The sequence below is a fragment of the Cajanus cajan genome, chromosome 10 (assembly GCF_000230855.2).
Source record: "Cajanus cajan strain Asha chromosome 10, NIPB_CcT2T_4, whole genome shotgun sequence".
NCBI classification, from domain to species: Eukaryota; Viridiplantae; Streptophyta; class Magnoliopsida; order Fabales; family Fabaceae; genus Cajanus; species Cajanus cajan.
In genome coordinates, this window is record NC_138526.1 from 19,408,032 (window position 1) to 19,480,120 (window position 72,089).

At 38.5% G+C, this 72,089-nt stretch overlaps 1 protein-coding gene and 1 pseudogene across 2 annotated transcripts; one reads left to right on the top strand and one right to left on the bottom strand.

Moving 5' to 3' along the window:
- The first annotated feature begins 35,690 nt into the window (after positions 1 to 35,690).
- On the top strand, positions 35,691 to 38,378 carry LOC145952359 (uncharacterized). The gene is made up of 3 exons (XM_083064709.1): positions 35,691 to 35,791; positions 36,016 to 36,399; positions 38,369 to 38,378. Exons 1-3 carry the CDS (start codon positions 35,691 to 35,693, stop codon positions 38,376 to 38,378), a joined length of 495 nt encoding a protein of 164 aa, XP_082920835.1.
- Positions 38,379 to 57,977: 19,599 nt separating this feature from the next.
- LOC109793074 (NPL4-like protein A pseudogene) lies at positions 57,978 to 61,424 on the bottom strand (annotated as a pseudogene). The gene is made up of 4 exons (XR_014429957.1): positions 61,299 to 61,424; positions 58,784 to 59,594; positions 58,608 to 58,707; positions 57,978 to 58,300 (listed from the first exon to the last, which is right to left on the bottom strand). The product of XR_014429957.1 is annotated as an NPL4-like protein A pseudogene (transcript).
- Positions 61,425 to 72,089: the final 10,665 nt, after the last annotated feature.

Below are 72,089 nucleotides of genomic sequence, written 5' to 3' on the forward strand. Positions count from 1 at the left end.
TATATTAATGAATTTTGACTTGGTTGTACTCCTATTGTTATTGGAATAAAGAACTGTAGAGTTATTATCACAATATATTTTCAATGGCCTTTCAATGCCATCAACCACACGTAAATTAGTGATAAAATTTCGCAGCCATATCCCATGGTTGGATGCCTCAAAAACAAGCAATGAACTCCGTAGCCATGGTTGAAGAAGCTATAATAGTTTGTTTCACAGACTTCCAAGAGATAGCTCCTCTACCCTGTTAGAAAAGAATGGCACAATCCAAGAGGGGGGGTGAATTGGATTCTATGACCCTTTAAAAAATTATCAGAGTATTTAGGATCTTTATTTCACTTTAAACTTTTCTAAGACTGAATTTTCAAATGAAGCTTTCCTAAAGACTTGTTATGAAAGTATGAATGCAATATGCTCTCTTGATTACAAAATTATGAGGTTCAAATGTAATGTTCTAATTTAGATTTAAACCAACAATATTCACATACACTTATTAATCAAGATTTATCTTCTTTAATGTTCAACCAAGAAATTACACAAAGTAAAAGATAAGGTAGAAGAAGATTGCACAAGTCTTTTATATTGGTTCAGCCACTCCACATGTGACCTACATCCAGTCCTTAATCAACACCTGATTAAGATTTGTTCCACTATCTTAAGCAAGAAGGTTTACAAGCACACACACATGCATATACTTCAACACTAAAGATAACCACTTTCTTGACCCCAAGAAAGCACCCCTTGTAGAACCCACTACAAGAAACCTTATCACTTGAGAAACCCTTCTCAAGATTTTTACAAAGATTCACAAAGAATAAAGGAATGAATTCACCTGGAATTCTTGAAGCAAATCTTAATCTTCCCCTTTCAAGAATATGATGATGATGATCTTCCAACAAAGTTTTTCACAAACATTTTCACTCTTGGATTTCACAAAGAAAACTCTCCAAGATGGTCACAAAGACTCCACAAAACGCTTTTCACAATTTGATTATCAGTTCTAACTCAATGTCTAAAGTTTCAAAAAGTTCAAACTATTTATAAAAGTCTCAGACGCAGATAATCGATTATTTTAAAAGAATAATCGATTATTTTGTTCTTCAGGTTTTCTGGAAACCAACCAAGAACAATTTAATCGATTATTTCGCTAGATAATCGATTATTCCAGAGAGTTGTTTATGGGATAATCGATTATTTTGGCAAATAATCGATTATTGCAGCAAGGCATCCCATTTTGCCTGTTGCTGGAATAATCGATTATATTTAAAGATAATCGATTATTTTGAGTTAGTTTTTAAAACTTCGTTTTAAGTCTCAAAATAACTTTTCAATCTTTTCACTCATCATCATATACTCTCTACTTAGCTCAGATATAGATTTTGCTTATGCACAAAGCATACTAAGCACACACAACATAAAAACTTAATCAAAACAATTTATAAACTCTAAACTCTATTACATAGCACTATTACATAACATTCTCTTGACTCTTCTTTGACTTTGTTTTTGTGCTTCCAAGTTGTTGTTGTACACTTATGTTGTGATCATCAAAACTCCTTTAAGCTTCAAGCTCTCCTAAGCTCAACAATCTCCCTCTTTTTGATGATGACAACCCATGATTATCAATCCAAAATCCAATGCTACTAATGCTATTGTGCTTTCAATCTTCTTAGCCATTGTGCCTTTAATTCCAACATATAAAACCTGCACAATACACACACACAAGCACAATACCTGCAAAAACAACAACTAATACACACACAACCTTTTCTCCCCCTTTGGCATTATCAAAAACAAATCAAGCTAAGTTTCATTCAATATAAGCCACATCTAAGTCAAAATTTTCGGTTCAGCAATCATATCAACATTTGTGCACCAATTGAACCACAATTTAGAACAAGTCAAGCCAAGAAAAACATTACCACAATATCAAAAACAGAGTATTCCAACCAGCAAAATCAAAACCAAAATATCAACACATATGCTCTCAAAACAAAGCATTTCAGCACCAGCTTTCCAAATTACAATTTGGAATCACAATCAAGCCATCATATCAGCAAAATAAACTCCAAATTCATCAGAATTTAATTGTTCAACAACAGAAAGCATTAAATTTGTTCAAAAATTAAAAACATTACAACCAAATCGAAATTAATTGTTCAAGACCAGAATTTAAACTCCTAATTAAAACTAAACAGAACAGAGATCAATCTTCATCCTCCGGTATGGCAAGTTGAGTCTTGATCAGCCTCACTTCATGATCCAGATCATCAAACCTGTCAAGAATACCAGAAAACAAAGATTCATGTCTCCTTGATATTTCCATTACTGCATCCATCTTGTTAATCATTATTTGCTCAAAAGGTGAAAACGGTTTCAGCTCCGCTTCAGGCTCCCTGCCAGGTTCAGCTTCCACCTGTGGTGGCTGATCCTCATCTTGTGACGGAACACCGTCTTCATCAGTTGCAGGCTCCGGGGTCGGGGGTACATCACCTTTGAATACCCATTTGTCTTCCTGTTTGAGCATCCCCATGTGATGCAAGGAAGATTTCTCTATCTTGTTCAAAGCATGCAACAAAATTTTTCTTTCTCCTTCCAAATCTACACCAGGATTTTCAAAAATTTTGGACAGCAAAAGAGCATATGGAATCGGACCATCTTCCTTCCGCCTAGCCTTCCACATACAATCATTTACGACCGATACCCAATCGATCTTGATTTTCTTCTTGATAACATGCATCAACAAAATGTCATCCCTTGACATTTGAGCATGATTATGCAACCTGGGTTTCAACATCCAAGCAATAACAAACGAAATTAAACGGGAATTCTTTTTCATACCTCCCGCCAGGAATTTCTCATAGTTAGTGTTCAACGGGTTCCTTTGATAGTCCCGGAAAGTAGTCAGCTCTTCAAAATCCCCAAAATTGAAGGGTTGGGGTTTGACAGTGCCATTGCAGCTAAGTCACGCAGCAGCCTTCAATGTTGGCCCGTCCAGCTTTATCAACTTCCCTTTCACTACCGATTGCATAACCCCTTCATTGGTTATGGCAAAGCAGAGAAATAACCTGATCAACTCAGGATAATAGGGACCTTCCATTTCCAAAAATGCTTTCAGCTCTTGGTGCTCTAGAAGGGTTGGAAAACTAAAGCCCTTGTTCTTAAACCATTCAAGTTTAAGGGTCTTCGGAGGAATGATTCTCCACCCGGCGTACCACTCAAAATAGTACTCTTGAGCTTTCTCATCAGCAAACCATTTCGTAATCATCTGCCCAGAGGGTATAGGACGTTTGCTCCCCCTCACTTCAAGCTTCTTTGGTCTCTTTGATGAAGAAGCCATGGATGGGTCTTGAAGAAGATGAAGAAAATGAGAGATTTGAGAGGATTTGAGAGAGTTAGGGTTTGTGGGTTGAGAGGAAATGAGAGAAAATGGGGTTTATGCCCTAATGGCTTCTGAGTGGGAGGTTATAGGAGATTCCAAAAAATTGGCGCGCATTAAACCGTTTAAACGCATCAGGAATTCTAAAAACCGTCCAGATAATTGATTATTTATGGAAATAATCAATTATTTGCATAAGTAAAATCCCTTAAAAATGCAATCTGATATGGATAATCGATTATTTTAAGGATAATCGATTATTACAGAGGGTAACTTCTCCTTACACAGCCCAGATAATCGATTATTACCTAAGATAATCGATTATTACAGTGACTCTTGAGTTCCTTCTTACCAGATAATCGATTATTGCCCAAATAATCGATTATTTCAGAGGCTCTTGGAATTCTTCATGTTCCATATAATCGATTATTACCCAAATAATCGATTATTTCCTTGGGTTTACTTAAGATAATCGATTATATTTTAAGATAATCGATTATTCCAGAGAAGTTTTGCTTCTCAGAAATTTTAACTTCTCAAATTTCACCAAGTCTTATTTATCACTTTAAATACTCTCTTCCAAACATCTCTAATTATCACTCTCAAAGCATAATCAATTCAAACATGATTCATTGATTATTCCCAATTCAATTCTCAAATGGTTGAATCTTTCCCTTGGTAGAGGTTTTGTAAAAATATCAGCTAATTGCTTGCTAGTTTCTACAAACTCTACAACACAATCATTCCTCTGCACATGATCTCTCAAAAAGTGGTGTCTTATCTCAATATGTTTTGTCCTTGAGTGCAAAATTGGATTCTTGGTCAAATTTATTGCACTAGTATTGTCACACCTCAAAGGAATTTTGTTCAACTCAACTCCATAATCTCTTAATTGTTGTTTCATCCAAAGAATTTGAGCACAACAACTTCCAGCAGCTATATATTCAGCCTCAGCTGTACTTAAAGCAACACAAGCTTGCTTTTTGCTATGCCATGAAACAAGTGCACTCCCTAGTAAGTGACAAGTTCCACTTGTGCTCTTTCTATCTAGTCTACACCCAGCATATTCTGAATCTGAGTAACCTATCAGACTTAGTGAGACTCCCTTTGGATACCACAACCCTACATTGGTTGTACCTTTCAAATACTTAAGGATTCTCTTCACACTCTTCATATGAGATTCTTTAGGATTAGCCTAAAATCTTGCACATAGACACACAACAAACATTATGTCAGGCCTACTTGCTGTCAAGTACAAGAGTGATCCAATAATGTCTCTATACTTTGAATTATCAACAACAACTCCTTTCTCATCTAAGTCAAGATTGCAATTGTTTGATATTGGTGTGGCAGCCTCCTTACACCCTTCCATACCAAACTTTTTCAGAAGTTCATTGCAATACTTGCTTTGACTTATGAATATTCCATCATGCATTTGTTTGATTTGCAACCCCAAAAAGAATGTGAGCTCTCCCATCATTGACATTTCAAATTCACCTTGCATGGTTTTAGCAAATTCTTTACATAGAGAGGTATTTGTAGATCAAAACACAATATCATCCACATATATTTGTACATACATTGTATCATTTTCAAACTTCTTGACAAACAATGTATTATCCACCTTTCCTCTTTCATAGTCATTCTCAATCAAAAATTTGCTCAACTTGTCATACCATGATCTAGGAGCTTACTTCAAGCCATAGAGTGCCTTTTTGAGCTTGTACACATGATTAGGATTCTTGAAGTCCACAACCAGGTGGCTGTTCCACATACACTTCCTCTTGTATTAACCCATTGAGGAAAGCACTTTTCACATCCATTTGATAAAGCTTGAAATTCTTTATAGAGGAATAAGCAAGAAGTAATCTAATGGCTTCTATCCTTGCTACAGGGGCAAAAGTCTCATCATAGTCAATTCCCTCTTCTTGGTTATACCCCTTAGCTACTAGTCTTGCCTTATTTCTTAAAATTATTCCAGATTCATCAAGCTTATTTCTGAAAACCCACTTGGTTCCAATAATTGGATAATCTTTTGGTAATGGCACTAAATCCCACACTTCAATTCTTTCAAACTGATTTAGTTCCTCTTGCATGGCCATTAACCAATGCTCATCTTTAAGTGCTTCATCAATGCTCTTAGGTTCAACTTGTGACACAAATGCCATAGTGTTGCAAATATTTTTAATAGCACTCCTAGTTGAAACACCCTTACCAATATTTCCAATTATGTTATCCAATGATAAGTCTCTAGAAGTCTTCCATTCCTTTGGCAATTTTTCACGTGTTTCCCTTGCTTTCTCATTTGACTCACTCTCCTTAGGCACTTCATTTGGTTCATTCTCCAATAGGGATTGATCAAGAAACTCCTTTAAATCTTCAATTTCAGTTTGCCTTGTCTCTTGTTTATTTGACTCATCAAATACCACATGAACAGATTCTTCTACAACTAGAGTTCTCTTGTTATAGATCCTATAGGCTTTACTATTTGTAGAGTATCCTAGAAAAATTGCCTCATCAGCCTTTGCATCAAACTTTCCAAGTTGTTCTTTCCCATTGTTCAGCACATAGCACTTACATCCAAACACTTTAAAATATGAAATGTTAGGCTTCTTTCCTTTGTAAATTTCATAGGGTGTTTTCTTTAATATAGGCCGGATCAGAACTTTGTTTAACACATGACAAGCAGTGTTAATAGCATCATCCCAAAAATATTTTGGCAAGTTTGTTTCATTCAACATTGTTCTAGGAAGTTCTTCTAAGGACCTATTTTTCCTCTCAACAACCCCATTTTGTTGAGGTGTCCTAGGTGCTGAGAAATTATGGTTTATACCATGTTCCTCACAGAATTTCTGAAACATCAAGTTTTGAAACTCACCTCCATGGTCACTTCTTATAGAGGTGATGTTTGAACACTTCTCATTTTGAACAAGCTTGGCAAATTTTCTAAAGGCATTAAAAGCATCATTTTTGTTTGCAAGAAATATAACCCATGTATATCTTCAGTAGTCATCAACAATCACTAAGCCATAGTAGTTTCCTCCTAAGCTCATGGTTCTTGAGGGACCAAACAAATCCATGTGAATTAATTGCAAAGGTCTAGATGTGGAAATTTGATTTTTGCTTTTAAAGCTAGCCTTCACTTGCTTGCCCTTTTGACAAGCATCACATAGTTTGTTCTTTCCAAACTTGAGTTTAGGTAGACCAACCACTAATTCTTTCCTACTCAATTTATTTAAATGATCCATATGAATATGTGCAGCTCTCATATGCCAAAGCCATATGTTTTCTTCTTGAGTTATTAGACACTTAGTGTTTGAAATTGCTATAGAGTGTTCTAAGTCAAGCATATATATATTATCACATATCAAGAAAAATGTATCATCAAATTCAATTTTAAAGCCTTTATCACTTAGTTGACTTATACTCAGCAAATTATGTTTCAAACCATCAACAAGCAATACATTCTCAATCAATGTTTGAGAGGAGGAATTACCAACATTGCCATGGCCAAGAATTTTCCCTTTGTTGTTGTCACCATAGGTAACATACCCTTCATTCTTCAATTTGAGACTTGAGAATTTTGAAGGATCCCCAGTCATATGCCTTGAGCAGCTACTATCAAGATACCAAAGTAGATTTTTGGCCCTCAAGCATTCCTACAACACAAATTTAGAGGAAAAATTTAGGTACCCATGTGAAGGGTCCTTGTAGGTTAGTTCTCAGCCTTTGACTCTTTTCAACCCAAACCATCTCTCCATTTGGAACCCCATATTTCCTAGAATAACAGTTCCTAATTGTATGGCCTTTTTTGCAGCAATAAAAACAAGTTGTTTGTCTAGAAAAGTTGCTTTTAAATTTTCTAAAATTTTGGTTTTTCACAAAAGCTTCTTTCTTTGACTTAAATGGAATGCTCATGCTTGGATTAAAACCAAGTCCACTCCTATCAAAAGTGTTTCTTTGTTTTCCCAAAAGAATGTTTAAGTTTGCATTTCCATTTGTGAACTTTGCAAGAGTGGATTTTAAATCAGCATTTTCCTTTTCAAAAATTTTGCAATGTTCACAAACATTTTTTGAGGAAGTGGAGTTTTCACAATGAGCTTTACTAAAGTTAAACATAGTTTGAAGATTTTCATGCTCATGCTTCAAATCCTCAAGCTCTTGTTCAGCTTTAATTAAAGCATTTTCATACCATTTCAGCTTGTTTTTTAGCTTTGAATTCAATGCATCCAATTTGATAGCTTCTTCATGAATTTGTATAAAAGCTTCTTAGAGTTGGTCATAATCCGGATTTGATTCAAGGTCAGAATCACTTACAATTGTGTCATGGTCAGTTCCAGCCATCAAGTACAAGTTGTTCTCCTCACATTCGAATTCATCACTTGATGTGCTTGAGTCATTATCTTCCCAAGCAATGTAGGCTTTCTTCCCTTTTCCATTTTTCTTGAATTTCTTCTCCTCTTGTTGCTTCTTCAAGAGATTTGGACACTCAGCTTTCATGTGTCCCGGTTTTCCACATTCAAAGCAATTGAAGGAGGATGTGCTTGCTTTCTCTTTCTTGTTTGTCTTTTTTATTGAATTTGTAGGGGGAATTCTTCTTTCTTCTTATGAATTTCCTGAACTTCTTCACCAGCAGATTGAAGTTCTCGGTTTCGGAATCATCGGAGCTTGTTTCTTCACACACCTCTTTTCCTTTGACAGATTTCAAGGCTTTCAATGACACACCTTTGCCTTTCTTATCCTGCTGCTCATGTTCATCAAATATGTGCAGCTTTTGCTCATGCTCTCTCAGCTTCCCAAAGAGAGTAGCTAATGTCAAGGAGGTCAAATCCTTTGATTCTTCAATGGCTGTCACCTTTGCTTGCCATGTTCTGTCCAAGCATTGCAGCACTTTTAAATTCAGCTTTTTTTTCTCAAATTTCCTGCCAAGGTCAACAAGGTGATTTATCAAGTGTGTAAATCTCTTTTGAAAATCAGAAATAGATTCACCATTTTGCATTCTAAACAGCTCATATTCTCTAATGAGAGTATGCTTTCTTGATCTCTTTACATCACTTGTTCCTTCATGAGTGACTTGCAAAGTATCCCACATCTCTTTAGCAGATATGCATTGTGAAATTCTAAAAAATTCATCAATAGACAATGTAGATGTTATGATATTTTTGGCTCTCTTATCATGTTGGGCTCTTTTCTTTTCCTCATCACTCCATTCACTCCAATGTTTTTCCTTTAGCTCATCACCATCTTTTTTCATAGGGATATAGGGTCCATTTTCTATAGCATCCCATACAGCAATATCAATAGCTTCAATGAAAATCCTCATCCTAATTTTCCAATAGACATAGTTTTCACCATTGAAAACAGGAGGTCTATGAATAGACACACCTTCACCATAGGGTAGGTTGTTATTGGCCATTTTTGAAATCTAGAATAACTCTCAAGAACCTTGCTCTCGATACCAATTGTTAGAAAAGAATGGCACAATCCAAGAGGGGGGGTGAATTGGATTCTATGACCCTTTAAAAAATTATCAGAGTATTTAGGATCTTTATTTCACTTTAAACTTTTCTAAGACTGAATTTTTTTTAAAATGAAGCTTTCCTAAAGACTTGTTATGAAAGTATGAATGCAATATGCTCTCCTGATTACAAAATTATGAGGTTCAAATGTAATGTTCTAATTTAGATTTAAACCAACAATATTCACATACACTTATTAATCAAGATTTATCTTCTTTAATGTTCAACCAAGAAATTACACAAAGTAAAAGATAAGGTAGAAGAAGATTGCACAAGTCTTTTATACTGGTTCAGCCACTCCACATGTGACCTACATCCAGTCCTTAATCAACATCTGATTAAGATTTGTTCCACTATCTTAAGCAAGAAGGTTTACAAGCACACACATATGCATATACTTCAACACTAAAGATAATCACTTCCTTGACCCCAAGAAAGCACCCCTTGTAGAACCCACTACAAGAACCTTACCACTTGAGAAACCCTTCTCAAGATTTTTACAAAGATTCACAAAGAATAAAGGAACGAATTCACCTGGAATTCTTGAAGCAAATCTTAATCTTCCCCTTTCAAGAATATGATGATGATGATCTTCCAACAAAGTTTTTCACAAGCGTTTTCACTCTTGGATTTCACAAAGAAAACTCTCCAAGATGGTCACAAAGACTCCACAAAATGCTTTTCAAAATTTGATTATCAGTTCTAACTCAATGTCTGAAGTTTCAAAAAGTTCAAACTATTTATAAAAGTCTCAGACGTAGATAATCGATTATTTTGAAGAATAATCGATTATTTTGTTCTTCAGGTTTTCTGGAAACCAACCAAGAACAATTTAATCGATTATTTCGCTAGATAATCGATTATTCCAGAGAGTTGTTTCTGGGATAATCGATTATTTTGGCAAATAATCGATTATTGCAGCAAGGCATCCCATTTTCCCTATTGCTGGAATAATTGATTATATTTAAAGATAATCGATTATTTTGAGTTAGTTTTTAAAACTTCGTTTTAAGTCTCAAAATAAATTTTCAATCTTTTCACTCATCATCATATACTCTCTACTTAGCTCAGATATAGATTTTACTTATGCACAAAGCATACTAAGCACACATAACATAAAAACTTAATCAAAACAATTTATAAACTCTAAACTCTATTACATAGCACTATTACATAACATTCTCTTGACTCTTCTTTGAATTTGTTTTTGTGCTTCCAAGTTGTTGTTGTACACTTATGTTGTGATCATCAAAACTCCTTTAAGCTTCAAGCTCTCCTAAGCTCAACATAGCCAACATAAAGATGAATCCAGATATGGAGCGTTTACCGTCTTGACATCTGACAAAATCAGAGTCTGAGTATCCAATGATCTCTAAGCTGTCAGACTTTTGATAAGTGACATATATCTTTTTTTTCTCTTCAAATAGCGCATTACACGCTTTACTTCCTTCCAATGCTGCATCCTGGGATTACTTAAGTATCTGCCCAAAACTCCCACTATAAATGCAATATCGGGATGAGTACAAACTTGAGCATACATTAAACTTCCCACAGCTGAAGCATAGGGAATGTTTTGCATCTCATTTCTTTCAAGGTCATTATTAGGGCACTATTTGAGGCTAAATGTGTCTCCCTTGGCTATAGGGGTATCTCCTAGTTTACTATCTTTCATGCCAAATCTATATAAAAAAATTTTCTATATAGTTCTCTTGTGATAACCTTATGATACCATGAGAACGATCTCTTAGTATCTTAATACCTAATAAAAAAGAGGCTTCACCATGATCTTTCATTTCAAAATTCTGTCAAAAATCTCTTAGTTTCGCGCAATAAGCCTATATCGCTACTAGCAAGTAGTATATCATTGACATATAACACCAAGAATATACATTTACTCCCACTAAACTTATGATAAACACAATCAATAACCATATTTGCCTCAAAACCATATGAGGTAATAACTTGATGGAACTTGTGATACCATTGACGGGAAGCTTGTTTGAGACCATAGATGGATTTATTTAGTTTGCATACCATAGACTTTGAGTCACCAGACACAAAATTTTCTGGTTGCATCATATAAAACGTTTCTTCAATGTCACCATTTAGAAACACAGTTTTAACATCCATCTGATGGAGCTCTAAATCATAATGAGCTACGAGCGCCATTATTATTCTAAAAGAATCCTTTGAAGAAACTAGAGAAAATGTTTCTTTGTAATCGATGCCTTCCTTTTGAGTGAAACCTTTAGCAACTAAACGAGCCTTATATCTCTCGATATTACCTTTTGAATCCCTCTTGGTTTTAAATATCCATTTACAACCAATAGGTTTCACACCTTCAGGTAATTCAACAAGATCCTAAACATCGTTGTCTTGCATAGATTTCATCTCATCCTTCATGGCATCAATCCACTTTTGAGACTTAGAACTTTGCATAGCTTGACAGAAGTTGATTGGATCATCCTCTGTTAAACCAATGCCATCCTCATGTTCTTGGAGAAACACAATGTAATAATCTGGAATTGCACTTCTCCTTTCTTAGTGGATCTCCTTAATGGAACTTCTTGAGGTTGTTGAGCTTGCTCTATAAGTATTTGAGGGAGAACCTCAATATTGTCTTGTGTTAGGACAATGTCAGGAATAACTCCATGATTGTCACCTATTACTGGGGTAGGTACTGGAATAGTAATAGGCACGAGGACTTGATCACTGTTAATCACAGCTTCTTCCTCAAAGACGACATTTCTTATGTTCTCTTCCTTCCCAAGCTCAACATCCTCAAGGAATCTCGCATTCCCCATCTCAAAGAATGATCTAGTAGTGGGACTGTAAAATTTATAGCCCCGAGAATGTTCAGGATAACCAACAAAATAACAACTAACAATCCTTGACTCCAACTTTCTTTCATGAGGCCTATAAGGACGAGCTTCAGCCAGAAAACCCCAAATGTGTAAATGCTTTAGACTTGGCCTTTTACCCGTCCATAGCTCATAAGGAGTTTTGTTAACTGCTTTACTTGGTACCCTATTTAGGATGTAAACTGTAGTCTTGTCGCAACCCGAAAATTTCTGATCTCGCGACTAATGGTTTAGACATCCGTTTGAAAATCTCATCAATTAAAGAATGCTCGGACACTAGACTAATCCTTAATTAATGGTTTTGAAAATAGGTTCATGGAGTCACCACTAATGTTTTACTCAAAACATTGGAAAAAGAAAAGGTTTTTAAAAGTCCAATAATAGCCTTGATAACCAGAATTGGGTTCGGGGGCGGTTACATGTAGGGAAGGTATTAAGAACCCCTACAACGCCCTTAATCGGTACCCTATGATGAAGTTAGCATTATAAATGATAAAAATAGAAATATTAAATCCCCTTTTATTAATAACAATTTACATGCTTGAAATTTAAATTATATAATTAACTCTAAAATGTCTAAATGATTATTTTTATTATAACAATATTGATTATAGATAAGAAATAAATAAAGAGAGAAAGAGATTAACTGAAATACCTCTTGAATGAGCTCTATTGAATCTTCAAAATAGGAAGATTTTAGGTGCTTTGTGACAACCTTTCACACTACAATATGCCTCAAAATCTCAAGAAATACAAAAGAGAGAGAAAAAAAAGAGAGAAATTTCCAGCTCTAAGGAGTCTGGACAAAATTTGGAGCCCTGAGAACTGTGCCGAAGCTGTCTATTTATAGGCATCAGAAGGGTTTTTAGAACGACCCGTTTCAAAATTAGAACAGCCCGTTCTGGATCCGAACATTATGTGTTAATCTTGTGACTGGAACGACCCATTCTGAAACTATAACGGCCCGTTCCAGAAGTGAGGTTAACACATAATTGGCTAGACTGGAATGTTCGTTCCAAAAAAAGTTCGTAAGTCATTTTAATAACTTGGAACGGCCCATTGCAGTTAAGGTTTTAGCCCTTTTTGAGGAGTTTGGAATGACCCGTTCCAATTTAGGAACAACCCGTTTCAAACTAGGGTTTTAGGCCCTTTTAGGAACTTGGAACGGCTCGTTCCAAATTGGGAACAGCCCGTTCTGGTTTTGCAACATTCCATTCCAGGCTACTAAAACCAGCTTGTTTGGGCTTTTGGGCCTTCTAATGTCATGTCCTGTTGTTAGCATGCTTTGGGAGCTCCTTCCCTTCATAACAGAGGTCCACTTCCTTATTTGTATGCCCCCGGACGAAATTGGGTGTCTACAGCTGCCCCTCTTTACTTGTCCTTTGGAATAGTAATGTGTTGCTTTTCCAAAGGCAAGTAAAGACATGGACATTTCGTTTGGGTCTTATCGTCGTCTCTTTGGTGTTGGCGCTTCTACGTTGTTTCCCTTAGATAGGTGTATTTGCTCGTATCCTCACCCTTTTGAGCAGTCGCCTACTCTATTGGGCAATAAGGCTGAAAAACTGTACACCTGATCTTCAGTCTTCGAGTAGAAGTTCCATTGTTTCTCTTGTGATAATGTGTTCCTTTATTTGTAGCTTTTTGAAGAGGGAGTATATTCTGAGCTCAGCCTCTCCAAGCTGGACTAACATTTAGGACTAGCTGGCCCACTAGTGGGAGCTCGACGGCGGTCCTAATTTTGACTTTGAAGAACTCGGCGGTACCCTCGCTGTCATTCACTGATTTGAGAGGCTCGATGGCAGCTCTCAATCAAGTTGGACTGATTTTAAGGCTTCAGCCAACCTATGGTGGGAGCTCAACGACAATCCTGATTTTGACTTCGAAGAACTCGGCGGTACCCTCGTTGTCATTCACTAAATTGAGAGGCTCGACGGCGACTCCCGATCAAGCTGGACTGATTCTAAAGCTTTAGCCGACTTATGGTGGGAGCTCGACGGCAATCCCGATTTTGACTTCGAAGAACTCGGTGGTACCCTTGTTGTCATTCACTGATTTGAGAGGCTCGACAGCGGCTCTTGATCAAGCTAGACTAATTTTAAGGCTTTAGCCGGCTTATGGTGGGAGCTCGACGGTAGTCTCGATTTTGACTTCAAGGAACTCGGCAGTACCCTCGTTGTCGTTCACTAATTTGAGAGGCTCGACGATAGCTCTCAACCAAGTTGGACTGATTTTAAGGCTTCAGCCGACCTATAGTGGGAGCTCGACGACAATCCTAATTTTTACTTCGAGGAACTCGGCGGTACCCTCGTTGTCATTCACTAATTTGAGAGGCTCGACGGCGGCTCTCGATTAAGCTTGGCTGATTTTAAGGCTTCTGTCGACCTATGGTGGGAGCTCGATAGAAATCCTGATTTTGACTTCGAAGAACTCAGCGGTACCCTCATTGTCATTCACTAATTTGAGAGGCTCGATGACGACTCTCGATCAAGCTTGCCTAATTTTAAGGCTTCAGCCGACCTACATTGGGAGCTCGGCAGCAGTCTCGATTTTGACTTTGAGGAACTTGGCGGTACCCTCGTTTTCATTTCCTGATTTGAGCGGCTCGATGGCAGCTCTCGATCAAGCTTGGATAATTTTAAGGCTTCAACCGACCTACGGTGGGAGCTCGGCGGCAGTCCCAGTTTTTTACATCAAGGAACTCGGCAGTACCCTCGTTGTTGACTTGTGATGGAAAATGCCCCAAGGAGGATGGCAAGATGTACTTGATGTGCCCCTGTGTTGATGGGCGATAGATGGGTGATAGGGATTCTGGTGTTTCCCCTGCCATGTGAGTATTGTGATGCCTCTCCAGGCATCTATTTGTGGTAGGTTTTTTTTCTGAATTTTATATCTTTGTTTAGCTTCGGCTTTTTCATGTTTGAAGCTTGCCTTTTTCTGCTATTTTTCTAAATGCTTCGGCTTTTTCAACATGTATGAAGCTTGCCTTTTTCTCATGTTATTTTTTTCTTTTTTATTGTCATCATTGGTGGAGGGATCTATTCCCATGATGTTATTTGTTGAATCTTTATTGATGAGTATTATTTTGGAAGCCACTCCTGGCTTTTGTTAAGAAGTCATTCCTGCTCTTGGCATTCTCTTAGATCATCCTTCATTCAATTGAGGAGTAAGGCGCGATGGTCTCTTCATGCTTATGGGCTTGCTTATTCGGTCGATTTCGGTTCTATTCTGTATTGTTGTTGATGTGTCTTCCTTTTCTTGGTGTCTATATGAAACCACTTGTATGGAATGCCCTTGTTGGGGCTATGCTTTTTGACACGATCTTGGCTCTTAAGGCACTGTCTAGCTGTTGATCTTTTTTACGAGTGCTTCGGCCTCTTGATTACTCCAATAAGTGATGGTTCGACACACACAAAGAATGCAAGAATCTAAAGGAAAATACAAAGCAGGAATGGATTGGATTTGTTTCAAATTTATTTTTTTAGTGAACTTATACCCTTTTGTGCACACATGTGCCATATGCATATTATGCAATGATTCTTCTATGCTAATGCTTAAAATGCAAATTTATTTTTACTTTCAAGAAATTAATTTATGCACACTGATCAATGACATGGATTGGTAGCCTTTAGCCTTGTCGAATTCAGTGTTGCTTCTTGAACTTGAGGTTTGTGTAGTTCAACCCTCTCGCTTGTACCGGATATGATATGTTAGCCCTTAGATCAGGTGTACCTAGACTCTGTTCTAGGAAACCTCCATCTTTTCCTTGTGAGTGTTCATTGTGCATATTCCGTGTATCTCTCAAATTTATCTTAATGCCATGTAGGTCAAGAGGAATGAGAGGAAGGGGATATATACATATATATTTTTTGTAAAAGTTTTGGTAGAAAGGATTTTTTTTAAAAATGGTTTATAGAAGAATGGCTGGCCGAGCTAGGCTAGTGGTTTAGGCTGATGAACAAGAACATTCAAAGTGAGGAAATCATTTTCCGCGTGAGCTTATTATTTCCTTCAAAGTTAAGCGATGACTTGGGATTGCATATTTGATTAAATGATCTTCTCAAGCCGCCTTTTGGTTTTCAGCTCAGGATGCTGCTTTGTCCTAACTTTTGCATAGGTTACTTAAGATGTGTTCCCTAGCGGACATTTTCTTTTGATCCTCACTTTTGCCTAGGCTACCCTTTTCCAATTTAGGAATAGCCCGTTCCAAACTAGGGTTTCAGGCCCTTTTAGGAACTTGGAACGACCCATTCCAAATTGGGAACAACTCGTTTCGGTTTTGCAACAGTCCGTTCCAGGCTACTAAAACCAGCTTGTTTGGGCTTTTGGGCCTTCTAATGTCCTATCCTGTTGTTTGCATGCTTCGGGAGCTCCTTCCCTTCATAACAGAGGTCCATTTTCTTATTTGTATGTCCCCGGACGAAATTGGGTGTCTACAAGTCTTAAATGCTTCTCCCCACAATGACTCTGATAAGGAAGAATGACTAATAATACTTCTCTCCATATCCTTAAGAATCTTGCTTCTATGTTCTGCAACACCGTTCGTGCTTGGTTTCCTAAGCATAGTATACTGAGGAACGATACCACATTCCCTAAGGAAAAGCACAAAAGGCCCTGGATGTTGTTCACCTGATCCATCATATCTACCATAATATTCACCACCACGATCAGATTTGATAGCCTTAATTGTGACACCCTTACTACCCCAACACATATTGTAATAATGTAAATAAACTAAGGAAATAAAGTTTTTAACATTGGTAAAAGGGTTCACATAAAAACCTTCACAAATGTTCTTCAATATCCAAAATGATTGAAAATTTACATTGGAAAATAAAACATAAGAGTTTATGAATTATTTTTAAAATAAAAATACAACTCCAAATCCATGTAAAAATTCCATGTCCTAGAAATCCTCTGCCCCAATGTCACAATATTAGAGCATACCCACAATTTAACTGTTGGCATTCTATATGCCACTCATAGCTAGATCTTCCTCACCTAAAAAATCCACAAATTATATGGTGAGAAAAAAAAACATCTATATGCAAAGCACACAAGAAAAATCCACAACATCGTCTCATCATTACTTAATAAAGTATTTACAAGCATTTATATATATCCTAATTCTATCAATCATGCAACATCTTCACATCATAATTCACAATCACACCAATTCATCAAAATCTTGCAATTAACCCTATGCCAAGGTCACGCCTGTAGCATCTCTTGCTCGAGGTCGTGCCACCCCGACATAAGCATGAGGAATCACCTATACCATACTATGCTAAGGTCACACCTATAGAATCTCTTGCCCAAGGTCATGCCACCCTCGACATAAGTATTAATTGCCTCACACGTCCCACCCTATGCCAAGGTCACGCCTGTAGCATCTCTTGCCTAGGTCGTGCCACCCCACATAAGCATGAGAAATTACACATCCTACACTGTGCAAAGGTTACGCTTGCAGAATCTCTTGCTCGTGCCACCCCCGACATAAGCATGAGGAATCACCCATCCCAAACTATGCCAAGGTCACGCCTATAGCATTTCTTGCCCAAGGTCGTGCTACCCCTGGTCATAAGTGTGAGGAACCACAATCACATCATAATCACAATCATCAAAAATCTTACTATGTCAAGGTCACGCTACCCTTCAGCCTAGGGTCGTGCTCACCCCTGATATCACACTGTGTCAAGGTCACGCTACCCTTTTAGTATCCTAAGGCCGTGCTCACCCCTGACATAACACTATGCCAAGGTCATGCTACCCTTTTAACAGTCTAGGGTCATGCTCACCCCTGGTCATCAGTATGAGGATCCACAACCACATCTCATTCACATTCCACACATCTCATTTCATAACTCAAATTCATATCACATACACAATTCCATATCACATACACAACAGATAAGTCCAACAAAATAAGGGTTTACACACCCCTCAAGCAATTCAAATCTAGATCATCAATTCTTAACAAGTAATATAACAATAAAATTCATAAATTAATATAATAATCAATGGAATTACCAATTTAATATAATCTTAACATAAACTGTAAAACCCCCAATTATTCCAAAAACCTAACTCATAGACACTTTTCTACAATTTTGTTCTCTCTCCCAGATCATCATTCTTACAAATTAAATATATATTTCTAATTCTCAACACACAAAATCTAATGGGATCATCAATTCCTCAAACAAAAATAATCCAATTTTTCCAAAACCTAGCTTACAAGCACTTTTCTATAATTTCGTTCGCTCTCCCAAATCATCATTCTTATATATTTCTAATCCTCAATACATGTAAAATCTAATGGGATCAACAATTCCTCAAACAGAAATAATTATTAAATTACTCATAATCTTAAGGGACTCTTCCTCTACCCAATTCCCTCATGTAACTCTACATACAAATAATCCCCTTTTCCCCCGTACCTGGATAAATAGTAGATGAAACTAAAACAGAGATCTCCTTGGTCTCCTCCTCTGAGTGCCCCTTGGTCTTCAAAGAGTGTAGAAGGAAAAGAAGAGAATGTAGAAGAAAGGAGTCAGAACTGAAAGAAGTTAGAACTGAAAGGTGTGCTTTTTGGGAGTGCCAGAGCTCTCTATTTATAGGCATCAGGCGTTGCCGGAACGACCCATTTCAAATTTGGAACGACCCGTTTTGGACTTTGATGGCATGTGTAAAATTCACATCCAGAACAACCTGTTCTCAAACGAGAACGGCCCATTCTAGGGTTGCAGTTAACCCACAACGACCATATCTGGAACGACCCGTTCTCAATTGGGGTTTTAGGCATTTTTGGTTATTTGGAACGCCCCGTTCCAAATTGGGAACACCCCGTTCCTGTCTAAAATTTGTAGACAATTTTTTGTATTTTAGAACGGTCCGTTCTAGTTTGGGAACAACCCGTTCTGAGCTACAAAATCACTCTCATTTGAGTAGTTTGGAATGGCCCGTTCCAATTTGGGAACGGCCCGTTCTAGGCTACTAAATCACCCTTATTGAGGCCTCAAACAATTTGTGAAAATTAGGCTGTTACAATTCTCCCCTCCTTTTAGAAATTTCGTCCCCGAAATTCACTTGAAAATAGAAATGGGTAGACTCCTCGCATCTTGTTTTCTAATTCCCATGCAACCTCATCACCTTATTCATGTACAACTCTAACAATCTCACCAAGGAATATCTATTATCAATGAGGATAAGGCAAGCAAACTTGGTGAGTCTAACCACTATAACCCAAAAAGAATCAAATTCCTGAAGCACCTCATACAAACCTACAACTAAGGTCTATCTACACACCATCTCACTTCCAAAATGGGACGTCTAAAGGCTGCAAAAGTCCTAAAGACTTGTAGCATACTAAACACGAGTACACAAATTCCTCTACTCCTCTCTTCACCTTAGGCCACTACTCTTTCGTTGTGCCACTCTAATACATCTTAGTAGCTCCTAAATGAATGTTAAGAGTAATTTTATGTCCTTCCTCTAAGATCATCTTCCTTAATTTGAGATTACTAAGCACCCAAATTTGTTCTTGCACCTCAAAACAACATCAATTTCTACTCAGAAAAGGTTATTTATACTCCTACCAATCTTCTCCACTTGGTTCACTAAGAAAGGCTCTAACTCCTGGGCTTCTCTAATCACATCCATTAATCACTTTCGACATACTCAATTCAATGCTTCTAAGGGTGAGCTCACACATCACGCTTAAGTTTCTAACTCTTTAATCAAATCCAACCCTTAAATCATAAAAAATGGTAGGTGAATGGTCATCCTACTCAAGGCATCTGCCAAAATATTAGCTTTTCTTCTATGACCCTCTTTAAAGATCAAACACCTAAACATAAGTTCACTAGGTTTATATACTCGGTCTCAGATTCTTACTACTCCATCTATACCTAAGGCAAACTCTTATCAATTACCTTGTCTTATAACTTCATATCTTGTCACCAAAATGAATCAACTAATTATGCTTTTCCAATTTCTTTCAACGATCCCTTGTTACTCAAGACATACCTAGTTTTACACTACTAGGAGTAATCTCATGAGTCAAACTTAAATCCCCAATTTGAGCAAAAAGATCCATCTCTCTAATCACAAAGGAAGATAAATATGAAGGTCTCATACTCAAAGCATCGGTCACCAAATTGTCTTTACCTAGATAACAACTAAGATTAAAATCCTAGTCCTTAAGAAATTTCAACTATCTCCCTTGATCAAAAGATATTTAAGGCTCTAACGATCACTAAATACTTCAAGGTTAGAATCAGGTAGGTAGTGTCTTCAAAATTTACTGTATATATCATAACCGCTAACTCAAGGTCATGGGTAAGGTAATTCCTCTCATGAATTTTCAATTTCAAGAAACATAAGCTACTACCTTTCCTTCTTGTATCAACACTCCACCTAATCCCATCTTAGAAACATCACTGTATACCACAAAAGTCTTACTACAATCCAGTAGTATTAACACTAGTCAATGTTTCCTTAAAAGTTTGGAACCTACTCTCACATTTGCCGTCCCTCACAAGGCAACTCCTTCCTAGGCAATCTAGTTAAAGGTAATGCTATTGATGAGTCATTATTTTCCCTTATTTTCTTACCTATCTGTACTTATTTTAATCTCTGATTTGTGCTTAATTGTTGATATTCTGCACTGTTTTCTATTTGGGCTTTAATTGGACCAGTAATTCATATTTTAACTAATTTAAATTTTCTGAATCTAATTATTCCAATTTTTATTTTCAGGGCAGTTTAATAATTATCTGGGCTTGGAATTATTTTCTGGACATCAAGAGGAGCTGCCACGTCATTTTCCATGTCCACTGCATATCAGCCACATACTCACATTTTTGTCTACCTTGTTTTAGTCTTTTTTGGTCCAGACAAATGGGAAGGAGGCTCACTTTATTTTAGGGTTTTTCACCATGTGTCTTTTAGGTCTTAGGGCTGACCAGCAGCCACCACTTTTGAACATAGAGGCAGACTTGATGTGACCACATTCTTCTCTTTCCTTTGGGCATTTTTCCTTGTTCTGGAGCTGTTCATCACCTATTTCTTCCATTTTTCGTTCTCTGGTTGTATTAAGAACTAAACCCTTCCATTTTCTTCCTTTGAGTTTTCTTTGTCTTCCTCCATGGAAGGCTAGACTGTAACACTCTCTAACTTAGTTAAATGCATTCAGTGAGGTTTATTCATTCCTGGTATTCTTACGTTTTTAATCCTTTTGAATCTGTTGTGTTGGTCTTGTTTCCATGCTTTATGGTTTCATTTTCACTTAACTGGTTCACCTTGCTTTACTAATGGTTTGCTTAATTCTGTGAGTAGAGATGCATGCTAATGCTTCGTTTGTATGTATGGGTTCAATGATGGTAATGACGCTTAGTGGTTACTTAGATTGAACAGAGGGTTAGATCCATGAGAAAATATTTCGAACCAAGGATTTGATGCTACAACTGAGTTGGAGAGTTACTGTTCCATTGCTTACTATTCATTATTCACTGTTTGATTCATTTGAATTTGAAAACTCCCCCATACTGTGTGTCTGTTTGTTGTATTTCATGAACCTCGGATTGGTATTGTTGCTCCTTGAGAGATGACCTAGGAGTCACTTCCTAGTACTACAAATTTCGTATTTTATTTGATTGGGTACGACATCGATCAAATTTGGCGCCGTTGCCGGGGAGCAACGCTCCAGCCAAGGTTCTTTTATAACATAGTGTTTATTATTTTATGTTATATTTTGTTTTGTTTCATATTGTATTGTATTGTATTGTTTTGTATGATGTTAGATCATGTTCGTGTGTGTTAGTAGTGGTGCGTTTTGTGGCTCAAATTCTGGTGCATTTCGTAGTGCATCCTGGTGTGTTTTGTGGTGCATTTTGGTGCGTGTTTGGTGCATGCTCTATTTTGGTTTAGGCATACTCTATTTTGGCTGTCTACTACTCCTCTGTTCGAGTGCCAAAAATGTGGGAAAATGGTGTGGAAGTGTTACAAAATCTGGTGCAATTTTGGTGCATGTGAATAGTGCTGAATAGTAGTTGAATTTTCCAATTAATTGTGATTTTTGGTTTTGATAGCTAGACTTGTTATTTTTGCCTCAAATTTTGTGTTGTAACTTCTTTCAACCTATATTTTGTGTAAAAAATAGCTAGGGCACCTAGTTTGGTCAAGAATTGGAGATACCAAAATTTTTGAAAATTGTTTTCAGCAAAACTTTAAAGGGCCATAACTTTGGCTCTGGTTATCGGAATTAGGCAAACTTTTTTTTCATTTTGTGTAGAAAAACAATATCTATCAAACCCACACTGCCAATCTATGTGGCCCCAGCTAGATTGTCAAAAAAAGGTCGTTTACTATTTTTTTTCTATTTTTGAAGTTTTATTTCCATATTTTTCCAAACTTTTCTTAGGTACTTCATATAGCTAGGCTTTGAATTTTTCTCTCAAATTTTTTGTGGTAGTTTCTAATGATTTTAGGATGATATTGGTGCATTGGTTTTGATAGTTTCCAAGTTTTCATGAAAATTCCCTTTTTACCCCTACTGTTCACGTAGTAGTTGCATGTGATTGCATGTAGTACATGACTAGGAACAATCCACACACTTTGCATCCATTTGATCCTGAAATAGATAGAACATACCTTAGATTGGTTAGAGAGCATATAGTCCCACCTGAGAGTGATACCAATAGTGTGAGTGTAGCATCTGAAGTTGACTCAACTGAAAATATGGGTGACCAACCTGGACCTCGAGAGAGAACACTTAGGGAGATGGCTACACCTGATTTCACATATGAGAGTTTATGAATTCAATACCCTGAGGAAGATGTTCCTTTTGTGCTTAAAATTGGACTAATCCATTTGTTGCCTAAGTTTCATGGTCGTGCAGGTGAGGATCCACACAAGCATCTCAAGGAGTTCCACATAGTTTGCTCCACCATGAGGCCACATAATGTCCCTAAAGATCACATCTACCTAAAAGAATTCCCTTTTTCATTGGAGGATCTTGCCAAGGACTGGTTGTACTATCTGGCTCCTGGTTCAATAACAAGCTAGGATGACTTGAAGAGAGTGTTCCTCGAAAAATTCTTCCCTGCATCCAGGACCACTGTAATCCGAAAGGACATATCTGAAATTAGGCAACTCACGGGGGAAAGCTTGTATGAGTACTGGGAGAGATTCAAGAGGTTGTGTGCTAGCTTCTCTCACCATCAAATTTCTGAGCAGCTATTATTGCAGTATTTCTATGAGGGGTTGAACATAATGGATAGAAGCATGATTGATGCAGCTAGTGGAGGAGCTTTAGGAGATATGACACCTTCTTCTGCTAGAGGGCTGATTGAAAAAATGGCGTCCAACTCACAAAAATTCAATATGAGGAGTGATTCCATAGTTGTGAGGGGTGTGCATGATGTGGTAGCCAAAGATTCCACAGAACACAAAAAGTTGGAGAGTAAGATTGATGCTCTCACCACCTTGGTTTCACAACTAACTGCAAATCAAAAATCAGCTCCACCACCAGCAAAAGTATGTGGCATTTGCACTTCAATTAATCATCCAACAGATGTTTGTCCCTCCATGCAAGACTCTTCTACAGGTCTTGATGCCCCACAAGCATATGCTGCCAACATTTACAACAACAGACCTCCACACCAGCAACAACATAATTATGATCTGTCTTCCAATAAATACAATCCTGGTTGGAGGAATCATCCTAACTTGAGGTGGGGAAATTCTCAGCAATAGCAGCAAAATCCAGCACCTTTCCAGAACAATCCCTCAAGTTCTACATACTAGCCTCCTCAACAAAGACCTCCTCCTGCATCTACACCTCCACTAGCTCAACCTTCTACTTCTTCTTCTTCTGAGCCTTCATTGGAGGAGTTGGTGAGGCAGATGACCATTCAGAACATGCAATTCTAGCAAGAGACCAGAGCCTCCATTCAAAGTTTAACAAATCAGATGGGGCAGATGGCCACTCAACTTAATCAGGCACAGTCCCAAAATTTAGACAAGTTACCTTCACAAATTGTGCAGAATCCGAAGAATGTGAGTGCCATCACCTTGAGGTCTGGCAAACAAATTGACATACCAGCACCTTCAACTGTTGTACCTCCACCGAAGCCTACACTTGAGAAAAAGGGTCATACAGGTAGTAGCAGAAAATCTCATTCAGGTGGACCTTCTTCTAGTGCACACAGTGATGATCTACATCAGCCTCCTATCCCTCTTCCATTTCCACCAAAATCAATTCCAAGCAAAAAGATGGAAAAGGTGGATAAGGAGATATTGGAGACCTTCAGGAAGGTGGAGGTGAACATACCTTTGCTGGATGCCATCAAGCAAATTCCCAGATATGCTAAGTTCCTGAAAGACTTGTGCACCCACAAGAGGAAGCTGAAGAGCAATGAGCGAATCAGCATGGGCAGAAATGTCTTAGCACTCGTAGGTAAATCTGTTCCACACATTCCTGAAAAGTGTAAGGACCCAGGTACATTTTGTGTACCTTGCATTATTGGTAACAATAAATTTGAAAATGCCATGCTTGATTTAGGAGCATCAATTAATGTCATGCCTCTGTCTATTTTTAATTCTTTGTCTCTTGGTCCTTTGCAACCTACGGGTGTGGTCATTCAGTTGGCCAATAGGAGTGTTTCCCACCCCACAGGTTTTGTAGAGGATGTCCTGGTTCAGGTTGGTGAACTTATTTTTCCCGCTGATTTTTATGTTCTTGATATGGAGGAGGGATTCTCCCATGGTTCTGTCCCAATCATTCTAGGAAGACCATTTTTGAAAATAGCCCAGACTAAGATTGATGTTTATGTTGGCACCTTGTTTATGGAATTTGGTGATATTGTTGTTCATTTTAATATTTTGGATGCCATGAAATTTTCTTCTGAAGCTCATTCTGTTTTTCGTGCTGAATTGATTGATGATCTAGTTGATGAGCACATTCATGATTTTGATTCTTCTCATGCTATGAAGCATTCATTCATTTTCATTTGATTTGTATAGCTGCCTTTCATGCATTGAGTCTGAGTCTGAATCTGAATGTGAAACTGATTATGAGGCATCTGAATTTGACACTTTGGGTGTTGTATCTCTTGCTCTTGATTTTATACAGTCAGAATGCACTAACCATGTTGGAGGAAGTACAAAAGAATTTGACTTGCAGGTTAAGGTACAGGCTGCGGAACCCCTTCTCCCTTCTTTGGTTCCTTCTAATGTTCAGCCAGCACCCACACCAGAGTTGAAGCCTCTTCCAGAGAACCTCAAGTATGCTTACTTGGAGGATGATGAGAGATTCCCTATGATCATATCCTCCTCCCTTGATGCTGATCAAGAAGAGAGGTTGTTGCATGTGCTTCAGAAGCACAAGAAGGCAATTGGTTGGACCCTGGCTGACATTCCTGGCATTAGCCCATCCACATGTATGAACAGGATATTACTGGAGGATGGGGCTAACCCAGTGAGACAACCCTAGAGGTGACTCAACCCTATCATTTTGGATGTAGTGAAGAAGGAGGTGACTAAGCTTTTTCAAGCTGGGATCATTTATCCTATATCAGATAGTCAGTGGGTGAGTCCGGTCCAGGTGGTCCCCAAGAAGACAGGCCTCACTGTTGTGAAAAATGAGAGGGATGAGCTCATTCCCACTAGAGTGCAAAACAGTTGGAGGGTCTGCATCGACTACCGAAGGCTGAATCAAGCAACCAGGAAAGATCATTTTCCTCTGCCCTTCATTGATCAGATGCTTGAGCGTTGTAGACCCCTAAAATTGTCCAGGTCGGAAATAAAGCTCAAAGACTCTCAAAGACCGAAGGAAAGTCAGCCGGAAGGACTCCTGGAAGACCCTACGAAGATTCTTTGTAGGTCTAGAAGTCTTAGAGTAGCTTAGAATAAGGGTGTGCGAGGATTGGAGCTCAATACACCCTCCCAGAGGTTCAGTACGGCCGTACTAAGCCTTTTGAACTGCAATACGGCCGTAGTGAACTCAATACGGCCGTACTGAAGTTTTTGAACTTCAGTACGGCCGTACCAAATTCAATACGGCCGTACCGTAGTTCAAAATGGCTCAGTACGGGCCGTACCAAATTCAATACGGCCGTACTGTAGTTCAAAAACCCAGTACGGGCCGTATTGACCTCCCAGGCCGTATTGCGCCTCAATCCTATAAATAGGACGTCATTGGCACGTCCTCCCACACTTCTGGACCCTCGTGTTGAGTATTCTTGGGTTTTTGAGCTATTCTCTGCCCTAGAAGTCTCTCTGAGAGCCAATCCGACGAAGTTCTTGAGTCATGAGCCATTAGCTTGAGACTCGAACAAGTCGAAGGGAAATCTCTTTGATTTCCATAGTAAAAATTATCTTTAGGGAAAGGAGCGAGCGGACGTGTAGTGGGAAGGAGCGCCAAAAAGCCTCCTAAACTTCGTTTTGAATATATAAAAGCACGCTTCAAAGGTTTATTCCCAAAATCCTTTCTTTTACCGCTTTTTGATTGTTGCATTACACGTTTAAAGCTTTCATCATGTAAATATTTTACTTATAATCGTTTCTAATAAATGGGGGTAATTTAGTAACTTTACGCTATTATTTATGAAATAATCTGTCATAGGGAACCCGAAAGGGGCGTTGTGGGGTGCTAACACCTTCCTCACACGTAACCGACTCCCTTACCCAACTCTGGTTGTAATGGCCGAAGTTGATTTGCGAAAATCAATTGCCTTATATCTTTTTCCAATGTTTTGAGTAAAACATTGGTGGCGACTCCAAGAACCCCTTCTTTTTGCGAAAACCACTAATCCATGGAGGGTCCCGCTTGGGATTAACATGGATTGGTGAGAGTCATTTAAACAAAATTGTTAGCTCGATGAGGTCTCAGTTTGAGAATAAGTTGTTCTAACAATCCATCATTTTTCAAAACTTAAAAAGAGTCCGACCATCGTCGCGAATGCCAAGGTCCGTTTCGGCGGGTGGCGACAGATGGCGACTTCACTGGGGAAGCCTCGAGAGTCAGTCCCATTTAGTGATGGATTGTTTCTAAAATAATAGTTTAAAATTACTTCATTACCCCCCACTTGTATGATAACATGTTTTATCTAGCTGGCTTTAATAACTGTTGGATGTTTAAATTTCCGCAATTGTTTGAAATATAAACTGCACACAAACCTTTGCACACAACAGTTCCCTCTATACCCGGGGGCATGAGTGGAAAGCCATAGGGAGTGGATGTTAGTACGGCCGGTTGTCGAATGGGTCTATAGGTGCCCGTAGACCGTTGTCGGAAAACATCACTCAAGGTGAAAACCATGAACTCGAGTCCGACAGTGCGTTGGAGCTTTCCATCGACTTACGACGAGAGGAATTGGGTCCCTATAATGGGGGCACCTTGGGGGCCTTGGACCGGTGAGAACAGTTAGAACCTCCTTGAATATGCACTTTTCTGCAGGATACCCCTACCTCGTGATTCGCTCGTGACTGTTCGTGGATGAGTGAATTGTTTGTGCATTGTTTATGTGACATTGTTTGAGCATACATTGCATTCTTTAAACATACAACATTCCCTTTTAAAATAAGAATAAATAGGAATAAGAATCTTCCATTACATGGTGTTAACATCTACCTTCATCACATTCATATAGGTAGTTTCCCTTTTCACCCAAAAAAATACAAAAAACAAAATATCGAAAAAAATTATTTATCCAAACCAAGCAATATCATGCATCATCTTAGGAGCATCCTGAAAACATGATAATGCTTAGTTGAATAAACACAATGCATGCATATTCAACGTCATCATCTCATATCATGCATTCTTATCGAAGATCATGGAGGGATCTAGGGGAGTGCATTGCATACATCTCTCCTAGTAATTAATAACATTAATAAAAAGAAAGGATTAATCGATGCGTATGTTCAGAATGGATCGCACGCCATTTGTTATTAAGTGTAAGCCAACAACCGCGCCAAGCGAACACACATCAACTCCATTGTTGGTAATCAAGACAAATAAAGGGGAAGGTCCGACACCGTTAAGGATCACTGCTCCAAGACCTTTTCCCTACGAATCGAATAAGGCTGTGCCATGGATATACGACATCCATTCTTCTATCGACAGCGATATCTCTAACATCGCTGGACTTGGGGGCATGACTAGGAGTGGCAGGATCTACACTCCCGAAGATCTTCATGATAAAGCTCCCAAGAATAAAGGGAAGGAAAAAGAAAAAGAGAAAACCGAGGAAAATAAAGAATCCGAGGAGGAGACTAACAAGCTGTTAAAATATATCCGACAAAGCGAGTACTCCATCGTGGATCAACTTCATAAGACGCCAGCAAAAATTACTCTGTTGTCGTTGATCCTATGCTCCGAACCGCATCGGCAAGCTCTGTTGAAAGTCTTGAACGAGGCATACGTGTCGCACACTATCTCCCAAGACAAATTTGAGGGGATTGTTAGTCACATCACGGCTAATGATCACCTCACTTTCACCGATGAAGAAATCCCCGCTGGGGGACCGAACCACAACAAGCCCTTGCACATCTCTGTAAAGTGCAAGGAATATCACATCGCTAAAGTCTTGGTGGATAATGGATCTTCCTTAAATATAATGCCAAAAAGAACGTTCGATCAAGTGGCAATCAAGGGAATCCAAATGCGCCCGAGCAACATGATCGTCCGAGCTTTCGACGGTTCTAAAAGAGAAGTGGTGGGAGAAATTAATCTTCCAATCCAAATTGGACCCACCATCTTTAATGTCGAATTTCAAGTGATGGACATTACTCCCGCGTACAGCTGTCTCCTCGGCCGACCTTGGATTCATGATGCGAAAGCTGTTCCCTCTACGCTCCACCAGAAAGTCAAATTCATAGTGGGTGACAAGCTGGTGACCGTACAAGCTGAAGATGACATACTCATCAGCAAGCCATCTGCCATACCTTACGTGGATGGAGCAGAGGAAGCTCTAGAGACCGCCTTCCAAGCATTGGAGATCGCCAATGTCGAAACGTTTCCCCGAGAAATGAAGAAGGTAGCCTACATGCTCACCAAGAACGGATACTTGCCTGGACAAGGACTTGGCAAGGATTCCCAAGGAATTCCCGAGCTACCCATTATTAAGGATAATCCGGGGAAACAAGGGTTAGGATACAACCCTAATAAAGATCAAAGGACGAAGAGGAACCAAGATCCTTCTCGACGTTCTTTAAGCCAGATCTTTAGGAAGGCCGGTTCACAAGCGTCAAGGCCGGTCGTCGTCATCAAGTGCTCTTCTCCTTCCGATAGGGATGTATAGACCTGATGACTGTTAGAGATTACTCCTCGGGGACAGCCCGACCCCCGAGCCTCGATAGGGCACATGTTTCCGCTATAATTATAATAAAATCGTTCTTTATTATTTCTTATTGCTTCTTTTCTTGCTTGCAATAAATTTCTAGACCACATTATTTTAACCCTGTTTGAATAAGCATGAATGAGGTTAAAATCGTCTTAATAAACAATAAACCCGCATCATTTTTATGTGGAAGTGTGTGTGACAACTTGGAGCACCTTTCCTTGGCCTCGACAAGTGCCATCATGGATAAAAAAGAAATCCTTTAAAAACAAAAAAGGCTCGGCAGGAAACCCAAAAAGGGGGCTGCGCAAAAATAAGAGCAAAGATCCCGCTAGGAATCCCACGAAAGGGTGACCTAGGCAAAAGTTAGGGTTGCAAAAATAAACAAAAACAAAGGTCCGCTGAGACGCCACAAAAGGGTGTTTTAGGCAAAAATAAGGACAATCAAAAAAAGCAAAAGAAATCCATGATGGTACCAATAGCCGAATTCAAAAAGAAAGGTTCAAGGGAAGCTATCTAAGTTGTCGAATCACAACATCAATAACAAGACTTTCTTAATTTCATAAGTGTTTAATCAAACAAGCCTAAACACATGAGCCTACCTAGGCCAGCCATTCTTACAAAAATCATTTTCAAAACAATAAATAATCCCCTCTAAAACACAAACTTCTGAACAAAAATACCTTTCCCTTCTTTTCTCTTGTCCCAAACGATTTTAGAATAATCTAGTGGAAACATGGAGATATAGTGGTCAATAGGAAGGTTAATACATCTTCTAAAGGAAGGGAATGATCACTGGGTTGATGACACCAATCTCGATATAACACGCATCATTCCTCGGTTACAGAAATCGGCAGCGCACAGCCCGTCTAGAGGAATGGCAAAAATCCAAGCAAAGAAACGCATCGGTTAATTCTTTTGAAAAATAAATCAAATAGAATTAGGTGCATCATACCGCATACATGCATACAGATGATAGGTGTACTGGAAGATCACTTATTCTCTGTTTATTGAAAAAACAAACAAAAAACAAAAAAAAAAACAAAAAAAGCAAAAAAAATATAAACTTTAGAAAAAACAAAGCGCCCGTACCATGTTCAGTACACCCGTGCTAAAATTAGGGTTATGAACAAATTTTCAACTCAAATACGGGCGTACTGAAATGAATACGGCAGCATTGGCCATAACGTCCACACCAATACGGGCGTATTGAATTCAGTACGGCCCGTATTGGCCCATTCTTTTGTACATCAACAACATCTTCATTCCTCTGCATACTTTATCTGTGAGTGTGTTTGAGATCCTTCCATACAGAAAAAGCCAAAAATCGACAAAAAAGGCAAAAATTCAGAAAATCCAACAATCGGACAGAATAACTGAGCCTGGAGAGGCTTGCCGAAATAATACTCCCCAGAGACATCTCAGCTTGCACTCTTGGGCCGAATTCCCAGTGAAAGCTATCAGAGCAAGATCAGCAAGATTCCCCAATGGAAGCATGATCATCCAAACAAAATATCAGAGTCAAAGGACTTAGACTTCCTCAGTGGAAGATAGCTTTCCAACTCGAGCGACGAGTGAAGCTAAGCCTGAAGAGGCTTTCTAAATAATACTCTGGGATACATAAGATCCTCAATCCCCATTCGCCTACTCAGAGGCACTCCTTCAAAAAGAGAAAATCCAACAATCATACAGAATAACTGAGCCTGGAGAGGCTTGCCGAAATAATACTCCCCAGAGACATCTCAACTTGCACTCTTGGGCCGAATTCCCAGTGAAAGCTATCAGAGCAAGATCAGCAAGATTCCCCAATGGAAGCATGATCATCCAAACAAAATATCCGAGTCAAAGGACTCAGACTTCCTCAGTGGAAGGTAGCTTTCCAACTCAAGCGACGAGTGAAGCTAAGCCTGAAGAGGCTTTCTAAATAATACTCTGGGATACATAAGATCCTCAATCCCTATTCGCCTACTCAGAGGCACTCCTCCAAGAAAAAAGGAAAATCCAAAAAGATCAATACCCATTCCCCAGGCAGAATTTGGTATTCAACCAAACACCGAACGTCAAGATAATTTGCCTAACAGAAGAGGCCAATCAAGATCAATACGACAGAATCCCCCAGTGGATAACAGCCTACGCAGAGGCAACAAAACCAAAAATCAAAAAGTCACCCGAATAAGGATAACCGGGATACTCCACCAACGTCGAAAGGACGTCAGCCAATCATAAGGCACCGCTCACATCAGAAAGAGCATCTTTGTGTCTACATCCCCAAGGAATCAGAATTTCCCCAGTGGGCACCAACTACGCAATGGAAAGTTGGGACACAAGAACCTATGAGTAACTGCACATCCCCTAGACGGATCCCTGCATTATCCAGCCCTCAACGGCACCAAAATCAAAAACAACCGTCGAAGCAGCATCGTGGACTGTGGAGACAAAATCATCACAACAGAATCCCCCAGCGGATAACAGCCTACGCAGAGGCAACAAAACCATAAAATCAAAAGAGTCACCCGAATAAGGATAACCGGGATACTCCACCACCGTCGAAAGGACGTCAGCCAACCATAAGGCACCGCTCACATCAGAAAGAGCATCTTTGTGTCTACATCCCCAAGGAATCAGAATTTCCCCAGTGGGCACCAACTACGCAATGGAAAGTTGGGACACAAGAACCTATGAGTAACTGCACATCCCCTAGACGGATCCTTGCGTTATCCAGCCCTCAGCGGCATCAAAATCAAAAACAACCGTCGAAGCAGCATCGTGGACTGTGGAGACAAAATCATCACAATAGAATCCCCCAGCGGATAACAGCCTACGCAGAGGCAATAAAACCAGAAAATCAAAAAGAGTCACCCGAATAAGGATAACCGGGATACTCCACCACCGTCGAAAGGACGTCAGCCAACCATAAGGCACCGCTCACATCAGAAAGAGCATCTTTGTGTCTACATCCCCAAGGAATCAGAATTTCCCCAGTGGGCACCAACTACGCAATGGAAAGTTGGGACACAAGAACCTATGAGTAACTGCACATCCCCTAGACGGATCCCTGCGCTATCCAGCCCTCAGCGGCACCAAAATCAAAAACAACCGTCGAAGCAGCATCGTGGACTGTGGAGACAAAATCATCACAAATCCCTGGAGAGGGCAAACTCACGCTACCAAAGTGACCAGAAGCACGGAGGTATGCAACCCTGGGGAGGGCAAACCGCAGACCCTGGAGAGGGCAAACTCACGCTACCGAGGTTGTCAGAAACACTGAGGTATGCACGAGCCTGGAGAGGCGACGACTAATACTCAGCTACCCCGTCGTCAGAAACACGGAGGTATGCAGCTACCAAGGTTGTCAGAAACACCAAGGTATGCACGAGCCTGGAGAGGCGGTACTCAACTACCCCGTCGTCAGAAACACGGAGGTATGCAGCTATCGAGGTTATCAGAAACACCGAGGTATGCACGAGCCTGGAGAGGCGGTACTCAGCTGCCCCGTCGTCAGAAACACGGAGGTATGCAGCTACCGAGGTTGTCAGAAACACCGAGGTATGCACGAGCCTGGAGAGGCGACGAATAATACTCAGCTACCCCGTCGTCAGAAACACGGAGGTATGCAGCTACCGAGGTTGTCAGAAACATCGAGGTATGCACGAGCCTGGAGAGGCGGTACTCAGCTACCCCGTCGTCAGAAACACGGAGGTATGCAGCTACCGAGGTTGTCAGAAACACCGAGGTATGCAGACCCTGGAGAGGGCAAACTCACGCTACCGAGGTTGTCAGAAACACCGAGGTATGCACGAGCCTGGAGAGGCGACGACTAATACTCAACCTGGAGAGGCCACTCAACAATTTTCCCACCGGAAGACACTACAAGTCGGAAGGATGGCTTACTCCCCGGACAATTGGGTCAACTCCTTTACTTGTCAACCGGTACACCAAAAAGTCGTTCGACTAAGTAAAGGGGGGCAGCTGTAGACCCCTAAAATTGTCCAGGTCGGAAATAAAGCTCAAAGACTCTCAAAGACCGAAGGAAAGTCAGCCGGAAGGACTCCTGGAAGACCCTAGGATGATTCTTTGTAGGTCTAGAAGTCTTAGAGTAGCTTAGAATATGGGTGTGCGAGGATTGGAGCTCAATACACCCTCCCAGAGGTTCAGTACGGCCGTACTGAGCCTTTTGAACTGCAATACGGCCGTAGTGAACTCAATACGGCCGTACTGAAGTTTTTGAACTTCAGTACGGCCGTACCAAATTCAATACGGCCGTACCGTAGTTCAAAATGGCTCAGTACGGGCCGTACCAAATTCAATACGGCCGTACTGTAGTTCAAAAACCCAGTACGGGCCGTATTGACCTCCCAGGCCGTATTGCGCCTCAATCCTATAAATAGGACGTCATTGGCACATCCTCCCACACTTTTCCCACACTTCTGGACCCTCGTGCTGAGTATTCTTGGGTTTTTGAGCTATTCTCTGCCCTAGAAGTCTCTCCGAGAGCCAATCCGACGAAGTTCTTGAGTCATGAGCCATTAGTTTGAGACTCGAACAAGTCGAAGGGAAATCTCTTTGATTTCCATAGTAAAAATTATCTTTAGGGAAAGGAGCGAGCGGACGTGTAGTGGGAAGGAGCGCCAAAAAGCCTCCTAAACTTCGTTTTGAATATATAAAAGCACGCTTCAAAGGTTTATTCCCAAAATCCTTTCTTTTACCGCTTTTTGATTGTTGCATTACACGTTTAAAGCTTTCATCATGTAAATATTTTACTTATAATCGTTTCTAATAAATGGGGGTAATTTAGTAACTTTACGCTATTATTTATGAAATAATCTGTCATAGGGAACCCGAAAGGGGCGTTGTGGGGTGCTAACACCTTCCTCACACGTAACCGACTCCCTTACCCAACTCTGGTTGTAATGGCCGAAGTTGATTTGCGAAAATCAATTGCCTTATATCTTTTTCCAATGTTTTGAGTAAAACATTGGTGGCGACTCCAAGAACCCCTTCTTTTTGCGAAAACCACTAATCCATGGAGGGTCCCGCTTGGGATTAACATGGATTGGTGAGAGTCATTTAAACAAAATTGTTAGCTCGATGAGGTCTCAGTTTGAGAATAAGTCATTCTAACAATCCATCATTTTTCAAAACTTAAAAAGAGTCCGACCATCGTCGCGAATGCCAAGGTCCATTTCGGCGGGTGGCGACAAGCGTCTGGCAGGTAAATCTCATTATTGTTTTCTTGATGGGTTCTCTAGTTATTTTCAAATTCATATTGCTCCTGAGGATCAGGAAAAGACCACATTCACCTGCCCTTTTGGTACTTTTGCCTATAAGAGGATGCCTTTTGGCCTATGCAATGCCCCTGGCACATTCCAGCGGTGCATGATTAGTATTTTTAGTGACTTTCTTGAGAATTGCATAGAGGTGTTTATGGATGATTTTACTGTTTATGGATCCTCTTTTGATGCATGTTTGGATAGTTTGGATAGAGTTCTGAATAGATGCATTGAGACTAACCTTGTTCTTAATTTTGAGAAATGTCATTTCATGGTTGAGCAGGGTATAGTTTTGGGGCATATCATTTCTAGTAAGGGCATTGAGGTTGACCCTGCAAAGATATCTGTTATTGCACAATTGCCTTACCCCTCTTGCGTGCGATAGGTGCGATCTTTTCTTGGCCATGCAGGTTTCTACAGGTGTTTCATTAAGGACTTCAGCAAGAAAGCCCTTCCACTATCCAGCTTGCTTTAGAAGGATATGGAATTTAATTTTGATGACAGGTGCAAGGAGGCGTTTGATTGCCTCAAGAGAGCCTTGACCACCACTCCTATCATTCAGGCACCAGACTGGACAGTTCCCTTTGAGCGGATGTGTGATGCTTCAAATTATGCACTGGGGGCTGTCTTAGCACAAAGGGTTGACAAATTACCTAGGGTGATATACTACGCTTCCAGGACATTACATGCTGCTCAAGCAAATTACACGACCATGGAAAAGGAACTTTTAGCTATTATTTTTGCACTTGATAAATTTCGATCATATTTACTTGGTTCTCGTGTCGTTGTTTTTACAGATTATGCAGCTCTAAAGTACCTGTTGAAGAAGGTTGACTCAAAGCCTAGGCTGATCAGATGGATGCTCTGGCTTCAAGAGTTTGACTTGGACATCCGAGACAGGAGCGCAGCACAAAACTTAGTGGCAGACCATCTTAGCTAGATTGAGAGAGCTGAGGATGAGGACACTTTTCCCATTCAAGATGATTTTCCTGATGAACACTTGTTAACTGTTTATGTTCCTTCCCCCACCCCTTGGTTTGCAAACATTGTCAATTATTTAGTTGCTTCTGTTTTTCCTCCCTTAGCATCTAGAGCTCAGATTGATAAACTTAAGAGTGATGCTAAACATTATGTTTGGGATGACCCCTATTTGTGGAAGTTTTGCAGTGATCAGGTAATGAGGAGATGCTTGCCGGACCATGAGATTGACTCAGTCCTGCAATTCTGTCAGTCTTCTGCATCTGCTGGTCATCTTGGCATTCAGAGGACAGCTCGCAAGGTGCTTGATTGTGGTTTTTACTAGCCCACCATCTTCAAGGATGCGTGGAAGATTTGCAGCACTTGTGAGTAGTGTCAGAGAGCAGGAGGAGCCCTTTCTTGGAGACAACAGATGCCTCAGCAACCCATGCTATTCTGTGAGGTCTTTGATGTCTGGGGTATAGATTTCATGAGTCATTTTCTTGTCTCTTTTGGTTTTTCATATATTCTCCTAGCTGTTAATTATGTTTCAAAATGGGTGGAAGCCAAAGCCACCAGAACTAATGATGCTCAGGTTGTTGTGGATTTTGTCAGATCTAACATATTTTGCAGGTTTGGAGTACCCAGAGCTATTGTTAGTGATCAGGGCACCCATTTTTGTAACAGATCCATGCAGGCCTTGCTTAGGGAGTATGGGGTTGTTCATATAGTCTCTACACCCTACCACCCCCAAACTAATGGGCAAGCCAAAATTTCAAATAGGGAGATCAAGAGGATCTTAATGAAGATTGTGCAGCCCAACAGGAAAGATTGGAGCAATAGGCTAGAGGATGATCTCTGGGCACATAGGACTGCTTACAAAGAACCCATAGGGATGTCTCCTTATTGGGTTGTCTTTGGCAAAGCATGTCATCTCCCTGTGGAGATAGAGCACCAAGCCTATTGGGCTGTGAAGACCTACAACTTCTCTATTGATCAGGCTGGAGAGGAAAGAAAGTTGCAACTGAGTGACCATGATGAGATCCGCCTAGAAGCCTATGAGAACTCTAAGTTCTACAAGGAGAAAACCAAGAAGTTCCATGATAGTTTGATAGCTAAAAAGGACTTCACAGTCAGGCAGAAAGTTTTACTGTATAAATCAAGGCTCGGTCTCATAGGTGGTAAGTTACGTTCTAAGTGGATTGGACCTTTTGTTGTTACTAATGTTTTTCCTTATGGTACAGTTGAGATCAAAAGTGAATCCACAGACAAGAGCTTCAAAGTTAATGGGCACCGTCTGAAGCCTTTCCTCAGCAATCCATCCCTGTTGAATGCAGTTCAAGAGGAGATGTCTCTACTCGACCCCGCTACTCTCCCACCATGACTTAGGGAGTTTTCTTTCCCTCTCTCCTTCTTTACTTTTATTGCACATGTCCAATTTTGTTGATTGTTCTGATTTCCTTGATCTTATGTGTGTGCCACATTGGGACAATGTGTGATTTAAGTGTGGGGGGAACTGTTTTGGTTATATGCTTTTAGGGTTTATTTGTTATTTTTGGTCTAGGTTTTATGTTTAGGTGTTATGTACAATTTTGCATGTTTCTCTTTGATTTCTGGGTTTTGATAGTTTGTAGGCACTTGCTTCACTCTTGGATATGAGTTACTTGATATTATATAGATTGACATTCGTGTCTTTCTCTGCTTGGCAAGTTGATTATAAGGTTTGAGAGGTTGAATTGAATGTGACAGATTTACCTTGTGTGAGGTTTTGACCCCTTCTCTGTTCTTTCTTGTGTGTTTTGCCTCTTGATTGCTTGCACAATATCCTTGGCTTGACTCTATCTGATATTTCTTGGTCCGCATGCATGTTTGGAAAGGATAAAGGCATTTTGATTTTCATAAGCCTCTAGCCAAATAAGCCTACCTTGAGTTAACTCCTCTGATAACCCCTGTGAGCCTATTTCCCCTTCCTTGTTTGAAGCTCATTACAAGCCTTAAGAGAAAAACCATGATTACCTTAACCTTAGGGAGTTTTGGAGCTTTGGAATTGTTTTGGGAATAAGTTCTTGAATAAGTGTGGGGGTGTGTGTATGTTTCATTGGATGATGTATATTGGCTAGTTCATTCCTTATGCTGTACATTTTACTTCTCTACATGTTATCTTATCTCATTTCAAATTTTCGTGTGTATTGTTCACTATGTACTATTCAAAATAAAATAATTCAAAAAAATAAAAAACAAAACAAAACAAAATAAAAAGAGGATTGATTATTGTAGAGGTCATTAGAGGGTTTTGGGCTTGCTTCTCATGCTTATTCTTGACTTATTCCCCATTGCACTTCTGGTTCCTCTGGTTGTAGCTACTTATCCCATATATTATCCTCTAACCTGTCCTTGGCCTCATTACAACCCTGAAAATACCTTTTGATCCTTATGTGCATGTGTATTGGGTGTTGATTTTAGAGGCTTGCCAAGTCTATTTTTTGCTTGTTTTTCATGAGTGCCCTAAGAGTATACAGTAGCCTAGACACTTGAGAGATACAGTGATACAGTGCATATCTTGTGAGGTTCTATTGCTTTTGAGTCACCTCTTGAACTGACCGATGTTCTTGCCATGTTTAGAAATGCTTGGATGATTTCCATAAGTATTTGGTTTCTCTAAATCTTTGTGTGTTGGATGTTGTCTACTCCTTTTTCTTTTCCCAAGATTCATTGAGGATTGTGTAAATCTGTTTGTTTTCTTGTGTGTATTCTTGTTTCTGATTCTTCCTACTGTGTCACTCTCTTTGATGTCTTTGGAATTGTTCCTTGCTCTGCTTTTTGATTTTTCCCAGGAGTGCAAAAGGCTAAGTGTGGGGGAATTTGATGAGTCATTATTTTCCCTTATTTTCTTACCTATCTGTACTTATTTTAACCTCTGATTTGTGCTTAATTGTTGATATTCTGCACTGTTTTCTATTTGGGCTTTAATTGGACCGGTAATTCATATTTTAACTAATTTGAATTTTCTGAATCTAATTATTCCAATTTTTATTTTCAGGGCAGTTTAATAATTATATGGGCTTGGAATTATTTTCTGGATTTCAAGAGGAGCTGCCACGTTATTTGCCATGTCAGCTCCACATCAGCCACATACTCACATTTTTGTCTACCTTGTTTTAGTCTTTTTTGGGCCAGACAAATGGGAAGGAGGCCCACTTCGTTTTAGGGTTTTTCACCAGGTGTCTTTTAGGTCTTAGGGCTGACCAACAGCCACCACTTTTGAACTTGGAGGCAGACTTGATGTGACCACATTCTCCTCTTTCCTTTGGGCATTTTTCCTTGTTCTGGAGCTGTTCATCACCTATTTCTTCCATTTTTCGTTCTCTAGTTGTATTAAGAACTAAACCCTTCCATTTTCTTCCTTTGAGTTTTCGTTTTCTTCTTTGTCTTCCTCCATGGAAGGCTAGACTGTAATACTCTCTAACTCAGTTAAATGCATTCATTGAGGTTTATTCATTCCTGGTGTTCTTACATTTTTAATCCTTTTGAATCTATTGTGTTGGTCTTGTTTCCATGCTTTATGGTTTCGTTTTCACTTAACTGGTTCACCTTGCTTTACTAATGGTTTGCTTAATTCTGTGAGTAGAGATGCATGCTAATGCTTCATTTGTATGTATGGGTTCAATGATGGTAATGACGCTTAGTTGTTACTCGGATTGAACAGAGGGTTAGATCCGTGAGAAAATATTTTGAACCAAGGATTTGATGCTACAACTGAGTTGGAGAGTTACTGTTCCATTGCTTACTGTTCATTATTCACTGTTTGATTCATTTGAATCTGAAAAATCCCCCCCATACTATGTGTCTGTTTGTTGTATTTCATGAACCTCGGATTGGTATTGTTGCTCCTTGAGAGACGACCTAGGAGTCACTTCCTAGTACTACAAATTTCGTATTTTATTTGATTGGGTACGACACCGATCAGCTATCTTAGAAATTACTCAATAAATCTCCTATAATAATAAGCTAATCCAAGAAAACTCATAATCTCACTAACTGACTTTAGTATCTCCCACTTAAGCACGACTACTACCTTAAGTAGATCTACATTATACCTCTGCTAGAAATTATATGGCCTAGAAAACTCACCTCATACAATCAAAAATCACACTTAGATAAATTAGCGTAAAGCTGTCTTGGATACATCTTCATCCTCATCTCCAATATGATGATATCACACCCTAAGGTCAATCCTAATAAACACATAAACACTCGCTAATTGATCCATAAGGTCATCTATCCTCATATCAACATACATGCATATCAAATCATATTAGAATACCTACTTTAAACCTTCATATATGCCATCCCTAAGCATGTACGAATCAATCACCGTTTACACCATATAGCATGTACATGAACCAACCTTACCACATAGCATCATACCATCTTAAATAACCTCTCAATGACAACACCTCAGAACATCATATCCAAATCAGTTTCTATCCTTGCTATGCCTAACAACTCAAAACATCATGACAGCATATACCTCCCTTCAACAATGTCAAAGCAAATGACACACAAAGAGTTATACTCATCCAAATGATCTCAAACCTATCTCAAAATAAATCTAAGAGAATAAGCTATAACTCTTATGAAGGCGTAAGATTCTAAAAAGATCATCTTCTTAGATAAAAATTCAAAAACCACAACAGATATATTCAGTGCTTATAGCTAGACTTCTGATTACCAAAGCAGTTATAACTGAGGTTCTAGACCTCCGTTTTACCTGATTCCAGTTCCATTGGAAAGATAACATCTAAGGCTACAACTTTCATGAAGACCACAAAATATAATTATGTCAATACGGTACTCATACTGGCACAAAAAAACTGCAGCGAAAATATCTTCTACACCAGATAGCAATAGTTTATCAATATATCTAAGGCCACAAAAATACCTCAATCCTTCCAAACTCACACCTCAACTTCATATTCAAGCTTCCCATTACAATCCTAAACCAAAACAACTCACATATTTAGTACAACAAACTTAGAAAATAAAACTCACATGCTACCTAAACCATAAAAGGTTAAAAAGCACCAACACTCGAGGAAAATACCAACATTTCAATCTCTCATCAAGAATATCAAAACTTCCAATTCTCAAGATACAACCTCCTTGGATTCAATCGTTAAAACTATAAATTCCAGAAACTCCATCAACCATTAACTCTCAATACACTCGACAAATCAATGTCTCACCCACATCCAAGATTCTAATAGTTTCTAGTTGGTTAGCACAAGGCTTCGTCCACTACTACTAGTACATATGCTCGCAACACGAGTGATACCACTCAACCACTACTTCTTACACAAGCAAGAAGTATCATCATCATAATAAGGGAAACATCAACATCATCATGTCTTTTAGCCAAATTCTGAGAAAACAATATACAAGTAAGCACAACACTAACAACATAAGGGAAACATCAACATCATCATAATTATCCTCATCATAAAGCAAAACATTGTTAGAGTACACACAATTAAATAACAACAAACCTAATCAATCATCATACTAGCATATCAATAAGTTCCACAATCAATTCATTCCATCATTCATCTACCAAACAATCATAGTAGACTCATAACTTACGGCCGATTGGATCGACCTGCTTTGATACCACTAAATGTGACACCCTTACTACCCCAACACATATTGTAATAATGTAAATAAACTAAGGAAATAAAGTTTTCAACATTGGTAAAAGGGTTCACATAAAAACCTTCACAAATGTTCTTCAATATCCAAAATGATTGAAAATTTACATTGGAAAATAAAACATAAGAGTTTACAAATTATTTTTAAAATAAAAAATACAACTCCAAATCCATGTAAAAATTCCATGTCCTAGAAATCCTCCCCGATGTCACAATATCAGAGCATACCCACAATTCAACTGTTGGCATTCTAGATGCCACTCATAGCTAGATCTTCCTTACCTAAAACAACCATAAATTATACAATGAGAAAAGAAAACATCTATATGCAAAGCATACAAGAAAAATCCACGACATCGTCTCATTATTACTTAATGAAGTATTTACAAGCATTTCTATATATCCTAATTCTATCAATCATGCAACATCTTCACATCACAATTCACAATCACACCAATTCATCACAAATCTTGTAATTAACCCTATGCCAAGGTCACGCCTGTAACATCTCTTGCTCGAGGTCGTGCCACCCCCGACATAAACATGAGGAATCACCCATCCCATACTATGCCAAGGTCACACCTATAACATCTCTTGCCCAAGGTCGTGCCACCCCCGAGATAAGTATTAATTGCCTCACACATCCCACCCTATGCCAAGGTCACGCCTGTAGCATCTCTTGCCTAGGTCGTGCCACCCCCGACATAAGAATGAGAAATTACACATCCTATACTATGCCAAGGTCACACCTGCAGCATGTCTTGCTCGAGGTCGTGCCACCCTCGACATAAGCATGAGGAATCACCCATCCCATACTATGCCAAGGTCACGCTTGTATCATTTCTTGCCTAATGTCGTGCCACCCCTGGTCACAAGTGTGAGGAACCACAATCACATCACAATCACAATCATCACAAATCTTACTATGTCAAGGTCACGCTACCCTTCAGCCTAGGGTCGTGCTCACCCCTGACATCACACTGTGCCAAGGTCACGCTACCCTTTTAGTAGCCTAGGGCCGTGCTCACCCCTAACATAACACTGTGTCAAGGTCACGCTACCTTTTTAACAGTCTAGGGTCGTGCTCACCCCTGGTCATCAATATGAGGATCCACAACCACATCTCATTCACATTCCACACATCTCATTTCATAACTCAAATTCATATCACATACACAATTCCATATCACATACACAACAGATAAGTCCAACAAAATAAGGGTTTACACACCCCTCAAGCAATTCATATCTAGATCATCAATTCTTAACAAGTAATATAACAATAACATTCATAAATTAATATAATAATCAATGGAATTACCAATTTAATATAATCTTAACATAAACAGTAAAACCCCCAATTATTCCAAAACCTAACTCACGGGCACTTTTCTACAATTTAGTTCTCTCTCCCAGATCATCATTCTTACAAATTAAATATATATTTCTAATCCTCAACACACAGAATCTAATGGGATCATCAATTCCTCAAACAGAAATAATCCAATTTTTCCAAAACCTAGCTTACTAGCACTTTTCTATAATTTCGTTCTCCCTCCCAAATCATCATTCTTATATATTTCTAATCCTCAATACATGTAAAATCTAATGGGATCAACAATTCCTCAAACAGAAATAAATATTAAATTACTCATAATCTTAAGGGACTCTTCCTCTACACAATTCCCTCATGTAACTCTACATACAAATAATCCCCTTTTCCCCCGTACCTGGATAAAGAGTAGATGAAACTAAAATAGAGATCTCCTTGGTCTCCTCCTCTGAGTGCGCCTCGATCTTCAAAGAGTGTAGAAGGAAAAGAAGAGAATATAGAAGAAATGAGTCAGAACTGAAATAAGTCAGAACTGAAAGGTGTGCTTTTTGGGAGTGCCAGAGCTCTCTATTTATAGGCATCAGGCGTCGCCGGAATGGCCCATTTTAAATCCAGAACGGCCCGTTCTGGACTCTGATGGCATGTGTAAAATTTACATCCAGAACGGCCTGTTCTCAAACCAAAATGGCCCGTTCTGGAACCCACAACGGCCATATCTAGAACGGCCCGTTCTCAATTAGGGTTTTAGGCATTTTTGGTGATTTGGAACGCCCCGTTCCAAATTGGTAACTCCCCGTTCCAATTTGGGAACGCCCCGTTCCCATCTAAAATTTGTAGACAATTTTTGTATTTTAGAACGGCCTGTTCCAGTCTGGGAACGACTCGTTCTGAACTACAAAATCACTCTCGTTTTAGTAGTTTGGAACGACCTATTTTAGGCTACTAAATCACCCTTATTGGGCATTTGGGCCCTCAAAAAATCTGTGAAAATCATGCTGTTACATTAATTTTCTTTCCAAGTTGAAGCTCAACTTCAGCTTTAAAAGATTTGAAAACATCTAGGGATTGAGACTTCTCATGAATTAAAAATAGGTAGTCGTACCTTGAATAATCATCGACGAACGTAATGAAATATTGTTGCCCATTCCAAGATGTCGTAATTGTCCACAGATATTTGTGTGAATTAATTCCAAAACGTCTTTAGTCCTTTCGGCACCTAATTTTCTTGAATTTGTTTGTTTACCTTTAATACATTTAACGCAAACCTCTAATTCTGACAAGTCTAAAGGTTCAAGAATCTCATCCGACACAAGCCTCTGAATTCTCTGTTTAGAGATATGGCCTAAATGCTTATGCCATAAGGTGGCTGGGTTCTCATTTATTTTACGCTTTGTACCACGAGAATCAATGTGAAAATTTTCTTTATTGGAACTAACTACATCTAGTAAATATAAATTATCAATTAAAGAACCAGAACCGACAACATTCGAATTTTGATAGAGGCTAAATTTATTATTTTCAAATGAACAAGAAAAACCAAATTTTTCCAAACTAGAAATAGAAATTAAATTATGCCTAAAAGACGGTGCAACAAAAGTCTCAAATAAATCCAAATGAAATCCAGTTTTTAACTGTAATCTAAATGTTCCAATAGCCTCCACTATGACCTTGTTGCCATCACCCACAAAGATAAATCTTTCATTATCACTTGGCGGTCGGCTCCAAAGGCAATCCTACATGGATACACTAATGTGAGAAGTAGCACCAAAATCTACCCACCAAGTATCATGTGGTACAAAAGCTAAATTAACTTCAGAATAAACAAAAAAGAGAAAATTACCTTTCTTTACATGCCAGGAGGCGTACTTGGGACACTCTTTCTTCATGTGCCCAGGCTTCTTGTAGAAGAAGCAAGTAAGTGTGTTCTCATTCTTTTTGACTTTCTTTTGCTGAGAAGTCCTTTCTGCAACATCCTTATTATTCTTTCTCTTCCTATTCTGATAGCTTGACGCTAAATGAGCACTTTCAGTCTTTTCTCTTTGCTGCCTTTCCTCCTCTTGCACACAGTGAGAAATCAATTCATTCAAGGTCCATTTATCTTTCTGACTATTATAACTCACCTTGAATTGTCCAAAGTGTGTAGGAAGGGAAATTAAAACTAGATGCACGAGCAAGTCATCAGAAAGCTCTAACTTTATTGCTTTGAGTTTTGACGTGATATTAGACATTTCCATAATGTACTCCCTTATGTTTCCTTTACCTTTGTATATCATAGAGATAAGTTTAGCAAGCAAACTGCTTGCATCAACTTTCTCATTACTGGTGAAATACTGCTCAACAACATGAAGAAAACCTTAAGCATTGTGGCTCTCAGAAATAGAGCCCCAAAAAACTTCTGGAACAGATGGCTTTATGATCATCAGACACATTCGATTTGAGCATTCCCACTTTTCAACCTTATCCTCATCTGGGTTTTTCATTTGGAGTGGGTTTCTCAGCATGAAGTACAAGATCAAGATCCATGCAGCCAAGAATTATCTCAACTACTTCCTTCCGGGCCTTAAAGTTTGTCCCATTAAGCATGGGTATACAATTAATTTGAGTAGACAAGTTAACAACACTAGCAACAACAATTAATAGAACATAGATAAAAAAAATTTAATTACATGCTCACAAAGTAAGAAATAAATAAATAAAACATGCAGATTATTTACATAATAGACCCATTACAAGATACCGAGCACAACATTAATTCTTTGTCTTTGGACATACAAATCAACTTGTTAGTGGTACTCTTAATGCAACGATCAAATATTGACAATTAATTCTGTCAAATAGTAGCCTTTCTTTGGATCGACTATTATTCACATGATTGTAACTTTATAATTGTCACATATTTATTATCACAAGCATGTTATTATTTGGCAAAATTGTGTCTTCCTTTGGGATGAGCACAAATTGCATAAAAAATCTCATAATAACATCTATTGTAATTTTTAATTAAATTAATTTCTATAACAGGGGTTGCTTTTTGGCAATATATTACATAATTAATTTAATTAAAAAATTAGTAGACAATTAATTAATAAAGAGGGTTTATAATCTGCCAAAATTTGCACTCAAATTTGATATAAAATATATATATATATATATATATATATATATATATATATATATATTTGATTTTGAACATAAATACATAAACATGCAGCGGAAAATTAAACCATAATTCCTAATTCATAAAATTAGGGTTCATAAGAATTGGGATTTACCATTTGTTGGGATAAATTTCTTAATCCAAATAGAAATTTTTCATTAATCAATATTAAGAACCGTTGTCTCAGATTACAGAGTTAAGGTTAATAAAACGTACCTGTATCCATTGACGTTGATCAAAAGGTTGTAGCAGAATAGTCTTTTGGTGCAATGATCTTCCTCAGCCAAATCACTGGATTCCTTAACGGGACTTGATGTTACTCTTTTGATGGGGAGACAGAGAGGCATGTGTTTCTGATTTGGCATATTGGGGACCATGTCTATCTTTACAATTTTAAACCTATTAGGGTTCCCATTAACCCCTAACGAGCCAAATCTGGTTTCCACTTATTTGGGCCCATATCAGTTTTTCCTGTTGGCAATTTAAAGGTTCACTAAAATTATATCACTTTTATTAAGCCCAACTAAATGTAAATAACTAATATAAATACTACAAATAATATATGTAGCCCACAATAATTATTAGAAAAAAAAATTTCTAACATTTACATCTATTTTGAAATATTTAAATTCTTATTAAAACTAAATAAATTTAATTATATAGACTTAATTGATCCAATACAATCCAATCCACTCATGATCATTTTGAATTAAGTTAGATTTCAAAAAATATATTACACAAACTTGACCCAACTTAATCTATTATATTTTGATTGAATCAAATTACAGATTCATTCAAAATCAATTCAATTCAAACTCAATTCAACACAACCTCGCTTGCACCCTACACCTTTCCCTTCAATACACCCATTTATATGCTTCTTCTCACATCACAAGGTTCCTCAACAATAAAATCACTACTACAAGGCACGCTATCTACATTGGTTCTTTAAAATCATCTACATCGATTCTAAAACCGATGTAGAAGAGAGTGACGTAGTAAATGTATACAATTTTACATCGGTTTTAAAACCGATGTAGAATAGTCATAAATCTACATCGGTTCTTATTATAACCGATGTAAATCTATATGCAATTCTACATCAGTTTATTGCATAACCAATGTAAATACATTCTCTCCAGTCATAGGACTGACATTACCAGCAAGCATACCATACAATTCAAAAGCCATCTATAGGAGCCATTATGAAAAGAACAACTACTTTATTGGACAACTTAACACACATTATGAGTGATGTAACGTAACACGCATTATGTTGCCATCTTAAGGAGTTGTATCAAGTATTGATATCACATCCATCACATTCATCGTTGTCGCCACCGGCCCGAAACGGGCTTTCGGCATTCGCGAAGGATGGTTGGACTCTTTTATTTTGGTTTTGAAAATGTATTGGATTATTAGAATGACTTGTTCTCAAACTGAGACCTTGTCGATCTTATCCAATTTATTTATTAAAAGTCTCACTAATCCATATTAATCCCAAGCGGGACCCTCCATGGTTTAGTGGTTTTCGCAAAAGGAGGGTTCGTGGAGTCGCCACCAATGTTTTACTCAAAACATTGGAAAAAGGGATAAGGCAATTGATTTAAAAATCAACTTTGGCCGCTACAACCAGAGTTGGGTAAGGGAGTCGGTTACGTGTGGGGAAGGTGTTAGCACCCCACGGCGCCCCTTTCGGGTTCCCTATGACAGATTATTTTTAAAAGAACAGTATAAAATTACTAAATTACCCCTATTTATTCTAAGCAATTATAAATTGACTATCTACATGATGACAGTTTAAATATGCACACAGAAAGCAGTAAAAGGAAGGATTGAAGGGAAACCTCTTGAAGCGTGCTTTTATATATTGAAAGAACTGGGAAGCGTTTTGGCGTTCCCTCGCTCTACAAGCCCGCTCCTCGCTCTCCTAGAACAAAATTTTTACTAAGGGAATCAAAAAGATTTCCCCTCGACTAGGTTCGATCCTCAAGCAAAATGGCTCGGGGCTCAAGAACTTCGTCGGATCGACTCCCAGAGAGATTTCTAGGGCAGAACACTGCTCAAAAACCCCAGAATACTCAAGGAGGGAGTCAAAACTGTGTGAAAAAGTGTGGAATGACGTCCAATTGACGTCATATTTATAGGGAATAGGCGCAGTACGGCCTACAGGGCCAATACGGCCGTATTGAAATTTTTGAACTTCAATACGGTCGTATTGGAGTTCAATACGGTCGTATTGAAAGTCAGAAATTTCAATACGCCCGTATTGAGTTCGCAGTGGTCGTATTGAAGTGTCAATACGGTTGTACTGACTTCAGTACGGCCGTATTGAAGCTTCAATACGGCCGTATTAAGTTCAGTACGGCCGTATTGGGCTTTTTCCCTCCACTTCCTTATTTTTAGCTATTCTAAGACCTCTAGACCTACAGAGAACCCTCCTAGGGCCTTCGAGGAGTCCTTCTGGCTGATTATCCTTCAGTCTTCGAGAGTCTTCAAGCTTTATTTCCGACCCGGACAATTTTAGGGGTCTACAGCTGCCCCCCCTTTACTTAGTCGGACGGCCTTTTGGTGTATCGGCTGACAAGTAAAGGAGTTGACCCAATTGTCCGGGTATTGCGCCGACCTTCTGACTTGTAGCGTCTTCCGGTGGAAAAATGTTGAGTAGCCTCTCCAGGTGGGTGCATACCTCGGCGCTTTTGACATCCTCGGTAGCTGAGTTTACCTTCTCCAAGGTCAACTTCACTCGACGCTCGAGCCGGAAGTTGGACATCAACGCGCCTCTGATGACGCTGATGGTTGAGTACCGCCTCTCCAGGCTTAGTCTCGCTCTTTGTTCGAGCCGGAAACCAAGCACCTTTGCGACGACGGTGAGCAGTGTGAGTTTTGCCTCTCCAGGCCTTGCTTTGCTTGTTGCCCAAGCTGGAAGCTGTGAGTACCGTCTCTCCAGGCTTAACTTCACTCTTTGTTCGAGCCGGAAGCTAAGTACCCTTGTGACAACGGTAAGCAGTGTGAGTTTTGCCTCTCCAGGCCTTGCTTTGCTTGTTGCCCAAGCTGGAAGCTGTAAGTACCGTCCTTCCAGGCTTAGCTTCACTCTTTGTTTGAGCCGGAAACTAAGTACCTTTGTGACAACGGTAAGCGGTGAGTACCCCTTTTCCAGAGATAGCTTCGCTCATTGCCCGAGCCGGAAGCTACATACCTCCGTGTTTGTGACGACGGGGTAGCGTGAATATCTCCTTTCCAGGGATTTGGTGATGATTTTGTCTCCACAGTCCACGATGCTGCTTCGACGGTTGTTTTTTGATTTTTGTGCCGCTGAGGGCTGGATAACGCAGGGATCCGTCTAGGGGATGTGCAGTCATTCACAGGTTCCTGTGCCCCAACTTGCATTGCATTGTTGGTACCCTTGGGGAATTTCTGACTCCTTGGGGTATAGACACAAAGATGCTCTTTCTGATGTGAGCGGTGCCTTATGATTGGCTGACGTCCTTTCGACGTTGGTGGAGTATCCCGGTTATCCTTGTTCGGGTAACTCTTTTTGATTTTCTGATTTTTCGCTGCCTCTGTGTAGGCTGTTATCCGCTGGGGATTCTGGATGTTGATTTTGATTTTGGTGCCACTGAGGGCTGGATAATGCAGGGATCCGTCTACGGGATGTGCAGTCATTCACAGGTTCCTGTGCCCCAACTTGCGTTGCATTGTTGGTACCCATGGGGAATTTCTGACTCCTTGGGGTGTAGACACAGATGCTCTTTCTCTCTGAGTTGAGCGATGCCTTATGTTTGGCTGACGTCCTTTTGACGTAGGTGGAGTATCCCGGTTATCCTTATTCGGGTAACTCTTTTTAATTTTTGGATTTTGTTGCCTCTGTGTAGGCTGTTATCCGCTAGGGATGTTGACATGTTGATTTTTTTGACTGGCCTCTTCTGTTAGGCAGATAGTCTTGATGTTCGATGTTTTGGCGGGATGCCAAATTCCGCTTGGGGAATTTTATTAATCTTTTTGATTTTCTTCCCCTTTTGTGGGGATGCCTCTTGGATAGGCGATCATCCACTGAGGATTGATGTTGATTGGCCTCTTTTGTTAGGCAGATCATCTTGACGTTCATTTGTTAGGCTGAGAGCCAAATTCCACTTGGGGAATAGTTTATTGGTCTTCCTTTTGTAGAAATGCCTCTTTAGTAGGCGATTGGGGATTTGAAGTTTTTATTCATCCCAGAGTATTATTTAGAAAGCCTCTTCAGGCTTAGCTTCACCCATCGCTTTTGAGTTGGAAAGCTATCCTCCATTGGGGAAGTTTAAAGTCCTTAGACATTTTTCTTGGATGATCAGGCCTCCTTTGGGGATTTCGCTGATCGCATTCTGATAGCTTTCACTGGGGAATTTGGCCCGTGAGTGTAAGCTTGAGATATCTCTGGGGAATCGAGCCTTTCTAGGCCCAACTGTTCTGAAGGAAGAGTATTGTTTCTGCGAGCCTCTCCAGGCTCAATTATTCTGAGGGAGTATTCTTTCTGCGAGCCTCTCCAGGCTCAATTATTCTTTGGTGTGGAGGATGAGGAGTATTTCGGCGAGCCTCTCCAGGCTCAGTTATTTTGAGAGTATTCTTTCGGCAAGCCTCTCCAGGCTCAATTATTCTGTATGATGCTGCTGATTTTCTGAATCTTTGTATTTTGCTTGCTGCTGTCATACACAAGCAATTTTCTATTTTTCTATTTTATGCAGTTGCCTCATGATAAGGTCTTTGAATGTGCAACTAATGTGTGTGATGCACAAATGCAATACAATTTTTATTTTTGTTCATTTATTTAGAAAAGTGAGTGGCTCTCCCTATCTTCTTCTTCTTGGAGGACTTTCTGTCATTGACGCGAGGGAGTATTTTTGTGAGCCTTTATGCAGGAGATTATGGATTTTACAGGAACCCCTCTTTTATTGACCGATTATTAAGAGTTTCGTACAATTTTTAGAAACATCAATTTAAAGGCATAATCACAAGGTCAAGAAAGAAAAGAAACAAATGGATATTTTATTGATATTCACAAATGTTTACACAGAAAGATTTACAAAGGGAATTTCTGAAGAATGGCTGGCCGAGGTGGGCTATACATTTTTGGCTTAAACAATTATATTTGTAATTGCTGCTCTTCCCGTTTCCCTAGTTGTTTCGGGTGAGATGCCTGAGCCAGGAGTGTAGATACTGCAAGACGCTTGCTTCTAGAAGATTATCACTTGAACCGCCTTTCGGTTTTCAGTTCACGTGATCGTTGCTTGCTTTACTTTTTGCATCTTATTCTTTTTCCCCTAATTTTTGCCTAGGACGTGTCCTAGCGGGGATAATTTTGCCTTTGTTTTGCCTAGTACCCTTGTACTGGCGGGCTTTTTGTTTTGCCCTAACTTTTGCCTAGGATGCCCTTTTTGGGTTTTCATCCTAGCGGGCTGATGCAAGCAACGTCTTCAAGCATAATACTTCTTTACCATGTCAGCGTTGACTGGGTATCGAAGTTCTTCTCCGTCCATGTCTGTGAGAATCAATGCTCCTCCGGAGAAGGCTCGCTTCACCACGTATGGTCCTTCGTAATTTGGGGCCCACTTTCCGATTTTGTCCTTTTGAGCTGGTAGCAATTTCTTTATCACCAGCTCTCCCTCATGGTAGATTCGAGGATGGACTTTCTTGTCAAAAGCCTTTTTGATCTTCCTTTGGTAGGCTTGACCATGGCATATGGCGTTCAGTCGTTTTTCTTCGATAAGGTTCAATTGGTTGTATCGACTTTGAACCCATTCTGCCTCGGAAAGTTTTGCTTCCATGATTACTCTCAGAGACGGTATCTCGACTTCAACCGGCAGAACTGCCTCCATTCCATAAACAAGGGAGAATGGAGTAGCTCCTGTGGATGTACGTACTGAAGTCCTATAACCATGGAGAGCGAAGGGTAGCATCTCATGCCAGTCTTTGAATGAGACAACCATCTTTTGTACTATCTTCTTGATATTCTTATTGGCTGCCTCAACTGCCCCATTCATCTTTGGTCGGTATGGGGAAGAGTTGTGGTGCTGAATTTTGAACTCTTTGCACAGTTCTTCCACCATCTTATTGTTCAAATTGGATCCATTATCAGTGATGATTTTGTCGGGAATACCGTATCTGCATATGATATTCTTTCTGATAAAAGATGTTACCACCTTTCGGGTCACATGAGCATACGATGCCGCTTCTACCCATTTGGTGAAATAGTCAATGGCCACAAGGATGAACCTATGTCCATTGGATGCCTTTGGCTCGATGGGTCCAATAACATCCATGCCCCACATTGCGAATGGCCATGGTGAAGCCAAAACATTAAGTGGCGTTGGTGGGACATGAATGTTGTCGGCATATGCTTGACACTTGTGGCATTTCCGGACGTATTGGTAACAATCCCTTTCAATGGTCGACCAATAATATCCTGCTCTGAGGATTTTCTTAGCCATTGCAGGCCCGGGAATATGGGTACCGAAAACCCCCTCATGTATTTCTTTGATTACATTTTGAGCTTCGACTTGGTCTATACATCTCAATAAGACCGAGTCATAATTCTTTTTGTAGAGGGTTTCTCCAATCAACAGAAATCCCATGGCCCTTCTTCGGATATGCTTTTTATCATTATCGCTGGCCATATCAGGATATTCCCCTTTTGACAGATATTGTTTGATGTCATGGAACCATGGATGATCGTCAACAGCTTCATCTATCAGTAGGCAGAACGCTTGCTTATCGTGCCGCCGGATATTGATGATGGGCATTTCATGCTCCTTATCCAAGGCGAACATCGATGAGAGCGTAGCAAGGGCGTCAGCAAACTGATTCTCCTCCCTTGGAATGTATTCAAAGATGATACTTTGGAAGAATTGTGTCAAATCTTTGATATGCTCAACATATGGTATCAGTTTAGGATTTCGGACTTCCCAGTCACCTCGTAGCTGATGGATGACTAAAGCCGAATCTCCAAATACTTTGAGTTTGAGGATACCATTGTTGATAGCCGCTTGGATTCCTAACGCGCAAGCCTCGTATTCGGCCATATTATTTGTACAGTCGAAATTGAGTCTTGCTGTTAGAGGGATATGCTTTCCTTGTGGGGAGATTAACACTGTCCCAATCCCCTGTCCAAGCATGTTGGAGGCTCCATCAAAATACATGGTCCACGCATCGTTCTTGGGATCTTCATGTTGTATACTCATTATATGTTCATCGGGGAAATCATCCTGAAGGGATTGATAATCATTGGTCGGCCCATGTGCTAGATAATCAGCTAGGGTACTGCCTTTGATGGCTTTTTGTGTGACATGTATGATGTCGAATTCTGATAATTGTACTTGCCATCGGGCGATCTTCCCAGTGATTATTGGCTTGTCGAACACGTACTTAATTGGGTCCATTTTGGAAACCAACCAAGTAGTATGCCTTATCATGTACTGCCTGAGCCTTTGTGTTGCCCACGCCAACGCACAGCAAGTCTTTTCTAATGGCGTGTAGCGGGTTTCATAATCAAGGAACTTTTTGCTCAGGTAGTAGATGGCTTGTTCTTTCTTTCCAGTTTCGTCCTGTTGCCCTAGCACGGCTCCCATGGACTCATCAAGCACTGTCAGATAGAGGATTAATGGCCTTCCCTCGACAGGTGGCACCAATATTGGTGGATTGGCCAAGCACTGTTTGACCTTGTCAAAAGCTCGTTGACAATTCTCATCCCAAGTTTCGGAATGATTCTTGCGCAACAGCTTGAATATTGGTTTGCACGTGTCAGTCAACTGTGCGATGAACCTTGCGACGTAGTTCACCCTGCCGAGGAATCCTCTAATTTCTTTCTCAGTTTTAGGAGGAGGCATTTCCATTATTGCCTTTACTTTATCGGGGTCAACCTCTATGCCTTTTTCACTGACGATGAACCCAAGAAGCTTACCCGACCGAACTCCGAAAGTACACTTAGCCGGGTTTAGCTTAAGCTGATACTTACGAAGCCGATTGAATAATTTTCTCAAATATTGGATGTGGTCCATTTCGTCTTTTGACTTTGCGATCATGTCATCCACGTATACTTCAATTTCTTTGTGGATCATATCGTGGAATAGAGTCACCATCGCTCGTTGGTAGGTGGCCCCCGCATTTTTAAGTCCGAAAGGCATCACCCTGTAGCAGAAAGTTCCCCAGGGTGTAATGAAAGAAGTTTTCTCGCGGTCTTCTATATTCATCTTGATTTGATTATACCCCGAGTATCCATCCATAAAGGAATAGAGTGTGTTTGTGGCGGTGTGATCCACAAGTGTATCGATGTGGGGCAAGGGAAAATCGTCCTTTGGACTGGCACGATTCAAATGCCTATAATCAACACACACTCTAACCTTCCCATTCTTTTTGACGACTGGCACAATGTTAGCCAGCCATTCGGGATACTGGGATACAACCAAGAATCCCGCGTCCAATTGTTTTTCCACCTCCTCCTTAATCTTTAAGGACCATTCGGGCTTGATTCGTCGAAGCTTTTGCTTAATAGGTCGAAACCCCTCTTTTAAGGGCAACTTGTGTTCGACGATGTTGGAGTCCAACCCGGGCATATCATGGTACGACCATGCAAATACGTCCTTGTATTCCCTCAATAATTGAATTAATTGCGTTTTTATTCCATCACTGATACGGGTCCCAATGTTGACCTCTTTCAATTCTTGACCCTGCCCCAAATTCACGGTCTCCAATTCTTCTTGATTCGGTTGGAGTAGACGAGCTTCTTGATCTAGCAGTCTTTGCAGATCCGGAGAGATGGTCTCCTCATTACTGTCCAGCTCAACCCATTCACCTTCGGCTTTCGGATCCCGGTCAGAGCGAGCAATCACAGACATAATTATTTATTGGTTCTGTTTAGGTTTAGAGTTTATTAATATTAATGAGAGAGAGAGAATAGAACAAAATGAGAGAATAATGTGTGAAAAATGCCTTTTTATTGATATATGAGTGTAAAACTGTATAAAACCCTTTATTTACATGAAAAGGTCCTCATGATCTCGGGTACTGATCATGAGTCCCTAAAAGAAAAAATGTGGAGGGGCCCTATCATGGCTTGCCCTTCTCTCTACTCCTGCTGCGGTAGAGGATTCTTGCTCACGTCGGGCGCCGTCGAATCGAAAGTGACCCACCCAGCGTCGATAAGGTCTTGGACCTTATACTTGAGAGCTCGGCAGTTCTCCGTTGAATGCCCCTGTGCCCCCGAATGGTATAGACATTTGTCTTGTGGATTGTACCAATCGGGGTAGGGTGGATTCACCTTCTTTGGTGGAATGTAAGCAATAAGACGCGCCTCTACTAGCTTCGGCAGGAGATCGCTATAAGTGGTCGGAAGTTTGTCAAACTTCTTCACAGAGTTGTATTGCGATTTTCCTGACTTCGAAGCGGAAGAAGACGGAGCAATGGTTACAGCGTTGACTCCTCCTTCTTTCTTCTTCCCAAAGGCCTTCTTAGCTTCATATGGTTGGGAAGGCTTAGCCAGCTTTCCACTTTTAAGTCCTTGTTCCACCCTTTCTCCAATGGTGATGATGTCCGAGAAGAGTGTCGTTGTGTTCCCTATCATTTTATCGTAATAGGGACCAGTCAACGAGTTGATGAATAAGGACACCGTCTCCTTATCCGACAGCGGGGGCTCTATCTGTGCCGCCAACTCCCTCCAACGTTGGGCGTATGCCTTGAAGGATTCATCGTTCTTTTTACTCAAGGCTTGAAGATCTGACCTATCGGGTGTTAGGTCGATGTTGTATTTATAGCGCTTGAGGAAGGCGTCGGCCAACTGCCTCCATGTGTGAACTAGATTTCCATCTAGTTGCATATACCAGTTAAGTGCAGTTTCAGCTAAGCTCTCTTGAAAGCAGTGGATCAAGAGCTTTTCATTTGTGGCATATGCAGCCATCTTGCGACAGTACATGGTGAGATGACTTTTAGGGCAAGTCGATCCCACGTACTTTGGGAAATCTGGCACTTTAAATTTAGGAGGGAATTGAATGTCCCTCACTAAACACATGTCGGCGGCGTCCTTAATGTCAAAGTCATGCCCCTCCATAGCCCTTAGCCGATCCTCGAGGGCATGGAATTGTTCCTTTGAGACCTCGGGCTCTTTTATAATAATTCCTGCCCCAAGGGGTACGGCGTTTGGAGGATCTTTTTCATGCTCTTCTTCCTCTCCCTCATGATGGGACCCATGATCACTATGATGAGAATCATGGATATTGTGATGACGCATGAGTTCCATCATTTGCGCCATCTGCTCTTTAAGCTGTGAAAGCTCGGTTGTGAGCTTCTTGTTTTGCTCCTCCAATGCTTCCATTTTCTTGATTTTCCGTGCGCGCGTAAGGACAGAGAGATGACCAGCCACTTTCTAAAATGAATGTTTAGTTAGTTTATTTTATGGAATGCATACACTCTTTAACATGAGCTTGATAAACCTCCATCTTTAAGGCGCTGCCTTTTTAAGACGGAAGTTTACCACCCTTCTTTATCTATGATTTCTCCCCAACGGAGAAACTCTATAGTCATGGGTCTCTTTCACTCATGTCAAGAGGTATTGGTGATCCTAAAATGTATGTTTTCATGAGGATGCATGATGTCTTATTGGTAATGATGTACATGCTCCTCACTTTTATTATATTTTCACACATGGTCTTTCCTCTCATGTCATGGTTTTTTATGCATGGGGATTATTTTTAGACCTTATCACGAGGTTATTTATTAATGCACAAACAATTGCACATAAGCATTTACACAAACAATTCACTCATCCACGAACAGTCACGAGCAAATTACGAGGTAGGGGTCTCCTGCAGAAAAGTGCATATTCAAGGAGGATCTAACTGTTCTCACTTGGTCAAAGGCCCCCAAGGTGCCCCCATTATAGGGACCCAATTCCTCTTGTCGTAGGTCGATGGAAAGTTCCAACGCACCGTCGGACTCAAGTTCATGGTTATCACCTTGAGTGATGTTTTCCGACAACGGTCTCATAGGCTCCTATAAACCCATCAACCGGCCGTACTAACATCCACTCCCTATGGATTACCACTCATGCCCCCGGGTATAGAGGGAACTGTTGTGTGCAAAGGTTTGTGTGCAATTTTATTTCAAACATTTGCGAAAAATTAAACATACAACAGTTATTAAAGCCAAATAGATAAACATGTTATCATACAAGTGAGGGGTAATAAAGTAATTTTAACTATTATTTGTTAAAAATAATCTGTCACTAAATGGGACGGACTCTTCAGACTTCCCCAGTGGAGTCGCCATCTGTCGCCACCGGCCCGAAACGGGCTTTCGGCATTCGCGAAGGATGGTTGGACTCTTTTATTTTGGTTTTGAAAATGTATTGGATTATTAGAATGACTTGTTCTCAAACTGAGACCTTGTCGATCTTATCCAATTTATTTATTAAAAGTCTCACTAATCCATATTAATCCCAAGCGGGACCCTCCATGGTTTAGTGGTTTTCGCAAAAGGAGGGTTCGTGGAGTCGCCACCAATGTTTTACTCAAAACATTGGAAAAAGGGATAAGGCAATTGATTTAAAAATCAACTTTGGCCGCTACAACCAGAGTTGGGTAAGGGAGTCGGTTACGTGTGGGGAAGGTGTTAGCACCCCACGGCGCCCCTTTCGGGTTCCCTATGACAGATTATTTTTAAAAGAACAGTATAAAATTACTAAATTACCCCTATTTATTCTAAGCAATTATAAATTGACTATCTACATGATGACAGTTTAAATATGCACACAGAAAGCAGTAAAAGGAAGGATTGAAGGGAAACCTCTTGAAGCGTGCTTTTATATATTGAAAGAACTGGGAAGCGTTTTGGCGTTCCCTCGCTCTACAAGCCCGCTCCTCGCTCTCCTAGAACAAAATTTTTACTAAGGGAATCAAAAAGATTTCCCCTCGACTAGGTTCGATCCTCAAGCAAAATGGCTCGGGGCTCAAGAACTTCGTCGGATCGACTCCCAGAGAGATTTCTAGGGCAGAACACTGCTCAAAAACCCCAGAATACTCAAGGAGGGAGTCAAAACTGTGTGAAAAAGTGTGGAATGACGTCCAATTGACGTCATATTTATAGGGAATAGGCGCAGTACGGCCTACAGGGCCAATACGGCCGTATTGAAATTTTTGAACTTCAATACGGTCGTATTGGAGTTCAATACGGTCGTATTGAAAGTCAGAAATTTCAATACGCCCGTATTGAGTTCGCAGTGGTCGTATTGAAGTGTCAATACGGTTGTACTGACTTCAGTACGGCCGTATTGAAGCTTCAATACGGCCGTATTAAGTTCAGTACGGCCGTATTGGGCTTTTTCCCTCCACTTCCTTATTTTTAGCTATTCTAAGACCTCTAGACCTACAGAGAACCCTCCTAGGGCCTTCGAGGAGTCCTTCTGGCTGATTATCCTTCAGTCTTCGAGAGTCTTCAAGCTTTATTTCCGACCCGGACAATTTTAGGGGTCTACAATCGTCAGCTGAAATAAAACCAAGTCATTTCTAACTATATGATATCTAATTTGCAACATGTGCGATTGCAGTGTAATTGCAATGTTCATATGTTTATACCCCAACATACTACCATAAAATTAATAAATAAATAAATAAATAAAAAAGAGAGGAGCCGTCCAAAATGATAGTTCACTCAAAAGCAACATTGTTTTACACAAAAGCCATGAAATAACCACAGACCTCGGTATCACTTTGATTACCCAAGTCTCCTGGCCGTTTTATATAACCTGGATCTTTACTGCATCGGATTGAAATAACATCAATAAAGTAGCATAGATTGAAAGTTTAGAATTAAACTCCAAGATTTTTTTGATATTTCAGGACAGATTGTCAAGTTTTAGTCCTAATTATAAGTCCTAACTCTTGGATCCAACTTGAGTTCCTAAAGAATTTTATTTGAGCATTCACATCATAACAACAGGCATGCATCAGTAGAAGGTATTCATTCAAAGCATATAATATCACACAAATACGAGGAAAGTACATATATGTATATTACCATATCACACAGAAAAACAGAAAGAATAGATGACAAAGAAGATTACCTACTACACCTATAGAACATAATAAGGGCACCAAATACCAGAGAAAGTGTTGTCCACGACCAAAGTCCAACAATGGCAATAATCTTTTTAAGGTTAGGAGCTAGAATTAGTGAAAATATTCAGTCAAGGTTCATCACAGAAAAGGATAGCAAACTGGCATACAATTTTTAAAATACCTGCAACAACACAGTTGACGAAGAGGATTGTGAGAAAGATTATAATACACAATAAGATGGGAGCATAGCCAATATCTGTCACCATCCCACAACAAAGTTTCCCTCTCCAGTAGTTGTTATGAGCCCGTTGTTGATTTGAATGCAAAAATATAACACTATAACTTAACTATAGGAGCCTTTATCTCCGTCTCGAACCATCCTTCCTTGAACAACTTAACACACACATCACTCATCTGAAATGTTCAAAATGCACATCGGCGGCCATGTCCTCATTGACCTCAAGCTTGACCACCGCAGCATGATACTCGGCAGCCTAAAGCTAATGGTCTGCGTGAAAATGAAGCCAACTTTTCGCATCCTCAAGCCGACGGCAATAGCATCGACGAGCTTCTCCTCGTCGAAGGTCCTCGGAGCCCTGCTGGGGAGGCTCACAGATGAAGTCGACCTCGACCTTGCTATCGTCGGAGACGGTGCCGCACATGAAGCCGTCGCGCTTGACGGTGAAGGCGACGGTGTCGTTGACGTAGTGCTGGAAGGCGTTGGCGCAGTCCTGGTCGAAGGAGACGAGTTGGCGGTGGGGATTCTCCTGGCGCATGACGCGCATTTTCTTGGCGATGAAGTCGTCCATGGTCATCTTGCGACCGAAGGAGCTAGCAGGGTTGAAGGCGGGGCCGGGGACGCGGTGCTTGCCGTCGTAGGCAAGGAAGAGGATGGAGTCGTGGGCGAGGGGGAGGGCGGAGAGGGGCCCAGCAAGGTTGGAGAGGTCGGAGAATCGGAAGAGATCTTGGGGGGATTTGGCGAGGAGGAAACCCTAGCACAGAGATAGAGAATGTGTGAAGAAGCTAAAGGGCCTCCACACGAGGTAATACTACATCGGTTATTTTGAAAACCGATGTAGATCTACTTGTAAATATTTACAAAATTGCCACCGTGCATTTAAATCTACATCGGTTTTGTACATAACCGATGTAAATTTGCTTTACATTCAACTCATATTTACGAATATGCCACCGCATCCAATTTTTACATCGGTTCTACCTAAACCGATGTAAAATTGGCGATGTTGAACAGTATCTTTCTAGTAGTGAATTATCAGCATGCACACCATGAAGCCATAAAATAATATAGCATTTTTCACATCAATTTTTTTTATATAGAAAAATGCATAAACAACATAAATTTGCAGTAATATTGCTGACATAAAATGGACGAATTTGGAAGGCTTACCAGCGATAAGGGAAGAAGCTAAAGAGAAAGAGCCAAGAAGCATATAAGCCATTATCCACGCTAACTTTTCACCGAGCTTGTGTGTCACTCAGTTTCACCAAATATATATATAAAGAAACTGTGTAACGTGAACCTTTTAAATATGAATTTGAAAGTCAAATGGTAATTAATAATTGCTATACACATATAATAATAGTCACAAAAACTAGATTGATTCCTTCTATTTAATTTATTTAATACGTAACGGTAATCTTTAATACGTAATTGAAATCATAAAGAACATTCAAACACAAATAAATGTAGGTTAATTTAATTTATATTTTTAGTTCTACTAGTTAATTAATTACTAAGATATCATCAATTTTTTTTGGTCTATTATTACCTTCAATTTTATCCGCAATCTATACCTTGAAATCCTTCTTTTTTTATAAATAATATCGCAAAATTAGCGGAAAAAAATTTACTTCATACTAGCTTATTCTTATACATAAGATATATATAATCCCTTGTTTTACATCAGTTAGGTATTTTCATATATTATAAATTAAACTAATTCTTCGATGATTGTATGTACTCATTTTTTGTAGTAAAAAAAATTGCCGCAATAAGCCGACAACCCTTACTTTATTCAAGTAAAGATGAATATGTGAACTTAAAAGTCAGAATCAAATTAATACAAAATCCATGCAGAAAACATTTCTTATTAATTAGTGCAAAAATTAATTTTAAAATTAGAGTTTTAAGATCAGTTAAGAGGGAATCGATCTTAAAAGTATCGTAGTAACAATTTTGTAAATAATGTGACCACTTTTAAGATCGCTTAAATCTTAAAAATATTTTTAAGATCGATTCTTCTATAACAAATCTTAAAAGGTATGTCTGATACAACTTTTAAGATTAGGTATAAAAAGAATTGATCTTGTGTACTACTTTTAAGATTAGTTCTTTTATATCCGATCTTAAAAGTTGTATCAGACATATCTTTTAAGATCAGTCTAAAGAATTGATCTGAGATCAATTAAAATTTAATCAATCTTAAAAGTCTCATAAGTATGAATGAAACGCGCTCTTCACTGTATCTGTTTGCGCCTCTATGTTTGTTGTCTCTCTCGATCTCTCTCATTCCCCATCGTCTCATTTCATTCAAATCCCAAACCCAATCAACAAAATCAAAAACCTAATTCTACTAGGATCTATTCTTGAAGAAGATGGCTCGCGACGAGGAGAAGACATAGTCAATACTAAACCGTTTCATCGTGATTAAGGCAGAGGAGAAGAAGAAGCTGACTAGTGGTACTAACAAATCATATGCAAGATTAGGCTCAAAGTGGTGCAGATCTAGAACGAAGGCCTTAGGAAGCAATGTCGCAACCTCAATGACGAGATCAACAAACTCATCCGCGAGAAGTCCCATTGGGAGCACTGCATCCTCGACCCCTCTAAGATGACTGACCTCAACGACAACATCATCGACGTCCCCAACCTCGACAACTTTTACTGTGGTTATCGCTACTTCAATGCCGCAAATAAAAACCCTCAATGTTTGCAAGCTCTTTGAGAAATCCTCAAAGCTCTGTCACTGTCGCACCTACTATGACATTTAAAAGTTGATACTTTTAAAATCGGTTATTCGATAACTGATCTTAAAAATGAACTTTTAAGATTGGTTACTTTTAAGATCAATTAATAACCGATATTAAAAGTCTAGATTTCAATATCGTTTCTTTTAAAATTGGTTCAGTAACCGATTGTAAAAGTAAAAAATAATTGATTTTAAAATTTCGTTAATACCTTCAATTTAACATTTTAAAGAGGAAATAAATGATATACTAACGTCCTGGATAAAAAAAATGATTTATTGTTATAAAATAGTTTTACATTATTATCCAACTACAACCTAACATTTATCATAAGTTGTTGATTTTTTATATAATAAATATGTAAAAAATCATACCGATAGTGATATGTGACTAATTAATTCACAATGTATATATACTACTATTAGTACATAATCATTGAACTCATATATATATATATATAGAGAGAGAGAGGGAGAGAGAGGATCTACTTACTCTAAGAGTAAGTTTACTTAGACTTACTTCACTCAATAATCCATATTTTACATAAAATTTCAACTACCCAACTATTAAATCAAAAGTTCTTTATGCATATAGCAAGTTTGCATACTTAAGAAAATTTTTAAATTATTTAATACTTTGTTTCATCAATTCAAATCAATGAGTAACAACCCAATAGGTCACTACACTTTAGAACTCAACTACTAATAGCGAAAACACATAAATATAACTACCTTGGGTTAACATGCAAAGAGTACCTGGATATACATGCAATAATATATACATGTGTAAGAGTTTTATCAATAACTGAAATAATAAAATAAATCTCTTAGTGGAACTACAAATGTGGCAAATGGAATACATATTATATTCATTATATTTCACTTCATCATTGCCACATAGGTAAATTGATTTTAAATATTTTTTAGACAAAATTTCAAAATACATTAAACTTTCATTATTAAAACAATGAATTAACTGAATAAACAAATAAAGCAAAAAAGATAATAACAATATAGCAACAAAATAACTAATAAAAAAACTTTTGTGTTAATTGTTTATCTGGAACGGCCCGTTCTGGTTCCGGAACGGCCCATTCCAGATTAACAGTTAACAAACTAAAAAATGAAGCAGAACGGGCCGTTCCAGATGAAGATGAAACATAAAATAAACAAAATAATGGGTAGACGAAACTTACCTCAGTGCAGACTCTTACAGGACTTAGACTTAGAGTAATGTGTGCAAACAAGGGGCTTCGAGACTTAGAGTACGTAGAAGAACTTAGAGATATATGCTTTCGTAACTTAGAGTAGAAGGGGCGCCCGAGAGTATGAGAATTTTGAAAGGCTGGGTAGTAATAGAGGCTAATTTACGTCGGACAGGTGGGGTCCGACGTAAATTAGCAAATCTACGTCGGCTTGTATGTTCCTCCGACATAGAATTGCTAATTTACGTCGGACCCCCACCTGTCCGACGTAAATTAGCTTCTCTATATTTACCATTTTGCCACCGCATTTTTATAACGTCGGCTTTTCCTCTTTCTGACGTAATTTAGGTGAAGTAAAAGCCTGTTTTTGCACTAGTGAATACATAATTGAGAAGCTATTATTTGTGAATACTAATTCCCATAAACTCTGAGGCTATCTATTATTTTAGGCTGCCTATTATTTATGAATGATTCCATTAATTACGTATTAATAGTAGTTAATACGTAATTAAAAAGCTAAAAAGACCATTCAAGTACAAATTAATGTCTGTTCCTTTATTTTAGTTCATTTTTGAAAAAAAAAATTCTATTAATTTGTTACCTTTATTTCAATTTAATTACCACTTAACGATATTAAAATAACATTAAATACTTTTTTATTATATCAAAAGATTTATAGGTATATGAAATTAGACATATATGAACTATATTATTAGAAAAAGTAATTACTAAGTTACCTTCGTTTTTGTAGCAATTTTATACTCTTTCTGTTCGATTTTGTTTAATGTTTTGACAATTTTATTTATTTATTTTGGAGTTAGTGGTATTTGTAGAGATCACTATGATTGTTTTCTTATGGGTTTTTATGGTAATACAAGCCAAATCTCTATATTCTTTAGGAAGAGATTATTGCATTGTTGAAGGGTCTCTATGCTTACAAGTTGTCGGCTATTTTGCATTGATTTATTATTCGAATTCTCTGTCTGTGGTTGAATCAGTGCGAGTGGATGATACCCCTATCACCTTTATGTGAACAAGGTCACAATTATACGAAGGCTACTTAATCAAAAATGGACATGCTCAATCCACCATTTGTTGCATGAATGAAATAGTTGTGTTGATGCTCTTGCTAAAATGGGGTGTGTCAAACCAAGAATTGGTGTTCCTTCAAACTCCTTCTGCTTGCCTGGCTTTTATATTGCAAGTTGATGCCGTCCATAGTGTCTTTACTTATCGTTTATAATTCCTGTTTTTGTTTGGTTTCAAAATTTTTCCCTTATTTACTTTATGTAACCAAAATAAATTGTTTGTCGTTTTACAATATCTAGATAACATTGGATGTTTTCTTTTTCATATTATACCTTTAGTCATTATTAATGTGTTTTCTTAATTAATGTGTTTCTTTTTTTCTTTTTCTTTTTTAATACATTTTTATTGATAGGAATCAAAAGATTCAAATATATATTGGTAATTAATTAACATTTTTTTCTATGGAACTAGACATGTTAATTTAACTTTTAAGTCTTTTATCCAAACCATCAATATCAAAATAAATGAAACAAACTGAAGTGAGTATTTAAAACCATTTTATTTCAACTATGTCGATAATAGTTTATCGATCAAATTACATTTTTGTTAGCAATAATTACTACAAGCAACAATAGGTTTATAATATATATACTAATATATCTGTTCTCATAATAATTAACTTATATCAATTCCTATTGTTGTATTTTATTTGACATTTTAACAATTTTTATTTTTTTAATTTAATTATTATTTTATAATATCAATGTATCATTAAAAAAAATTTATAATATTTTTAACTATTTTTAATATTTTTTTTTATTATTGTGTTTTTTTTTTTTCAATACACATTTTATTGTTAAGTATGTCAAAATTATATTAAAAAGTTATATAAAAATATTGATGAAAATAAAATATATTAATAATATTTCTTAAGTAGTATCTTAAACATAAAATAAAATGAGACGGAAGATGTAACATAATTAGGTATTTTCATGAAATAAGAAGTAAATAAATAAAAAATGACTTGTACATTACTATTACGGGTGGCGAAATTCCGCTCAACAAACCCTTCGTTTATATAAAGTAAAGACAAATGTGAATTTGAAAATCAAATTCAAATTAATACTCCCTTAAATCTTTAATATTCCTTCAAGGTTAGTGTATATGAATTAATAAATACTTAATAGATAAATATTAATATTAAAAACAATCCTTATTTATATATATATCACATTATCTCAACATTATTGTACTTTTCTTTTCAAAAAAAAGTGAATATTAATAGTTAGTGACAAAGTTAATCCAATATATTATTAAGTCTATAACAAATTTTTAAAGAGAAGTTTTAAAAAAAAAATTATAATGATACAATAGGTCACTATACTTAATATAATCTAATTACTACAAAGTGAAAACAATAAACAATTTTCAAATATTCTATGATTCTCATGCAATAGTTACTTGGTCATTCATACAATCTATACATGTATAGGACGAAAAACATAATTACGAAAAATATAAATCCCTTTACGGTGTGACATACACACCTTGTACACATATACAATTTTCATCAACTACATAGTTGTGCCCAAAATATCCCTAAATGTCTATACAACAACTATGTCATATCAAAGTGACATAACTAAAAGTGGTCATCAATTGCATAACCTTCCACCAATTGAACAAGTTATCCTGCTAATTCGAACATGCTCCCATATAGAGTATGATCATTGCAGTTACAACCACAAGGAAAAGAAAATGTAAGTTTTTGAAAAGAATCAACAAAGTATTCACAATAACAACTTACAACAATACAACATAAACAACTTAATCAACATTTAATGCCACTCAACATAGCAACTTACAACACAAGCATCAACATTATAAATACACCATTAAAAATCATTACGCATATCAATTACAGTGATTTCCAGCAATAGAGGTGAACAATCTAAGTGGTTAGACCTACTAAATCACAACGTCTGGCCTATCACAACCAAGTCAAGTATAGACAACATCAAGTCTCTTAGAGTGCTAGATATACAACTTAAATTGATTTCTGTAGTTTCACCACAAACTAGGAAGTCTAGCATTTTTATCAAGGTATAATAACTTGGGTTTGAGTCTACCACAACATTAGCTTACAACATTAAGTCTTTTATGAGATTAGCTAGTCGACTATGATGCTTTCTTCTTTAAAAAAACTTCTAACTTAATTAGAAGGATCTACAACTATCCCTTCCTTAAAAATCACATGACCTAAAAAGCTAACACTACTTAATCAAAACTTACACTTAGACAACTTAGCATATAGTTACTTATCCTTAAGGGTTTGCTACATTATCCTAAGATGCTTGGAATGTTTTTCCCTAGTCCTAAAGTATACAAGGATATCATCTATGAAGACTACTAAAAACCTATCAAGGTATGGGTGAAAGGTCTTATTTTATGTAGTTCATGAAAACTTCGGGTGCATTAGTCACACCAAAAGGAATAACCAAATACTCATAGTGCCCATAACGAGTCCTAAAAGCAGTCTTTGGAATATCATTAAACTTCACTCAAATCTGGTAGTATCCTAATCTTAGATCTATTTTATTAAACACAGATGCCCTAATCAACTGGCCCATAAGGTCATCTGTTGTAGGTAAAAGATATATATTTTTATGGTTACTTTGTTAAGTTGTCTATAGTCTACACACAACTTCATACTTCCATATTTCTTTTTCAATAACAACACAGGTGCTCCTTAGGGTGACACATTAGGCCTAATAAATTATTTCTCCTAAAGTTCCTTTATCTATTACTTAAGCTCAGCTAATTCCTTAGGTGACATCCTATAGGGTGCTACAAAAATGATTGTTGTACCAGGTATTAAGTCTATGAAAAACTCAATCTCTCTCTTAGGTGGAGAACTAGACATATCTACAGGAGAAACCTCAGGAAATTCTTTTACTAAGGGAGTATCACACAACTCATTTTTCTTCTCAAGTTTTAAATAGGCAAGGATGATGTATACCTCTTCATTTTCTTTCAAACAAGTTTTAATTTTATTAGTAGATAAAAATTCCACACTTTTACTCCCACAGAATGAAATAGAATTTTCAAAGTAGTTTAAGAAAACGTGGTTGGAAAATAACTAGTCCATCCCAAGAATGATATCTAGTTTATTAAGGGGTAAACAAATCAGATCAACTAGAAATTACTTATCAGAAATCAGGATGAGACACTTCAAACAAATATCAGACATAGTTATGGGACCATTAGTGGGAGTATCCACAACCAAGTCACAAGTCAAATAGAACACAAACAATTTTAGTTTCTTAACACAAGCAACAAAAATGAAGGACGGATCACACTAGAATCAAAAAGCATAACAAAGGATCTCTCATTTATGAAACAAGTACCTTGGATCAAATTTTTGACTAAGTGACTATAGCATCACTGAGGGAAAATACTCTCCTAGTAGCTTTGGGTTGTTCAACTTGTGAACTAGCTCCAATGGTCCTTTCTCTTTTTTGGATACTGGCAGTAAGTAATGATGTGGCCCTTTTGCTGGTAGTTGAAACAAGTCGACTCCTAATTAGGACATCTAGAGACATCATGCTCCGCACTACCATACCTCTTGCATCTAAGCATCACTGTAGAAATCGATCCCCAACACTAGTAGCTCCATTCCTATAAAAGACCTAGCAAAAGGTTTGCTCCCACTTAAAGTTGGATTCATGCATAAAAGTCAACTAAGAAAAATCAAGTTTTGCAAAGGATACCACATAACAAACTCCTCCTATCAATAGGAAAATAAAAATTTTAAATAAAACATAACTAGTAGTCTAACATCATGTCCTAGAAAATAGATAACAATAAAAGAAAAATATTAATCTACGCACCGATGTCACATATCCTATTCGAGCATTTCCCAAAGCAAGGACTAAGCCTCGTCAACAACATCATCAATTTCCTGATGAGTCTCACTTGTAACAACATACGCGAACAAAGGCATAGAAACAATCAGAGTGAGAAACATCTTACTTTGTCTGATGATGTGAAATAAGGTTGAATAGCTAAACGCACAGAAGAACATCATATCATCACTATATATACACACATATATACATGTATGTGTGTGTGTATATATATATATATATGTTTATACATATATTTGAATTGGCGTTATATGCATATGCACATTGTAGTTCATGTTCATTAAATTACGTCTGTGATTGTATATCGTGTGATGAATTAGATGGTGAATAATGTGGTGGATTATGATAAATTCAATTGTATCTTGATGAGAGAGTGAAATATTGGTATTTTCTTTGAGTGTTGGTGCTTACATGTTAACCTTTTATGGTTTAGGTAGCATGTGAGTTTTATTTTCTAAGTCTATTGTGCTAATTATGTGAGTTGTTTTGGTTTAGGATTGTAGTGGGAAGCTTGAATATCAATTTGAGGTGTGATTTTGGAAGGATTGAGGTATCTTCGTGGCCTTAGATGTTGATACACTATTACTGTATTGTGTAGGGCATGCTTTGCACTGCAGTCTTGTTGTGCCAATACAAGTGCTATATTGACATAATTAGATTTTGTGGTCTTCATGAAAGTTGTAGCTTTAGACGTTATCTTTTCAATGGAACTTCAATTAGGTAAATTGGAGGTTTAGAACTCTAGTTATAGTTGCTTTGGTTATCAGAGGTCTAGTTGTAAGCGCTGAATATATTTGTTTGTGATTTTTGAATTTTTAGCTAAGAATATGATCTTTTTACAATCTCATGTCTGTTAGAAAAGAATGGCTCAATCCAAGAGGGGGGGTGAATTGGATTCTATGACACTTTAAAAATTTTCAGAGTTCTTAGGATCTTTATTTTAATTCAAACTTTTCTAATATGAATTTTCAAAGAAGTTCCTTAAAGACTTGTTAATGAAAATGAGTCCTATATGCTTTCTTGATTAATCTTTAATAACCTTCAAAGTTAAGAGCAATGAATATGCAATACTTTGATTCAGTTTAAAAGCAATGTTGTGCATACAAACATGTTAATAAAGAATAATCTTTTTAACACACAACCAAGATACTACTCAAAGTAAAAGATAAGGGTAAGAAAAGATTGCACAAATCTTTTATCCTGGTTCAGCCACTCCACATGTGACCTACATCCAGTCCTCAATCATAACTTCATCAAGATTTGTTCCACTATCTTAATGAAGAAGTTTTACAAGCATACCACACATGCATACATTCCTACATTCAAGATAACCACTTTCTTGACCCCAAGAAAGCACTGTAGACACCCAATTTCGTCCGGGGGCATATAAACAAGGGAATGGACCTCTGTTATAAAGGGAAGGAACTCCCGAAGCATGCAAACAACAAGATAGAACTTTAGAAGGTCCAAAAACACAAATAAGCTAATTTTAGAAGACTGGAACGGGCTGTTCCAAAATCGGAACTGGTCGTTCCCAATTTGGAACGGACCGTTCCAAGTTCCTAAAAAGACCAATAACCCTAATTTGGAACGGGCTGTTCCTAAATTAGCACGGGCCTTTCCAAGATTTGAACGGGCCGTTCCAAGATTGGAACAGGCCGTTCCAAACTCTTCAAAAGAGGGCTAAAACTTTAACTAGAATGGGTCGTTCCTAAACTGGAACGGGCCATTCCAAGTTATAAAAAGAGCCTAAAGATCCTTGTTTGGAATGTTTGTTCCAGTATACCAAATGACGTGTTAATCTTATCTCTGGAACGGGCCGGGTCGTTCCAGTTACAAAATTTACACGTAATGACCATATCCAGAACGGGCCGTTCCGATTTTGGAACGGGCCGTTCTGGACCCTTTCTGAAGTCTATAAATAGACTGCTTGAGCTCATTTCTCAGGACTCAAAAATTTCGTCCAGACTCCTTAGAGCTTGAAATTTCTCTTTTTTTCTCTCTCCCTCTCTCTTTTGTATTGCTTGAGATTTTGTGAGGCATTGTAGTGTGAAAGGTTGCCACAAAGCACCTAAAATCTCCATAGTTGAAGATCTAATAAAGCTTTCTACGAGGTATTACTCATCAATCTCTCATTCTATCTGTCTCTTCTATTATTTTATATATTGCTATAATAAATGCAATTATGTAGATATCTTAGGATTCACCCTGTAATTTAATTTTCATGTAAATAATCATTAATAAAGGGGATTAAATATTTTAATTATTAATTATTATTACGTTATCTTCATCATAGGGTACCGATTTAGGGCGTTGCAGGGGTGCTTAATACCTTCCCTACACGTAATCGACCCCCGAACCCAATTCTGGTTATCAAGACCATTATTGTAATTTTAAAAACCTTTTCTTTTTCCAATGTTTTGAGTAAAACATTGGTGGCGACTCCATGAACCTATTTTCAAAACCATTAATTAAGGATTAGTCTGGTGTCCGGGCATTCTTTAATTCATGAGACTTTTAAAAGGATGTTTAAACCATTAGTCGCAAGATCGGAAATTTTCGGGTTGCGATAGATAGCGACTCCACTGGGGAAGTTTAAAGAGGGTCAGACCCATTTAATTGATGAAGTTAATAAAATAAAAATAATAATTTAAATATTTTCCCCTTTACTTTGTTTGTTTTATTTGTTTGGCTTTAATATTTGTTTGCTTATTTAATTTTTGCACCTGTTTGAAATAAAATTGTACACAAACCTTTGTACACAACAGTCCCCCCTACACCCGGGGGCACGAGGGTATTAAACATAGGGCGTGGTTGACATACGACCGGCCCAAGTTTGGCCTTGGAGCCTGTGAGCCTTGTCGAAAATCACACTTAAGGTGATAACCAGTTACTCTAGCCCGAAATACTGCGACAGACCTTAGAGTTTGCCAGGTGACGGTGATAGAGATACTAGATCCCTATAATTGGGGCACCTTGGGGGCCTTAAGACCAGTGAGATTAGAACTGTCCTATACAATGCACTTTTCTTGCAGGGACCATAGACCAAGGATTTAAACGTGACTGTTCGCAGGTGTATGTTGATTGAGCATGTGTGTGTGCATTTGTTTGCATTATTTGTTCTAATAAGAGTGGATTAAAATTTTAAAATAAGCAAACAGATAATAAAAAAAAATAAAAATAAAAAAAAATAAAAATTTTATACCCCTTTGTACATTCTTAGGTCAGCATTTCATTAACATCATATAGGTAGTTTCCTTTTTTGTAAAAAAAAATCAATAAAAGAAATCTCATCTTTACCATGCATCATTCCCCTCTAGATAATAGAAACATGATAAAGATTAGGCAAAAAAAATGACATGCATTCTAGATTAGCTCATTAACTTCATTCATTTTATTTTATTAGCTAAGGAGGATTAGGTTGTCGTATGTATAGAAAGTTAAGAAAAGTGAATGCTCTAATATACAACAGTATCTGCACTTTAAAGAAAAACCCAAATCATCTTTAAAATATTATGGTTTGACCCTTGCTTTGATAGTTTGTTGAAGTAAGTCTTCTTAGAATCTATTATAGATTCTCGCTTAATATAGTGAAAATCTATTTGAGCATTCACAGATAAACAAATCAATGAGACTGATATTTATTATTCTCAACTTTCTCTACATTCCGCATTACATTCATTTAGAGCATATCCCTCCTTGTAAAAGAATAAATGAGAATAAAAAGGGAAATTAACCTATGTGCGTTAGTCGGAAGTAATGGAAGCAAACCGTGCACAAAGAGTTTAGGGTAAATCATCAAGACGCCAACTTTTGCCCTAAGAGGACAAAGCCGTGCAACCGTGAAATCCAAGCGGAATAGGAATGGACGAATCCACACTCCTAACGAGTTGTAAGCACCTGAGGAGGGAAAATCTCTCAAACACTAAGGCAAAGCGATTAGAGCTTTCTCAAAAGGTGATTTCAACAAGAGAGAAGCATTGCTTGTTAAGAAGTTGCTAGAATGAAAACCCGCAAAGGGCGTTCTAGGCAAAAAAAAAAAGAACAATGTTTGTTCGAGCTGAAAATCGAGAGACAACTTGAATGTTCCTCTTGAGACTTCATAGAAAGCTCTATCATCGCTTCTACCCATTCCTACATATTAGGAAAGATATGGGTTGAGAACACCTTCATGAGAGAAGAAGCCAAAGGCCCTCCTTCTACACGAGATCTTCTGAAACGCCACATCCAAGCAAGTGTTGGACTAGCTCTATAGTTAGATGACCTAAGCCTCTCTAAGGGGCAACCTCCTTATTTTTCTTTGTGTACGAATCACGAACTTGGGGCATGCCCGGGCCCTC

Coding starts and splice junctions, on each gene's coding strand:
- LOC145952359 (XM_083064709.1), top strand. CDS start 35,691: ATGCGTGGAAGATTTGCAGCACTTGTGAGTAGTGTCAGAGAGCAGGAG. Junction 35,792..36,015: donor AACCCATGCTATTCTGTGAG/GTCTTTGATGTC, acceptor TTTTTGTAACAG/ATCCATGCAGGCCTTGCTTA.